The 72,089-nt window shown below is 42.4% G+C and overlaps 3 protein-coding genes and 1 long non-coding RNA gene across 6 annotated transcripts; 2 read left to right on the top strand and 2 right to left on the bottom strand.

Moving 5' to 3' along the window:
- Positions 1 to 7,812: 7,812 nt before the first annotated feature.
- Positions 7,813 to 8,769, bottom strand: LOC143925583 (olfactory receptor 1496-like). The gene has a single exon (XM_077450058.1). The coding sequence runs from the start codon at positions 8,767 to 8,769 to the stop codon at positions 7,813 to 7,815; it is 957 nt and encodes a 318-aa protein (XP_077306184.1).
- Positions 8,770 to 29,522: 20,753 nt separating this feature from the next.
- On the top strand, positions 29,523 to 53,148 carry LOC144000360 (uncharacterized). Of its 3 annotated transcripts, XM_077494152.1 has the most exons (4): positions 29,523 to 29,918; positions 42,236 to 42,363; positions 49,146 to 49,219; positions 51,853 to 53,148. In XM_077494152.1, exons 1-3 carry the CDS (start codon positions 29,600 to 29,602, stop codon positions 49,209 to 49,211), a joined length of 513 nt encoding a protein of 170 aa, XP_077350278.1. In that variant the 5' UTR covers positions 29,523 to 29,599; the 3' UTR covers positions 49,212 to 49,219; positions 51,853 to 53,148. The 3 variants fall into 3 exon arrangements, with proteins under 3 accessions (XP_077350278.1, XP_077350280.1, XP_077350279.1); XM_077494154.1 differs by lacking the exon at positions 42,236 to 42,363; XM_077494153.1 differs by lacking the exon at positions 49,146 to 49,219.
- Positions 53,149 to 55,678: 2,530 nt separating this feature from the next.
- On the top strand, positions 55,679 to 58,316 carry LOC144000359 (uncharacterized). The gene is made up of 2 exons (XR_013278222.1): positions 55,679 to 56,512; positions 56,580 to 58,316. It is a non-coding gene; the product is annotated as an uncharacterized LOC144000359 (long non-coding RNA).
- Positions 58,317 to 66,070: 7,754 nt separating this feature from the next.
- Positions 66,071 to 67,030, bottom strand: LOC143925582 (olfactory receptor 6M1-like). The gene has a single exon (XM_077450057.1). The coding sequence runs from the start codon at positions 67,028 to 67,030 to the stop codon at positions 66,071 to 66,073; it is 960 nt and encodes a 319-aa protein (XP_077306183.1).
- Between the last annotated feature and the right edge of the window lie 5,059 nt (positions 67,031 to 72,089).

The following is a 72,089-nucleotide window of genomic DNA, read 5'->3' as shown; positions in this document are numbered from 1 at the left end:
GGTCCCTAGGAATCCAGCACCGTCATAGTGCTAGCTGAGGGCTCTTTATACATCCCCCCTCTCCCCCACCTATCTGACACAATTGCTTCATGATGTGGTGTGAGCGCCAAGACAGAGAACCGCGCATGCGCAGAGACAAAGAAGACCCCTGTCCCCACCGTCAACCTCGCGGCTCTAAGCCACCTCCCGGCCATGCCGGATGGGAGGGAGAATTGGGCAGAAGAGAGAGGATTGGGCACAGGAGGTGGGAGGAGTCCTGCCCTCAGCCCATGTAATGCTCCCAAAATACAGGGCACAGGGATGGCAGGAGAAGGCCACGAGTTGGCCCCAAACCAGGTAAGCACCCAGCAGAGATGCAACCCACCCCTACCAACAGCAGTCCCTGTACCCTGGACGTCTGTACGGGGATCCCTGGTACATAGCCCCACCAGCAAGCACCGAGCCCACAAAAGCAGACTCATGAAAATGAAAAAATGATAGTAAAGCACCAAAAAAGGAAATGACAATGCTGGAAAAACACAGGAAATTTCCCCAGGGGTTTTTTAGCAGCAGAGAATTGGTATGAAAATAATTAATGTAAATAAAAATCTATTATTTAACAGACAATAGTAATTCCAAATGAACAATAGTACATCATCCATATAGGTAGTGTGACAAAAACATACATGAAACATCACTCATAGCAAAAAAACACTCTATGTACAGGCATGGTTTGCCAATTGTATTTGTAACATATGTATCCACATGAATTTTTACATATGACAATGCTGGAAACCTTCTTCGGTTCTAAAGACGTGCAGCTATGACAATAAATTACATAAACATACATCATGTTAAACATAACATAATTCAAAGGAATATTATTATATTAAATATGTACATATCCAAATGGAATCCATAAGAAACCCATATAGACTCTGTTTTTGAGATTAAATGTATCTGAGATATGCAAAAAATTGCGTTAAGGCATTTTGACATTGAAATGTGATCACACGGCTCCATAGTAACACCCCTAAAATAAAGAACATTGATATAGATGTTGTAACCTAGGACTGAGACTTACAGGAATGCCATGTACACACGACCGGACTTTTTCGACGGACTGAATTCTGTTGGACTTTTCAACAGAGTTTTGACAGACTTCCATCAAATCGGACTTGGCCACACACAATCACACCAAAGTCCGATGGATTTCACGGTGATGAAGTACCACCGGACTAGAATAAGGAAGTTCATAGCCAGTAGCCAATAGCTGCCCTAGCGTCCGTTTTCATCCGTCAGACTAGCATACAGACGAACTGATTTTTCGACCGGACTCAAGTATGTCGGAAAGATTTGAAACATGTTCTAAATCTAAAGACCGTCTGATTTTTGACAAAAAAGGTCAGCTGAAAGTCTGATGAAGCCCACACATGGTCGAATTGTCCGACGGATTCTTCGGTCAAAAAGTCTGGTCATGTGTATGCGGCAAAAGAGTCTAATCCCTTGAATCAGTCTGGGGGAATCTAGTAGCCTGTAATGCTGCATACACACGATCAGATTTTCCAAAAACAAATGTTGAATGTGAGCTTGTTGGCTGAAAATCTGACCATGTGTTTGCTCCATCAAACCTTTTTTTGGCAGACTTTCCACCCACAATTGTTGGCCAGCAGGTTCTCATACTTTCCGCCAACAAAACTTTGTTGTCGGAATTTCCGATCGTGTGTAGACAAGTCCGAAACACAAAAGTTCATTTTGAACTTCCTTTTTCTTGGCTCGTCATACGTTTTGTATGTCACTGCGTTCCTACGTTTATAATTGTTGGCCAACATTTGTGTGACCGTGTGTATGCAAGACAAGTTGGAGCCAACATCCTTCGAACAAAAATCAACAGTTTTATTGTCAGAAAGTACGGTCATGTTTCTTGCCTCATGTGTGGGAATGTGTTCAAGAGCATAAAAGCCAATAGATTTTAAATCAAAGTTTTGGTAAAGGCCTACATGCCTACTGAGGTCTCCATCTTCTTCTTCAAGATCAAAGAGACATGATCTCTTATTCTCTTAGGCTGGGTTCACACTATTGGCAAATTGGATGAGGGTTCCCCGCATCCAATTCACAATAGCAGGAGATTTTGCGGCTACGCTGCAAATTTGCTTAAAGATCCTGTGCGTCTTTTGGTCCATTTCAGGTCTGAATTAAGCCAAAAATTCGGGCTGAAATCGGAACTGAAGTGGTGAACGGGGACGCACTGGACCCTTGCTGTGAGCCGCATGCAAAGATAGTGTGAACCCAGCCTTAAAGAATGGGCACTTGGTCTTCCCAATATAGAAGGCCTTCACTTACACTTCATGATTCAAACTACACCTATTGTTTGGCAGGTGGTTCTGTGTTCGGATGTCCATATGGTATTGTTGGGAAGGATATCTCTACCTTTCAAAATGAAAGAACAAGGGAAATAAACCCACAATGGGCCTATCTGATCATAGATCATCTATATGTGATTTCTCTGTACGGTTTGATATGTTTTTTGATTTTTGATCCGCAGTCAGCAGATACCAGTATTTCTCATATATGGCCCTAACTCTGTGGTGCTGTTTATTGTGTTGGGTAATGATTCTGGTAGAAAGTGGTTTGTGTTCTCTTCTTTGGCTTATTTATTAGGGACAATCTGTCCTAAATCTTAACTCTGGTGTAGGCTTTTCTAAGGCTAGTTTTACTGTATCCTCTCACTAGTAATCCTTTTTGCAGGGCCTTATTCTCATTTTGAAAGTCCGTGTCACCCTATTGGATGCCTGGCGCTTAGAAAAAGGAGGCAGAGAGAAGACACAAGGAGGGACATCCTTGCCATGGCTGCTCTGGTGGACTCAGGACTAACCACTAGCGGTAAGTGCAGGATCACCAGCGGGGGGGCTGTCAGAGCCATGAGCAGGGGGGACCTGTTAGAGTATATAGATACCTTTATATATATATATATATATATATATATATATATATATAATCTGTATACCCTGATCTGTATACCTTTATCTGTACACCATGTCCTGTACACCCTGATCTGTATACCTTTATCTGTACACCCTTATCTGTACACCCTGATCTGTATGCTCTGATCTGTATACCTTTATCTGTATACCCTGATTTGTATACCTTTATCTGTACACCCTGATCTGTATAGCCTGATCTTTATGCTCTGATCTGTATACCGTTATCTGTATACCCTTATCTGTATACCCTGATCTGTATACCTTTATCTGTATAACCTGATCTGTATACCCTGATCTGTATACCTTTATCTGTACACCCTGATCTGTATACATGTATCTGTATACCTTGATCTGTATACCTTGATCTGTATCCCCGGATCTGTATACCCTGATATGTACACCCTGATCTGTGAGGCTGAGTCATATACTCTGTGCTGTGATTCTGGGGCTGTATACTCTGTCCAGGAATGCCGAGCTGTATACTCCTGACACTATGGATGGAAGCAAGTGGAATACAGGGGATGGGGTGAGTTGTAGGGCTTATGATAAGTGGGATGGGTCAAAAAGGAAGGGCGGAGTCTGGCGCCTCCCCATTCTAAAACGTCACCAGCCGCCACTGTGTGAACCTAGTCTAAAATTTAGCTTTCATTGGGGTGTATTCATTTTTACAACATGGTTGTGAATGAATTTGTTAGGAAAAATACTTTTTCGTGTGTGCAATTTAACAAACCTATTCCCCTTTTAGTGAAAGTAGTCTTAAAGCGGAGGTCCACCCTAAAGTGGACCTTCTGCTCATTGGAATCCTCCCCCCCTCCGGCGCCACAATTGGCACCTTTCAGGGGGAGGGGGATGCAGGTACCTGTACAGTACAGGTATCTGCACCCACTTCCGGGATAGCTCTCTGTGGAAAGGGGCTTAGATTACGCCCCTTTCGGAAAGTCCCCCACTGCCTACTGGGAAACACACAGATCCCAGAGGCAGCGGGTCCATCCTTATTGCGCAGTGCGACTCGCGCATGCGCAGTGGGGAACCAAGAAATGAAGCCGAAAGGCTCCACTTCCTGATTCCCATACACAATATGGCGGCGGCAGCACCCGAGAGACGATCGAGAGATCGGCTTCGGGTGTCGAGATCGCGGGTGCGCTGGGCGGGTAAGTGTCCTTATTTTAAAAGTCAGCAGCTGCAGTATTTGTATTTTAAAAAAAAAAAAAAACGGCGGAACTCCCGGCGGACTCCCGCTTTAATTGCTACAACAAAAGGTAAAAAGTACATTTGACACATGATCTTTTACAAACTATTTTCTAAAAAAAAAAAAAAATGTTGGTGCATTTTTTATGAAATGTAAATTTGTATTCATTTTACATTTTATGAATTGGGATTTGTATTATTAATTTATATTAGAGTTTTATACACATTAATAAGATATATTTTCTATCATGTTGTATTAATTTAGCGCCACACTATTTGATTTATTTATAATCAATTTTTATTGGCAATATCAACAAAAAGAAACAAATTACAAAGTACTCTTGGATGGAAATACATGAAAGCACAATAACACAAAGTTGCTAATTTGGATAGAAAACCAAACATTCAATGTAAAATTGTCAATGCATATCTCATGATATTCTAGAGATACAGAGTCAGATGTATAGGAGGTTACTAAGATATGGCCCAGTGTATAATATGTGAGGATTCACTGAAAATGAACGTTGTAAGATTGACATTGTGGGACAAATTGAATATTTAACCACTAAGGCCGCGTACACACGAGAGGATTGTCCGCCCAACTAAGTCCGCTGAAACACAGTTCAGCGGACAATCCGCTCGTGTGTGGGCTTCAGCGGACTTTTTCAGCGGACAGTCTGACGAACCAAGTCTTTCGGAATTTCCGTAATTTTGTCCGTCCAAACTTGGTTTCAGCGGACAGTCCGCTCGTGAGTAGACAAGTTGGACGGACTAAGTATGGCGCATGCTCAGAAAGGATTTCCACGGCCGAAGGTTGCATTGCAGTGTATTGGACGTCGTATTTCTAGGTATTTCCATCGTACGTGCTGTACACGTCATCGCGCAAGCTTTCAGCGGACTGTCTGTTCGTCGTGTGTGGTCAAGTCCGTTCATTCAAAAGTTGGACGGACTGTCCGTCGGATTGTCTGACGAACTTAGTTGGGCGGACAATCCTCTCGTGTGTACGCGGCCTAACTTATCATGAAAGTAAAGCCGGTGTTCTATCGAGAAATGTCCTCCATCGAAAAATTCCTCTGATGGGTATGCGTAGTACGCAACGTCACTGCAGCTGATATGTTAATCAGCTGGCGTGATGTCACCACGGTGCATGGGCAGATCGTCGGAGGCAGTGCATGATGATCTGCCAAGCAGCAAGTGAAAATGTAATTGTCAGATTCTGCCCCATTTATTGCAGGGCGGATTGTGGGTGTGTTGAAGGGGGGGTTTTGTGTGCATTTTTACCCCGCCCTTAGACAAACCTGCCGTTTAACACACCTAAGCTTCCATGCAACAGACAGAAAACATGCTGTTCAACACAGCCAAAACCCACCCTACAACAGTGAGGCAGAATCTGACAATTTCATTCTCTCTCGGCACTTAGCAGATCATCAGATACTGCCTTCCATGGGTCTGCGCATGTGTTGATGTCACACCAGCTGATCAGCATATCAGCTGGAGGGACGTTGCATACTGCTCATGTGCAGACCCTTCGGAGGCATATTTTGATGGAGGGCTTTTCTTGATTAAACACCGGTCCTACATGAATCAAAATTCAGCCAGCTCAGCAGGGACCAGCCAAATTTTGATCTATGTATGGGCAGACTGATGGCATCCAAGTGGATCCACTGATTAACTTGGGTACAATTAGCCTGTTGGATTTTTCGCATGCAATTACCGCCAGCGGCTATAGACTCTAGCAGTAATCATTGTGTTCCACTGGCTGGGAATCCAGAAGAACACAATAGCGCTGCAGGAGGGAATTGCTCCATCAACACTGACTTGTTCATGGGGGAATCAAGCGATTTTCTTTCCTTCCACCCAAGGTGGAAGATAGGAAGATGGAATCATCTACGGGCTGCCTTAGTAATACACATATAAGGACAAAGTAGCAGAGGCAAGATAATAAATTCCAAATGATGGGAAATATTCATAAACTCTGGTATATCTTTGTTCCAATTTTAGTTTTGATGCCGATACACATATGCCCTGTACACACCGTCAGACATTCCGACCACAAAATCCGTCAGATTTTTTCCGACGGATTTTGGCCGGAACTTGTGTTGCATACACACAGTCGGACAAAGTTGTCAGAAAATCCTATTGTTCTGAACGAGGTGACGTTCGCTGCATATGACGAGACTACGTAGAGGCTAGTAGCCAATAGCTCTGGTCTCATAATTTAATCTGAGCATGCGTGGCATTTAGTCCGTCGGAATTCTCTACAAACGATTGGAAAACGTCTGATTGGATTTTTTCGTTGGAAAATTTTCGATCCAGCTTTCAAATTTTTTCCATCAGAATTTCCGACTGAAAAAGTCCGATGGATCGGATTTACCGCCAACATAATCCGATCGGACCTTTTCCGTTGGAATTTCCGACCGTGTGTACAGGGTATAATTCCTGATGACACATTTGGATCCTTTTGAGTAGGATTTGAAATAGTGAATCTGGCAGGTAAAGTTTAGCAATGCAGGACACAGCACTCTACAAAGCCAGACGCGTTGGATTCTAGAGGCAACCATAGCTATGCAACTGAGGAAAGAGCAGAGTCACAGCTTATTTGCCACGTATTAGTCATCTTCTTTAAAGCGGAGCTCCACCCGAATTTCAACCGCTATGCCCTTAAGATTGTAATAGGGTGTAATTTCAATATATCCCCATTACCTTGCTGCTACCATCTTCTGTGTTTGTTTATTTTTCTATTTCCTGGTCCTGGAGTCTGCAGATATAGGCAGTGCGGCTGCAGCTAGGGGCGGGGTTTTAGCGGCAGGTCTGCACATCCTTTTGGCCGCACTGTCTCCTGGGATCCTTTTTTCAAGTTCCCAGGAGTCTGTGAGGCACCCAGTTATTGTCAGCGCTCGGATTTGTTTGATCTGCGCATGCGTGATATCGGCGCTTGAACGGGCGGTGCATGCTGGGACATCAGCAGCACAGTGTCCCGGAAGAGAATGCCTGTGGGCTTCACATGCCCACAGGCAAAATGGAAACCGTCAGGAGACGATTTTTATAAAGTCTGAACATGTTGGAAAAACGGCAGCATGAGAGTTTTATAATGGAACAAGTAAGTGGAACAATTGAAAATCGCACTCCTTGTCATTTCCCCACAGAAAAAAAAAAAACGGCGGTAGAACCCCGCTTTAACAGAGTGTTTGGACTTGTCTGTTTCCTAGTGGTGGAGTCACTTTAAGATTAAAAGAGACATGTGGGATTATAAAATAATAAACATGTGCACTCATCTAGGTGGATGCTGCATCTCTCCCCCCACCAGCTCTAAAACTAGGGTCAAAGACCATTGATCAGTTCTGGATCTTCAGTGAGCAGAGAATCACTGGCTCTCTGCTCTGCCCCTCCAGCACTCACCGATGCACTTGGCTGTGGAGGGGGTGGGAGCAACTGGCTCAGGTCTTTTAGCTGCGAGCTGAAGGGGCGAGTAAGCTGCTGGTCATGAATCTGGGCGGATCCCAACATTAAAGTCAGGACCCTGCCAGAGTCGGGAGCGGCTGAGTGATAGACTTTGCCCTTCTGTCAGCTGAATCTGGGTTATGAGGGGAGCAGAACCAAGTGCACTCCCATCGCAACACAGGAGAGTTCAGGCCAAAAGAGCTGATATTAATAGAATTCTTTAGAGTCGTTTTATGGATGACAAGGTTTGTCTTATAGCTGCATTGATCTCTTGGTTTCTCAGGGTATAAATAAAGGGGTTTACTAGTGGGGTGATCACTGTGTAGAGCAGTGAAACAATTTTGTTCGCCGTCAAAAAATGTCCAGGTGGAACCACATAGACCACAATCATGGTGGTGTAATATGTGAAAACGACTCCCAGGTGGGAACTACAGGTGGAGAAAGCTTTCTCCTTGCCTGTGGATGATGAAATTCTAGCAATGGCCCTGATAATAAATCCATAAGTAACAATGATTACCAGGAATGGTAACATTGTAGCTGAGGATGAAAGGAAACATGCAACTATTTCAACGATGGAAGTGTCTGAACAAGCCAGCTTCAGTATCGGAATAACATCACAGTAGAAATGGTCAATGTTTTCTCTACAGAAATACAAAGTGTTAACAACACATAAAGCAACGGCCATGATGAGGAATCCCAACGCCCAGCAGACAAGGATCAGACAAGTACACAACCTGGGGTCCATAATCAGTGTGTAATGAAGAGGTTTGCAGATGGCTAAAAATCTGTCATAGGACATTGCCGAGAGGAGGAAGCTCTCTGTCACCACAAACACACCAAATAAGAAAAACTGTATGAGACATCCAACGAGAGAAAAAATAGCCCCATTTCTAAGTAAAATATGGAGCACGGGGGGGACAACGTTGGTGGTGAGCAAAACCTCGGACAGTGAGAGATTGGAGAGGAACACGTACATGGGAGAATGCGAGAGTCTAGAGAAGAACACCAACAAGATGATTAGGAGATTGCAAGTCAAAGTCACAGCATAGGTGACCAGAAAGAAGTAGAAGAGGACTAGTCTGTAGCCTCGGTGACTCCTCAACCCAACAAGAAAGACATTATTTACTGATGAGTCATTTTGAAGGTCTGGCAAATGCTGGAGACTAAAATCTTCCATGCCTTCAATAAAAAAAAAAAGAAACACATTTTAAAGAAACATTTTTGATGTTTTGTGAAAAGTTTATTCTTTTACCACTCATGGTCTGATCATCGGTAAGAACATTGAAGTTTTGCCTATTCCCAAAAATGTAATAGTTTTCCAGATAACCAGACAAATATATTCTAGGTTAATCAGTAAATGAGCCACATTTACTGAAGCGGTGAGATAAAGAGAACCTGGGCATATTTTTTTCTTTTATCAAAATATTTTTACAAAACATACAGTACAAATCCCAGGTGAATCATATTACATTAGATGAGGACGCATGTAGACAGCTAAAGATCATATCAACACTCCTCTTGTCATGTTCCATGTCATTGTTTATACGGGAGTTTCTAGAATTATGTAGAAATGTGTCAAGTTTGTGAATGGCCTGCTAATGTCAAGCCACTGTCTCCAGTATGGTGTAAAGGGGTCCAGAAGTCTGTTATAAATGGAAAAAAAATAAAATTGGGCACTGAATTTTTTGCTTTACTCTCACCCAAAACAGTACGGACCCAGCTATAGGAGTAAATGGGGTGAGTGGGCCACGTGGCAAGTAGGCTCAGGACGAAACCTTTTTTTGTGCAAAGGCATTTTTGTTTTTGGTGTTGGCCAAGACCACACCATGCGGATCTTTTTTTTTTTTTTTTATTCCCACATCAGAAATCCTATGCACGAGACTCAATCACCTTACAGCTCATTTATATCTCGGCATGGTTCCTCATCATCGCGGCTTATAAATTATTATTTTCACTATTCTTTATTAAATTTTCCATCAAAAATTGCAAATCTTCCTAAAATACAGCTACGCAACAACAGCCTAATTTTATTACTTATCCTTTTCCCATCTCTCCCCTACCCTCCCTTCCCCCTCCCCCTCGCCCCCCACCTCCCACCACCTCCTTCCCCCTTCACGCGCAAAGGCACAGGAACAACAATGCACCGCCACCCTAACACCTATATCTCCCACTGCACCTTTCCTTCTAATCTATAGGGAATCCCAACTCATTTATCCATGGCCTCCAGATTTCTTTCCACTCTCTGAAATTCCCTCTCTTTACATATAGTGTCTTCTCTTTCCATATTAATTCATTGATGCTTTGAGTCCACTCTCCCACCAAAGGGGCTCTCTCAGCTTGCCATCTTTGCGCAATCAGTCTACGCGCTTGATATAAACAGCGTACCACTGCCACCGTAGTATTTTTTCGTTCTCCCTGCTCTTGCCTACAGCCCAGCACACATAGGATCGGGTCCATTACCAGTTCTAACTTAAAGATCTTATTAATACTCTCCACCACTTCTCTCCAATACCGATACAACTTCGGACAGCGTCACACCATGTGCAGAAGGTCTCCCTGTCCCCGGCATCTAGGGTAACTGTCGTCTATTCTCCTACCGAACAAACATAATCTCTTCTGCGTATAATAAGCCCTGTGTACCAGCATCAACTGTGAGATCTTTTGTGAGGGGGAGACTGACGTCACCGGCCCCAACTCCATTATTCTCCTCCACTGCGTATCTGATATTTCCCCTATATCCTCTTCCCACTTCCTCTTCAAATTCGGGTGATCAATTTCCTGGTTGGGATTCATACCTAGCTGCTTATATATTCCTGAGATACACCCACTTGCCCTGTCTGTTATAAATAGCTTCGAAAGTAATGTTGTTTTATCCCACTGTGGTGTATTTACCCCAAACTGTGCTGCTAAAGTGTGTCTCACCTGTAGGTAGCTAAAGAATGATTGTTGTGGTATATGGTAGATCTGTTTTAAATCCAAAAATGTCCTTAAGACCCCACCGTCATAAAGTTGGATCAATTTAGTTATACCATTCCTTTCCCACGTTTTAACCTTACCTATTATAAATAATTCCGGTAAATTTTTATTATCCCAGAGGGGTGTAAATTCTGGAAGTCCTGTATAACCCATTTTTAATTTCACCGCTTTCCATATCTTACCTAACATTTTAGTTACCGAGTTATTATACTGAAAGGAGTCTGCCTCCAGAGCCTCTGTAATAAATTCGTGTGGGGCTCCTATCATTCTAATCCCTCCTTTTAAGTTTCTTCCCTGCTCCGAGTCGCAACCCACCAAACCCGCGGATCTTTAAAGGGCTGCTAATGGTAAACATTTAGGTTTGTGAGATAAACATGAAAAAAAAAAAAATAGGTGGGATATTGCAATTGTGATGTAAAACAGAAAACATTAAAAATGTCAAAATAAAGAACATTCTTGTTCAAATATTTTATTGAAATGTAATGTTGGGTACATGGCAAGGTACATTAAAAGTGGTGAAGTATTTTAGAGTACAAAGCAGTAGGTAACTAACAAATATGAGTAACAAATAAGAATAAAAAATAAGACTGTTTGTCGGATGTATAATAAAGAACATTAACACATAAACATAACTACAGGTAATCTAAATTTGAAACATAAAACCAAACAAAAAACAAAACCTAAAATAAAATAAAATGAAACATAAACCTAAAATATAAACATAATTACATAATTACACATGTGTATCTCTCCAGTCACACATTCTTGGGCGTCTCACACACCAAACTCCTGCTTGAGTACTCAATAGATAGTCCTGTTAAAGGTTTTCTATAAAATTAACCCCTTCAAGCCTAACCCTTTTTTGATACTTGTTGTCCACAAATAAAAATCAGTATTTTTTGCTAGAAAACTACTTTGAACCCCCACATATTTATATATATATATATATATATATATATATATATATATATATATATATATATATATATATATATATATATAGTGGGGATGGAAAGTATTCAGACCCCCTTACATTTTTCACTCTTTGTTATATTGCAGCCATTTGATGAAATAATTTAAGTTCATTTTTTTCCCATCATTAATGTACACACAGCACCCCATATTGATAGAAAAACACAGAATTGTTAAAATTTTTGCAGATTTATTAAAAAAGAAAACCTGAAATATCACATGGTCCTCGGTATTTAGACCCTTTGCTCAGTATTTTTAGTAGAAGCCCCTTTTGATCTAATACAGCCATGATGAGTCTTTTTCGGGAAAGATGCAAAATGTTTTTCACACCTGGATTTGGGGATCCTCGGCCATTCCTCCTCCTTGTAGATCCTCTCCAGTTCTGTCAGGTTGGATGGTAAACGTTGGTGGACGGCCATTTTTAGGTCTCTCCAGAGATGCTCAATTGGGTTTAAGTCCGGGCTCTGGCTGGGGCCATTCAAGAACAGTCACAGAGTTGTTGTGAAGCCGCTCCTTCGTTATTTTAGCTGTGTGCTTAGGGTCATTGTCTTGTTGGAAGGTAAACCTTCGGCCCAGTCTGAGGTCCTGAGTGCTCTGGAGAAGGTTTTCATCCAGGATATCCCTGTACTTGGCCGCATTCATCTTTCCCTTGATTGCAACCAGTCATCCTGCCCCTGCAGCTGAAAAACACCCCCACAGCATGATGCTGCCACCACCATGCTTCACTGTATTGGACAGGTGATGAGCAGTGCCTGGTTTTCTCCACACATACCGCTTAGAATTAAGGCCAAGAAGTTCTATCTTGGTCTCATCAGACCAGAAAATCTTATTTCACACCATCTTGGAGTCCTTCAGGTGTTTTTTTTTTAGCAAACTCCATGCAGGCTTTCATGTGTCTTGCACTGAGGAGAGGCTTCCATTGGGCCACTCTGCCATAGAGCCCCGACTGATGGAGGGCTGCAGTGATGGTTGACTTTCTACAACTTTCTCCCATCTCCCGACTGCATCTCTGGAGCTCAGCCACAGTGATCTTTGGGTTCTTCTTTACCTCCCTCATCAAGGCTCTTCTCCCCAAATAGCTCAGTTTGGCCAGGTGGCCAGCTCTAGGAAGTGTTCTGGTTGTCCCAAACATCTTGCATTTAAGGATTATGGAGGCCACTGTGCTCTTAGGAACCTTAAGCGCAGCAGAAATGTTTTTGTAACCTTGGCCAGATCTGTGCCTTGCCACAATTCTGTCTCTGAGCTCTTCAGGCCGTTCCTTTGACCTCATGATTCTCATTTGCTCTGACATGCACTGTGAGCTGTAAGGTCTTATATAGACAGGTGTGCGGCTTTCCTAATCAATATAATCAACACACAGCTGGACTCAAATGAAGGTGTAGAACCATCTCAAGGATGATCAGAAGAAATGGACAGCACCTGAGTTAAATATATGAGTGTCACGGCAAAGGGTCTGAATACTTAGGACCATGTGATATTTCAGGTTTTCTTTTTTTAATAAATCTTAAAAAATTTCAACAATTCTGTGTTTTTCTGTCAATATGGGGTGCTGTGTGTACATTAATGAGGGAAAAAAATAACATAAATGATTTTAGCAAATGAAAATGAAAAAGTTAAGGGGGTCTGAATACTTTCTGTCCCCACTATATATATATATATATACACATGAAAGAAATACGTTTTAAAAAATGAAAAAAAAACAGTAAAGTTAGCCCACATTTTTTGTATAATGTAAAAATGTTACGCTAAGGCCGCGTACACACGGGCGGATTGTCTGCCCAACTAAGTTCGGCAGACAATCCGACAGACAGTCCGTTCAAAATTTGAATGAACGGACTTGACCACACACGATGAGCAGACAGTCCGCTGAAAGCGTGCGTGATGACGTGTACAGCACGTACGACGGGACTAGAAAAACAACGTCCTATACACTGCAATGTAACCTTCGGCCGTGTAAACCCTTTCTGAGCATGCGCCATACTTAGTTCGTCCAACTTGCCTACACACGAGCCGACTGTCCGCTGAAACCAAGTTTGGACGGACAAAACCAAGTTTGAACGGACTGTCTTACGGAAATTCCGTAAGACTTTGTTCGTCAGATTGTCCGCTGAAAAAGTCCGCTGAAGCCCACACACGAGCGGATTGTCCGCTGAAACACGGTTCAGCGGACTAAGTTGGACAGACAATCCGCCCGTGTGTACGCGGCCTAAGTAAATAGAGACCTAACATGTCATGCTTTAAATTTGCGCACACTCGTGGAATGGCAATAAATCACGTTATTTAAAATTCTCTATAGGCAATGGGTTTACATTTTTTTAACAGTTACCAGTTTAGAGTTACATAGGAGGTCTAGTGCTAGAATTATTGCTCGTGCTATAACGATTGTGACGATACCTCGCTTGTGTGGTTTGAACACTGCTTACATTTACAGGCACGACTTATGTATGCGTTCGCTTCTGCGCGTGAGCACGGATGGGGCGCATAAATTAATTGTTTTGATTTTTTTTTACACTGTCCCTCATTTTTTATTTTTTGTAAACATCCCTTGTGACAGTAATAGTCAGTGACAGGTACTCTTTATGGTGGGATCAGGGGTCTATAAGACCCCACGTTTCTCCTTTGCACTTAAAATCATTCAAAAAGTTTGGCTGTTTTGAATACTGTATTTTTTGAATATCTGGTGTCCCTTAAGGCTTCAGTCATGACATTGCTTTCAGGTTACTAGATCCGAGACCTGTTTCCAGTCTCTCGGGTCTCCCAGTGGGACGGGAGAGCCCGAATGAGCCGCAGAAGGCGGCGGGAAGGGGAGGGTGTCCCCTCCCGGGCAGCACAGTGGGGTAGTGGTTAGCATTTTCACCTAGCAGCAATAGGGTTGCTGGTTCAAATCCCGACCATGACACTATCTGCCTGGAGTTTGCATGTTCTGCGTGGGTTTCCTCTGGGTACTCTGGTTTCCTCCCACACTCCAAAGACATGCTGGTAGGTTAATTAGACCCTGTCCAAAAAAAAAAATTGGCTATAATATGTGTATGTGTATGTCAATGTTGTAAGTGTGTCAGGACCCTACAGGTTAAAGGACCACATAAAAAAAAAAGCTGCAGATGGACACTAATAAAGTGCCCTGAGGCGATTCAGTCTGCATAGGTAGTGCAAACTGCGGCTCACTCGGGCTCTCCCGTCCCACTGGGAGACCCGAGAGACTACAAGTCATTCATTCATATAATAACAGCCGAGTGGCTCATTAGCCACATCTGTTGTCATTACAAGAAAACCAACCGTTGACTCTAAAAAATATTCCGGGGGTGATGGATGCAGCTGCATGCACCACCCCGATACAACCCCTTGAAGCAGAAAGCCGCATATTTGCATTAAGTCAGCGTGAAGGGTTAAAGGTGTATTTGTGATTAATTGTTAAAAAAAGAAAAAGTCAAAGCCCTTGTACACACGGTCGGAGAATCTGTCGGAATGCGTCTTATCGGACCGTGTTGTCAGATAATCCGACTGTGTGTGGTATGCATCGGACTGATTCCATCCGAATCTCCGTCCGACCCAATTTTCCAACATGTTGGAAATATTTCCCGACCAACTGGGCCGGACGGACCTAATCCGATCATGCGTAGAGCATTTTCATCGGACCAAGTGCCACGCATGCTCAGATCAAATTCCTACATCAAAGCTATTGGCTACTAGCCTGAACGTAGTCCCATCGTAACGAAATTACGTCATCACGTTCTGAAAGATCGGATTTTTCGCCAACTTTTTCTGACCGTGTGCATGCAACAGTTTCGGACACAATCCGTCGGACTAAATCCGACGGGCAAAATCCGACGGATTTGGTTGGCAAAATCTCCGACCGTGTGTACGTGGGCTTAGTGTACGCCTCCTATTTATAATTTCACATACATTCATTTTTATCATTTTAAATCTATATGCACAAGCTATCTATTGCCTGTACGCAGCTATCCTTTAGATTTAGCAGGGAATGTATGCTTTATTTTGTGCTTGTGTATAATAAGAGGTACAATGCAAAAAAAAAAAAAAAACAGGATTTCCTCACCTGTTTCAGAATACTGTGAAAAAACAAAAACAAAAACAAAAAAAAAAAAAAAACTAGAGCATTATCCTGCAGGAACTCTGATTTAAGATAGTATATGGTTTTATGAAGGCTATGTTACGTCTTTTATGGTTAGGTGGTGTAGAAAATTTGACAATTTTAATAAAACAGTTAATGTGTTTATATATATATATATGTATTTATTTTTATGCATGCATTTATTTATTACATTGATTTCTACAGGAATTGATCACATGAGTACAATGCAGCAACCTGTATCAGACACTTACCACCAACAAAACAATAACCCTTCCGATTAAAATTTCTTTCAAGAAATTAGGTAATAAATTAACACATTATAAAAGGGAAGAGGTCAAACTGATACAAATGTTGCATTTAGTGAAAAAAATAAATAAAAATAAATAAAAAAATAAAAAAAAATAAGTGTCTCTAAAAGCAGAAACTAGTTGCCATCTTTGAAATGATATTCACATCTGAAGTCGGAGCAGGTAGATATACTTTCAAGGTGTGTGAAATGATTCGGGGAGCTCCTGTAATTTTATTTTCCCAGAACAGAAATGCCCCTTGCGTATTTCAAAGCTCCATGTCCCTCAGACAAACATTTTCTAACAATTATTTTGAAAATGTTAATTAAGCAAATAAGGGAAATGTAGCTGAAAGGAAAAAAAAATAGAAAGAAATGGAATCTATTGCATAAATATCATACAATGTACTAACTATATGTAACCAGCTATGTCCCCCTGACCATATTAGGGGTTATGCAAGTAAAACACAGAACATAAAATAGTAAAAATACCCTGATGATTGACGTAACGCGTAGGGAGTGGCCGCGAACCGAACGCAATACTGGAAGTGACGTAAGACTGGCGGAAGACGCCGGGCAGTCATTTTTCTTTTGAGCTGTTACCATTTTTATTCAATGTGAGCGTTTAATTGTTTTTATAAATAAATCAAGCAGTTTTGGTTTTAAATACTACACTATTGAAGCCTCTTTTCCCCCCTTCCTCTTTCTCTCTTAATGAGTGGCACAACATTGCGGAGGTAGCAACCTGGGGTGTAGTACATTTGCTACAGGGATGGATGGCCCCCTGGTGGTTTAACATATGTGTCAGGGCTGGCTTAGCCCTTCCTCCTCTGGGCTGGCCACTCAGCTGTCGGCTAATTGCCAGCTCTCATCTCTTTCCACAGTTACCAGCTGTTTCCAATGATGCTCGTCTGACCTGACCATTTAAAGACTTCCTGCTCACTCTTTCCTTTGCCTTCGCGTTGGTCACATCACAAGGAACCATCTCCTGCTGTTTGTTTCAAGACTGGCTTGCTGACATCCCTCCTGGCTTCTTATCCTGCTTGCGTTTGCTCTCCTTGGATCCCTGACTTCTGGGCTGGCTGATTACCTGATCTGGTTAATGAACTTTGGACTGCTTGACTACCCGATCTGGCTACTGGACTTTACCTTTTTATTTTTATTAATAAACAAGTGTGATTTGATTGTACTTCTGTCTCAGTCTGTTTCATGGTTTCTGACAATATGTGACCATACTACCGAGCTGTAAAGCACGAGAGTGGAAGACCCCTTGGTGATGGACAATAGGACAAGCAGGAGATTTACCTAAATAGGATGCGATTATGACAAAGGAGTGGAGGTGAGAGTTCTGAGAGCCCAGATTGGGATTTCATTTATTATTCTCTTCTGCTTGCGGGATCCAGCTTCAGTGCTCCTTGTGTGGTTTATGGTTCTAAGAGACCTACTTATATGGATCTATGAAATGGTGCATACTTTCTCTAATATTGTGGACTAATAGTAGTGATTTATTCCATTTTGCCTACCAGCACTTATCACTGTATGATTGATACATTGTTTGAATTATATACGCACTTTCTGCGCAGGATCATTATGGACTTTAAAACACAGAACATGTCCACTTTGAAAATTGCATTTTCACTTATCTTAGTGAATGAGATGAAGTTGTACTGACTCGAATGACCTAACCATGTGTGAGGAAAAAATATGTTTTCTTTATTTTTTCTGGTACAAGGTTTGGTATTACAAAGTGGCCTTTTACCTAGCTTCATCTGATTCAATAAACTAAGTGAAAATTCACATTGTAAATTTAAATTTAAATTAAATTTAAATTTCCTGTACTCCTTCATTAACCCCATTTACTTTCAAGGCTGATATTTCTTTTTGTGGCTTAGTTGGGCCTGGACAATGCACATACATAAGAGGTTATAAAGGGTTTTCTTTGTGTACCAATAGCTACTGTAGCACTGACCCCCGAAGGAGCTGCTGGTTTTATTTGCTTCTCCGTCTTGGGGTTCCCGTGGTCGATGGCCCAAAGAAGGTGGAAACTGACACTGAATCTTCTTTTGGGTTATTTATTTAGAACAGAAACAGAGTCTTCCAATAAAGGGTAGAGGGTTAGGAGTGAGTTCAGGTACTTGGATTGCAAAAGAATGGAAGTCTTTAGAGAAAAATCCAGAGAATAGCAACTGTTTTACAACTGGATTTAACAACCCCCGGATAGACCTCCTCTCACTAGGCCTAGCAGCCGGTAGGGTGCTCGGTAAAGTCTCTGCCACAGACTTATGAGGTACACTTGAGAGTTACTGAGGGACGTAGATAAACTTAAAGAGCTAACATACGGTACCAGTATCTTTCAGCCAATCCGGCGATACTGTATGAATGTTGATCCAGGTAGCGTCCTTCAACTAAGCCTCCAGGCTCCTTCAGAGAAGCCAGCCTTGCGCGCGGCCTTCTCCGGAAGAGTCCTCCCCTGGGGTTCTTCAGTTGCTGGGCCTCTCCCTTCAAATGAGATGGCACCGGACCATCTTTGGATCAGTAGGCCCCGAAACTTCACTCGGGCCTGTCCCTGCAGTTGTGTCGCCTCGGGCCAGCCAGCCCCGAGACTCAAGATGCATGGTTCCGCACCTCAGGCCAGGAGGGCCATGGGGCTGGGTCAGGAGGACCACCAGAACCAAACAGACAGAAAATAATCTCCCGCTAACGTGGCATCGGCACCTTAAATACCACCCCCCAGAATGCACAGCAAGAGAACACTCCCCACTGGGCTAACACTCCCCACTGGGCTGGTTCCGAGAGGACAGTGGCATTCAATGTACCCAGTTAGACTGCGTTTCTACTCTTGCTAGCGATGACAATGACACCTGTGGTCAAGGAGAACCCAGTGCAGGCTGTTACTGAGACCAGACATTTAGAGAAATAGGTCCCAAAGCCCAACTGTGGCTTCAGGCAAATTAACTTTTCAAAACCATAGCGCCTGCTCATCAGGAGCCAGCGCTACACTACTATGTGAGTTTACATTCACAAATCTCCATTCTAGCTCTTGTTTCCACTACCATGGGTGTGCTGAATCTGTGAATCGGGTCCCCCACCATGCCGCGCACACCTCCAGCGGCTCTTAAAGGGGAAGACGTACCCGTTTAGCGATTCACGGGAACGTGCCACTTTGCCAACCTATATCGGCGTGGGCCAGTCGGCAACTGGTTAAAGCGTCGACTATGGAGATTTTTAAGTACCATAGTTTGTTGCATTCCACTGACATGCGCAATTTTAAAGCATAGGTAACTATTTACTTGGAGTAACAGCTTAATTTATACTTTACCATATGAATAGAACACAACAGGGTATTATATTGTGTTTGTGTTTAAATTCAATAAAGTGTATTTTTTTTTATTGCGTTTGAAAACTATATGGTGACATAAAGAAATTGGGATAATAAAATGTTTTTTTCTAAAGGGCCTTTGCTTTCAGAAAAAAAAAAAATCATATTTGAGGGTTATACGTAATAATCAAGTAAAAAAAAAAAAAAAAAAAATTTACATGTATGTGAGAAGTGTCAAAATTGGCCTTGGTGTCAAGGGGTTTTAATATATATATATATATATATATTTATATGTAATATATACTGTGACATAATACAATTAATGCCATAGTGGGGGTGGGGTTGTTAAAGTGTTACTGACTTTCAATGATTGTAGTAGGATTTTTTGTAAGGTAAGGGGGTAAGGGCTCATATCGAACATTTCCCATCGGAAATTCCAATCATGTGTACGTGACAAAAGAGTAGAATTAAAAAGGTTTCACATTTTTATATCACAAATATAAATAAATAAATATATATATATATATATAATATTTGCACAACTGTTTTTCAAAGTTAGATTTTCAGTAAACATACACTCAAATGAATTGTATTACACAGAAACACAATATTTTTTGCAATTTTTCTTTTCATTGTAAAATTTTAAATAGGAGACTAAAACCTTAAAGTGATACTAAAGTCTTGTTTTTTTTTTTTTTGTTTAAAAATAATAAACATGTTATACTTACATGCTCTGTGCAGTGGATTTGCACAGAGCAGCCCCGATCCTCCTCTACTCAGGCCCCTCTGCGGCGTTTCAGAGCCCTCCTTTTACTTAACTAAACCCAATCTTTCCAGCAACATGATTGAGCATACATCACAATCTATACCAGAACACAAAACATGTTTGAGCATATAAACCATGGATATATCTGCAAAACACATACAGAGTTTGCTAGTAGATAAGTGCAATATTCTTTTTTTTTTTTTAATTTATATAATCTTTATTTATTTTCATAATAATTTTTCCATTCACAAACTTTATACAATTAAACACTCCATTTTCCACATTCCCCCCCCCCCCCCCTTCACGTACATAACAGGAAGAAGCAGTGGGCCCCTTATACACAAACTGTGACCGTGTTACTCTCTATACCTCTAACTTCTTATCACCTATACCACATGTTCTCTCTCTCCTTCCTCCCTCCAGTCACCATTCTCTCCAAATCTTTATACTGTGTATCCCAACTTATCTAACCATGGTTTCCACATTTTGTTAAATTCCCTAAAATTCCCTCTCCTTACATATACTACTTTTTCCTTCCAGATCGTCTCTGTTATTAGTTTTCTCCACTCCGCTACCGATGGGGGGTTTTTTGCCTGCCACCTTTGCGCTATTAACTTCCTTGCCTGGAACATACATCTCATTACTGCTTTATTTATACAAGCCGGCCCTCTTATTCCCTCATTCAGGCCCAATAAGCACATTCTGGGGTTCCCATCAACCGACACTCCAAATGTTTCATTCAAATCAGCAATAACTTCTGACCAGTAACGGAACAGTTTAGGGCACCTCCAGAACATGTGCATCAAATCCCCTGTCGCCTGGCATCTCGGGCATCTGTCATCTTCCCTTCGCCTAAACCTGTATAGCCTCTTCGGTGTATAATAGGCTCTATGTAGTAGCATTAAATGTGACACCCTCTGGGCTGGCGAGACAGATATCAAATGTCCTCCCTCCAGTATCCTCAGATAAGTGCAATATTCAGTTGATTGGTGAGTGATTCTCTCTTCCGTCCTCAATGATGCTCACTTCCCATTCATGGTTTTATGTGCTCAAACATGTTTTGTGTTCTGTTATAGATTTTCATGTATATTTATCTCGCCTTAAAGAAAAACCCTGATGAAGGGATCAACACAAGGTTGATGAAACGCGTTGGGGAAAAATACAAAGGATCTACATTTTTGAATAATATCAACTATATTCTTTTTATTTTAGGTCTCATATGGTGAGGTATGCACCTATACGTTTTTATACAATACTTTAATACATTTTTGTCAAAATCTTTTCAATATATATTCTGATTTTTCTATGAAGTTGCCCTTAAATTACCACATTTTTGGGGGGTATTTTGTCTTCGTATAATTTACTTTTGGGATGTTGGCAACAACTTGGTCTCTTTAGGTGAAACCCCTCTACAAAGAATGAGCAAAGCAGTTCCAGAGGCTGGCTTAGGTCCTCATTGGATAAATTAATAGCCTCCCACTGCTGTCAATCAAATCCAGTGACATGGGAGCTGGGGGTTGGGGGCCGAGTTCCTCTGTGTCAATGGATACGGCAACAGGACTCAAAAGCGTGGCCACATGAGTGCCTCCATGGAATGTGGCTCTCCGTGGGGGCACTCGATGTGGGGAGGAGCCAGGAGCGCCACCAGGGGACCCTAGAAGAGGAGGACTGGGGCCGCTCTGTGCAAAACCCTTACACAGAGGCAGTAAGTATGAAATGTTTGTTTGCACGCCGAACACCCAGCATATAGCATTATGGCTGCAAAGACTGTAGTGCATTGCCTGACCAATTTATCAACAGTACAAGCAGTTAGCCACTGCCCTTTGCAGCAACGAGCATTAGAGGGCAACATATGTAAAAAAAAAAAAGAAGGAAGGATCCAAGCTATACTTACCAGCCTGCAATGATTATACTTACCTGAGCCCAATCTAGATCCAGCAATGTGCACAAGAGCAGCAGCTCTCCCGGCTCTCTCCCTCCTCATTGGCTCAGACACAGTAGCGGGGGGTATTGGCTCCCACTGCTGTCAATCACAGTCAATGAGGAGGGAGTATGGGACTGGGCCACAACCTGCTCTGTGAGTCTTATGGGCACACAGAGCCAGCTCACGAGTGCTTATTATGGGACACTCAAATCTCTGCTCAGAGCAGGTAAGTATGACTTTTTAATTCTTCACAATCACTTTAAGTGTCGGTTCACACTAGGACGACTTGTCAGGCGACTTAGCCACCTGACAAGTAGCGTCCCGCTCTGTACAATGGAACCGTTCTAATCGGAGTGACACAAGTCGCTCCGACTTAGAAAAAGGTTCCTGAACGACTTTGGGGGCGACTTGCATTGACTTCTATACAGAAGTCATTTTGCAAGTCGCCACAGCGGTCGCGTCCTGGTCGCCTGAAGCAGTCGCGCTGTAAGTCGTGCTGCCTCAGTGTGAACCGACCCTAAGAACTGACAGTACTCAGTCTGTTTACATTTCTGAGTGCCAGATGGTAGAATCTGACAAATTCACACGTATGCCGCGTACACACGATCAGAAATTATCGGCCAGCAAAAGACCAATGAGAGCTTTTCATTGGAAAACGCAACCGTGTGTATGCTCCATCTGGCTTTTGCTGGACACATTTTAGCAAGCAAAAGATTGAGAACAAGTTCTCAATTTTTCCAATGGAAAAAGTTTTGGAAACTCCGATCGTCTGTGGCAATTTCAACATGCAAAATTCCGACGCATGCTTGGAAATAATTGGACGCATGCTGGGCAGCATTGAACTTCATTTTCGCGGCTGGTCGTAGTGTTGTACGTCACTGTGTTCTTGACGGTCAGAGTTTGGTGTGACCGTGTGTAGGCAACACAAGCTTGAGTGAAATTCCGTCAGAATTTCGTCAGGAAAAACCATCCAAGGCTTTTCCGGAGAGAATTCCAAGCGTGTGTACGCGGCATAAGAAGTGTTCCAAGCAGAGCACTTCTGGGTTCACAAAAAAAAAATCTCCATTCACCATTCTGATGGCCGCCTTTGTGTTACCTTCAAGAATTACTGTGGGTACCATGTAAAAACTTAAAGCGGAGGTCCACCCTAAAATACACTCCTAGGTCTATGTGATCCCCCCTTCCCTAAACGCTATGTAACCCCCTTACCTTTCAGCTGTCTTCCTCCGTTTTTTTTATATTTCAATTTTTCTGTCCCAGTGAATTGCGGAAAGGGGAGGAGCCGATGCGGAAAGGGCGGGGCTTAATCGGCAGGTCACTTGTTCCGGTCTGCCGCATGGGCTCCTGGGATCTTTTTTTTTTTCCCCAGGAGTCTGTGAGATCTAGGAGTCTAGAGATCTCGCGCGAGTCATAGAAGGGAAGTGATGTCTTTGTATCATTGTTTATCTCCGTTGCCATGACAACGGGGCGGGACTTCCGACGAGAACACCTGTTGTCATGGCAACCGGAGCTGTTGACGGCGCTCGATATTGCGCTTACTGCGCATGCGCGAGATCTTTTATAGATCGGGCGGTGCATGCTGGTCATTTAGCATCACACACTCCCGGAAGAGGATGCCTGTGGGCTTCACATGCCCACAGGCAAAATGGAAACCGTCGGGAGACGGTTTTATAAAGTCATTTATGAGGAGACAAAGGCATGCTGCTGATGGCAGAAACAACAGAAGTAAGTGTTAGCCTTCTTAATAATATTGATTTTCACTATGCCTAAAAAAAAAAAACGTTAGAAACGGTGGAATCCCGCTTTAAGTTTATTAAAAAAATTGAGTATAAACACCAGAGATATTTATTTCTATATCTTCAGTGAGATTTATCCCTTGTGCTACTGTGTCCTCATTTAGCAGAAAACTTCCTCCTCTGATTCTCCCCTACTTCTGCAGTCTTTGGGTGTGGCAGGGGTTAATAGAGAGGAGGGAGTTGTGATGGACACTCACCAAGAGTGTCCAACAATGCTCATCCTTTCCTGCCACTTGCTCCATTCATGAAGGCTGTACTACAGCTTCTGTGAATGAAATACAATCTATGAATGGAGGAAGGGTGTATAATTGACAGGTCCACCCCCTCCGTTCAGAGATCTTGTTTCATTTAAAGAAGATGTAGCACATCTTTTTTGAATGGAGAAGGTGGGTATAAAGGGCGAGCATAGTGAGACTCTCTTGGTGAGTGCCCGTCATAGTTCCCTTAACCCTTGCAGCACCAGAATATTATGGCGGCAGTGGTGGGGGGCATCGGAGGAGGTAGATTTCTGCTAAACTAGGACACAGCAGCACAAAGGACACATCTCACAGTAATGTCCTTTGAGCTTATTCTTTATTTTTTTGTAAACTTCGATTTTAAGTGTGAATGGGCCCTAAAGGTAGGTGATATTTCCTGTTAGACATTTGTCACCGGAATAGGTGTCTTCTCTGAAAGATTTCCCCACACTGCCTGTTCCAGTGATAGCTCAAAATGTCCCATCACTTCCTATACAGGAGACAATGGTCACCAGGACCGATAGAGAGGGCAGTTGTTTGCAGATGTATGCCTGGAGTTCAGCTTGAACCTCTAGCAATCTTTTCATTAAAACTTTCCAGTTCCTATTTAAGATCATACATATTGTTAACCACTTGCCGACCGCCGCACGACGATATACGTCGGCAGAATGGCACGGGCAGGCATATGGGCGTATATATAAGTCCCTGCCTGCCCGCGGGTGGGGGGCCCGATCGGGCCCCCCCCCGGTGCCTGCGGCGGTCGGCATTCCTTCGAGAGCGATCCGGGATGAGGGGGCGGCCATTCATTCATGGCCATCCCCTCGCGATCGCTCTCGACGAATGGAAATCCCCAGGGGCATCACTTCCTCTCCTGTAATGTAAATACAGGAGAGGAAGTGATGTATTCTCTCCTCCGTGTCGGTATTTTTCGTTCCGACACGGAGGAGAGCAGATCGGTGAGTTGCACCAACACTCTACACACACAGTAGAACATGCCAGGCACACTCACACCCCCCCTTTACCCCCCGATCACCCCCCAAATTACCCCTGCCCCCCAGTCACAGTGACACCAATGTCATTTTTTTTTTTTTTTTTTGCATTGGTGTCATTTGTGACTGTAATAACTGTTAGGGCAGTTAGAGTTAGCCCCCTTTAGTTCTAATGTACCCCCCTAACCCCCCCAATAAAGGTTTAACCCCGTGATCACCCCCCGTCGCCAGTGTCACTAAGGCTGGGTTCACATTGCAGCGGTTTATGAGAACGAATGTGATTCGCACCGCACTGCAGTGCAAATCACATCCGATCTCTGTGCGATTCGAGTTCAGCCATTCGCCGCACCCGCCGCACCCGCCACACCCGCCGCACCCGCCGCAAATTCGCACGGGACCCTTTTTTTGGCCCGCAGCAGAATCGGATCGCATGGGTGTTCACACCATGCGATCCGAGTTTGCAGATCGCACTGCGATATGCGAACTGATCTGGGGGTGTCAGTAACATTTCACTGACACTCCCAGCAGTTCGCATAGGGCAGTGTGAACTGCCGCCGGGAGGCATGCGATGCGGGAACCCGCCGCGGATTCGCGGCGTTTCCGCATCGCTCCAGTGTGAACCCAGCCTAATAAGCGATCATTTTTCTGATCGCCGTATTAGTGTCACAGGTGACGCTAGTTAGGCAGGTAGGTATTTAGGTTCGCCGCAGCTTTTTATAGCGCCAGGGACCCCCATATACTACCGCATAAAGCCCCCTGATTGCCCCCTAGTTAACCCTTTCACCTGTGATCACCATATAACTGTTACAGGTGACGCTGGTTGGTTAGTTATTTTTTTATAGTTTCAGGGCACCCGCCATTTATTACCTAATAAAGGTTTAACCCCCTGATCACCCGGCGGGTGTCATTTGTGACTAATAACTGTTAGGGCAGTTAGGGTTAGCCCCCTTTAGTTCTAAGGTACCCCCCTAACCCCCCCAATAAAGGTTTAACCCCGTGATCACCCCCCGTCGCCAGTGTCACTAAGGCTGGGTTCACATTGCAGCGGTTTGAGAACGGATGTGATTCGCACCGCACTGCAGTGCAAATCACATCCGATCTCTGTGCGATTCGAGTTCAGCCATTCGCCGCACCCACCACACCCGCCGCACCCGCCGCAAATTCGCACGGGACCCTTTTTTTGGCCCGCAGCAGAATCGGATCGCATGGGTGTTCACACCATGCGATCCGAGTTTGCAGATCGCACTGCGATATGCGAACTGATCTGGGGGTGTCAGTAACATTTCACTGACACTCCCAGCAGTTCGCATAGGGCAGTGTGAACTGCCGCCGGGAGGCATGCGATGCGGGAACCCGCCGCGGATTCGCGGCGTTTCCGCATCGCTCCAGTGTGAACCCAGCCTAATAAGCGATCATTTTTCTGATCGCCGTATTAGTGTCACAGGTGACGCTAGTTAGGCAGGTAGGTATTTAGGTTCGCCGCAGCTTTTTATAGCGCCAGGGACCCCCATATACTACCGCATAAAGCCCCCTGATTGCCCCCTAGTTAACCCTTTCACCTGTGATCACCATATAACTGTTACAGGTGACGCTGGTTGGTTAGTTATTTTTTTATAGTTTCAGGGCACCCGCCATTTATTACCTAATAAAGGTTTAACCCCCTGATCACCCGGCGGGTGTCATTTGTGACTAATAACTGTTAGGGCAGTTAGGGTTAGCCCCCTTTAGTTCTAAGGTACCCCCCTAACCCCCCCAATAAAGGTTTAACCCCGTGATCACCCCCCGTCGCCAGTGTCACTAAGGCTGGGTTCACATTGCAGCGGTTTGAGAACGGATGTGATTCGCACCGCACTGCAGTGCAAATCACATCCGATCTCTGTGCGATTCGAGTTCAGCCATTCGCCGCACCCACCACACCCGCCGCACCCGCCGCAAATTCGCACGGGACCCTTTTTTTGGCCCGCAGCAGAATCGGATCGCATGGGTGTTCACACCATGCGATCCGAGTTTGCAGATCGCACTGCGATATGCGAACTGATCTGGGGGTGTCAGTAACATTTCACTGACACTCCCAGCAGTTCGCATAGGGCAGTGTGAACTGCCGCCGGGAGGCATGCGATGCGGGAACCCGCCGCGGATTCGCGGCGTTTCCGCATCGCTCCAGTGTGAACCCAGCCTAATAAGCGATCATTTTTCTGATCGCCGTATTAGTGTCACAGGTGACGCTAGTTAGGCAGGTAGGTATTTAGGTTCGCCGCAGCTTTTTATAGCGGCAGGGACCCCCATATACTACCGCATAAAGCCCCCTGATTGCCCCCTAGTTAACCCTTTCACCTGTGATCACCATATAACTGTTACAGGTGACGCTGGTTGGTTAGTTATTTTTTTATAGTTTCAGGGCACCCGCCATTTATTACCTAATAAAGGTTTAACCCCCTGATCACCCGGCGGGTGTCATTTGTGACTAATAACTGTTAGGGCAGTTAGGGTTAGCCCCCTTTAGTTCTAAGGTACCCCCCTAACCCCCCCAATAAAGGTTTAACCCCGTGATCACCCCCCGTCGCCAGTGTCACTAAGGCTGGGTTCACATTGCAGCGGTTTGAGAACGGATGTGATTCGCACCGCACTGCAGTGCAAATCACATCCGATCTCTGTGCGATTCGAGTTCAGCCATTCGCCGCACCCGCCACACCCGCCGCACCCGCCGCAAATTCGCACGGGACCCTTTTTTTGGCCCGCAGCAGAATCGGATCGCATGGGTGTTCACACCATGCGATCCGAGTTTGCAGATCGCACTGCGATATGCGAACTGATCTGGGGGTGTCAGTAACATTTCACTGACACTCCCAGCAGTTCGCATAGGGCAGTGTGAACTGCCGCCGGGAGGCATGCGATGCGGGAACCCGCCGCGCATTCGTGGCGTTCCCGCATCGCTCCAGTGTGAACCCAGCCTAATAAGCGATCGTTTTTCTGATCGCTGTATTAGTGTCACAGGTGACGCTAGTTAGGCAGGTAGGTATTTAGGTTCGCCGCAGCTTTTTATAGCGCCAGGGACCCCCATATACTACCGCATAAAGCCCCCTGATTGCCCCCTAGTTAACCCTTTCACCAGTGATCACCATATAACTGTTACAGGTGACGCTGGTTGGTTAGTTATTTTTTTATAGTTTCAGGGCACCCGCCATTTATTACCTAGTCTCACTAGTGTACCCCTAAATTTAGGGGTGTCTACTTTCCAAAATGGGGTCATTTGGGGGGGGTTTGTGCCATCTTGGCATTTTATGGCCTTCAAAACTGTAACGCCCTTAGAAAGCCTGAAGGCGGTGCTTGGTTTTCGGGGCCCCGTACGCGGCTAGGCTCCCAAAAAGTCCCACATATGTGGTATCCCCGTACTCAGGAGAAGCAGCAGAATTTATTTTGGGGTGTCATTTCACATATGCCCATAGCATGTGTGAGCAATATATCATTTAGTGACAACTTTGTGAAAAAAAAAAAAAAAAGTTTGTAATTTTCCCGCAACTTGTGGCAAAATATAAAATATTCCATGGACTCAACATGCCTCTCAGCAAATAGCTTGGGGTGTCTACTTTCTAAAATGGGGTCATTTGTGGGGGTTTTGTGCCATCTTGGCATTTTATGGCCTTCAAAACTGTAATAGGTAGTGAGAAGTGAACTCAAAAATTTACGCCCTTAGAAAGCCTGAAGGCAGTGCTTGGTTTTCGGGGCCCCGTACGCGGCTAGGCTCCCAAAAAGTCCCACATATGTGGTATCCCCGTACTCAGGAGAAGCAGCAGAATTTATTTTGGGGTGTCATTTCACATACGCCCATAGCATGTGTGAGCAATATATCATTTAGTGACAACTTTGTGTAAAAAAAAAAAAAAAAAATTTTTTTTGTCATTATTCAATCGCTTGAGGCAAAAAAATAAAATATTCAATGGGCTCAACATGCCTCTTATCAATTTCCTTAGGGGGTCTACTTTCCAAAATGGGGTCATTTGGGGGGGTTTTGTACTGCCCTGCCATTTTAGCACCTCAAGAAATGAGATAGGCAGTCGTAAACTAAAAGCTGCGTAAATTCCAGAAAACGTACCTTAGTTTGTAGATGTGACAACTTTTGCGCAAACCAATAAATATACAATTATTGACTTTTTTTTACCAAAGACATGTGGCTGAATACATTTTGGCCTAAATGTATGACTAAAATTGAGTTTATTGGATTTTTCTAATAACAAAAAGTAGAAAATATCATTTTTTTTCAAAATTTGCGGTCTTTTTACGTTTATATCGCAAAAAATAAAAATCGCAGAGGCAATCAAATACCATCAAAAGAAAGCTCTATTTGTGGGAAGAAAAGGACGCAAATTTTGTTTGGGTACAACATTGCATGACCGCGCAATTACCAGTTAAAGCAGCGCAGTGCCAAAGTGTAAAAAGACCTCTGGTCATTTACCAGCAAAATGGTCCGGTCTGAAAGTGGTTAAATATTAACAGGTTGGTGTGACCTTTTAAACTCACCAACAGAAGCCTTTATTATGTACACACCCATTACATTTCCAGGAAAGTGAAACTTAAACTTGAAGCATTGTACTACGTATAATCCTGATGTAGAAATCTGAAGAAGAGAGAAGACATTGGGAATTTTCTCCAATGATGGAACCTATAGGCAAAAAACAAGAGATCCTAAATTTCACCCTTCCCAGTAGTCCCTCCGAGGACAAGCAGTACACCAGGGTTCTCCTGCAGCTCTTTGGATATGCTGGCCATGGGAAATCAGCTTTTGTCAACTCCTGCTTCTACACCCTCAGAACAGAGGAGTATCAGATGCGCGCCGTTACAGGACCAAGTGGCAGCATTATTACAACCGAGAGAAAGGCCTATAAACTAACCGACACCATCACCATTGTGGACAACAGAGGGTTTGGGAAGAAGGGAACAAATGAAGAGGCCATCGCCTATGCTCAGCTGGGTAGGATGTCAACCCCTTTTATTTCTATTATTTAAAGTCCAATTCCTACATGTCTTCTTCAATTGAATCTCCGTAAGATTTCTACTATTCTCTGCTTGAGTTGATTATAGCCGTATTTGTGCACTTGTAACAGAAACAATTGAGTTCTGTCTGTGATACTTTTTTTATTTGCACTAACATACAGGTTTTTTTTTTTTAGGAAAAGCTTTTGGGGGTATGTCCCCTTCTTCAGGGTCTTGGCAGTACTAATGCACAACGTTTTAGCAGAATGTTAACAAGACAATCTTAAGAGAAAGAAAAAGTGCAAACAAACATTTTGCAACAAATGTAATTGAGCTTGGATAGCTGGAGATAAAAGGCAGAGAGAGAGAGAGAGAGAGAGAGAGAGACAGACAGAGACAGACAGAGAGAGGGAGGGCTATTGAAAGGGGGGGTAAAGAAAGTTACAGAGGTTAAGGTATTATAAAAATGTAGAGTAGTGATTTAGAAAGCTGAGGTCCACATTTAGACCACTATGTTTTGTGTCAAATAGAATTATCCTTCTTAGTTCAAACGTTTTACCCCTTTAAGGACCAAAACATTCAGGTCTTCCATTGTGTGGTCTGGTTGTGAGAAATGATGTCCCACATGAGTGCAGAAATCAGTCACCTCAAATAATACAGAAGTAGAACTATAGATGGGGGGACAGTCACCGAGGGCTGTTGGATAATGAGTAAGAAAACCAGTATCTAAATTTAGGCTGTTATCTTTTGGGTCAAATAGAAGTATCATGCTTAGTTTAAAAGTTTTACTTTCCTGAATAGTTTTGAAAGTCCCTTTAAGGACTAAGACATTGAGATCTTTCATAGTGCGGTGATGTCCCACAGGAGTGTAGAACTCATCTTCTTTATGTTCCTTGATGGTGTGTCGCCAATGTAAGGTTATTTGCATTGGATGAGGTACACCACATTACTGGAGGTACAGCTGTATGATCCTGTGGTATCGAAGGTCTCTTTTGTGTGTGTGACACTTTTGGATGGATTGATTGGGTTGCAGAGTTTGCAGTATTTTTTATTGCAGGGTTTGCTTCCATTATTTGTGACTTCATAGTCAGAATGACATTTCCTGCTGATTAGTTTATGTCTGAGGTTGGGTGGTTGCCTGAATGCCAGAATTGGGGGTTGCTGGAACATCCTCTGTTATGATGGGTCGTAAATCTTTGATTATCTTCCTTATGCCGCGCACACACGAGCGGATTGTATGGCGTACTTAGTCCGTCATACAATCCGACGGACAGTCCGTCGTACTTTCCACTGAACGGACTTGACCACACACGGATACACAAACAGTCCGTCGAAAGCTTGCGCGATGACGTGTACAGCACGTACGACGGGACTAGAAATAGGAAGTCCAAGACACAGCAAAGCACCCTTCCGCCGTGTAAATCCTTTCTGGGCATGCACCATTCTTAGTCCTTCGAACTAGCATACTGACGACCATATTGTCCGCTGAAACCAAAGTACGATGGACAGAATTTCGAAAAAAAACGAAATACTTAGTACTCCGGACTGCACGCTGAAAAAGTCAGCTGAAGCCCACACACAAGCGGACTGTCCGCTGAAATGTGTTTCGACGGACTAAGTACGCCATACAATCCGCCCGTGTGTACGCGGCATTATACCTTCTATTGCTATATCATATGTGGGTACTGGTGGTCTCTTTGTAGTGGAAGAGATTTTCTCTTTGGGTTTTCAAGGCTGTGTTTATGCTCGTTTTGATGGTTTTGTGTTGGTAACCTTTCTTTTGGAAGGCATCTACTAGCGTTCTGAGATGTTTATCTCTGTCTTCTAGGTCTCAACATATTTGGTGGTATCTGATGGCCTTGTTGTTTATGATTATGATGATTATGATGATTATTCAACCTTACTAACTATAAAACTATGATGGCCCGTTTAGTGTGTTGGGGGTGTGAACTAGAACTGCGGAGATAGTTGTATCTGTTGGTAGGTTTTCTGTATAATGAAGTGTGAAGCTTGTCATCCCTGATATATACTGTAGTGTCCAGAAAGTTGACATGTGTGTTTGAACAATCATTTTTTTGTTTGATTGATGGGTGAAAAGTGTTGATCAATAAGTAAAACTGTTCTAGATTTTCTTCACCTTCAGTCCATATGGTGAAAATATCATCAATATAGCGATAATACCTGCATGGCTTTTGTTGTATGCTGTTCAGGAATTTGTCCTCCAGATCAGCCATAAATAAGTTGGCATATCGGGGTGCCAGTTTACTTCCCATAGCCGTACTCATACACTGAAGATAGATGTCATGGTTGAAATTGAAGTAATTGTGTGTTAGGATAAATTCAATGACTTGTGTAACATCCTCTGTATTTGTGATTTGGTGAGGATGATAAGAATCTGTGACATGCAGCCAACCCATCCTTGTGGGGGATGTTACTGTACAGAGATTCTACATCCATAGTGACTAGAAGTGTATTTGGTGGTAATTGTTGTATATTGTTGTGCTTGTTCAGAAAATCAGTTGTGTCGTGCACAGGGGCGGACTGACAACTCATGAGGCCCCCGGGCAATAGGAGATTATGGGTCCCCCAGGCAATCAGACATTATGGGGCCACGCAGTATACACAAACACACACACATAGTATACAATCACACAGTACACACAGACATGTTTCTATTGGCTGAGAAGGTACTGGAGAGGTGGGGCAGCTATAATCCCAGGATTTTTAGACCAAAGGCATGTTGGTAAGGGACATTTCATAGACAGATGTAAAAAACCCACAGATTTTTACATAATTTCCCTGGTTTTACTGAGGCTGGCAACCCTGATGGGGCCCCCTAGTGGCACGGGGCCCTCGGGCAGTGCCCGAGTGGCCCAATGGTCAGTCCGCCCCTGGTCATGCAGGAAACTAGCAGTGTTCATGACTAACAGCTTTAACGTTGGACCTGAGATTTGTTCGGTAAGTGTATTCATACTTGTTATGATGGGTCTGGATTTCCTGACTTGTGAATCTTGGGCAGCATGTAGAAGTCCACAATTTCTGGATTATCTGGAAGCACACTGATTCATTTTGAATGCACTGTAGGTGGGTTGGTAGTGTTTTAATGTGACATTTTGATTGCTTAGTAAAACCCTGGGTCAGATCATAATCTAGCTTTTTATAGTAAGAAGAATTTGCCTGCTGCCTCTGGCCCTCTTGTATGTGTATTTGTCTCTATCCATCACAACAACTGCTCCCCCTTTATCTGTTGGTTTAATGTTGATGGTCTGATTATTGCATAAATTGTGTATAGCCGTTCACTCCCGTGGTGAAAGGTTGTATAATCGGACAGTATTCAGTTATTATCCTCTGGGAATTCATTGAGGAGGATTCCTCTCTCCCAGAGACACCTCTGTGACACCAGTGCTAGAAATGATGGAATGAGATCACGATGGAGCAGAAAAAGCAAAAATACCCAACTATGTTACATAGTTAGTAAGTAAGGTTGAATACCACCAGTCCGTCCTGAGTGAGTATCTACAGTTGCCCCTATCCCTGTATATTGCACACTCACATCAGTTCCTGCCCTCAAAGAGCCCACAATCCAAGTTCATATACTAGGGCCAATTTAGACAGAAGCCAGTAAACCTACCACCATGTCTTTGGAGTATGGGAGGAATCCCACACAGGCACAGGGAGAACACGCAAAACTCCAGGCAGGTAGTGTCATGGTTGGGATTTGAACCAGCGTCCCTTTTCCTGCTAGGTGAGAGAACTACCCACTACACCACTGTGCCGCCCAAAGTTCTTTTTATTGGAAAAAGTTAAAAAGTTACAAAGTCTCTTGAATGTATATGCCTAGGTTGGCCATACATTATACAATATTCTTTTTTTCAACCTTGGATTGAAGGAAAGAAAAACTATTGATTCTCTCATTAACACAGTCAATGTTGATGGGGAAATCTCTTCCTTTGCACTATTGTATTTGGACAGTGGTTTCTCCGCCATCAGAATACAAGATCACTGCTGGTGGCTCATCTTTCTATCATCTATACACATGTATGTGAACATTCAGCAGTTACCAGTGGTTACGGACAGATATTCTTCCCCCGGACACAGATAGGGATGAGATCAAAGTTGGGTTTGAATACAAATTTGGATGTCAAGCAAAATGATAGTATGGGACGTTTCAGGGTTTGTTTGTTTTTTTTTTTTTTATTATTATTGATATGGATCTACATTGCTAGAAGACATGATTGATCGTGATTTTCCTTTTTTTTTTTTTTATTGAAGAACTTTAGGATGTGTTTATTTACATTTCACTTTTTTGTGTATGTCCTCTTTACTCATTTACATGGGGGAGCAGTATCCGATTCTATCCCCACAAACACCAGACCAGGGTTGTAGGGAAGAGGCCCTTATCCTCATTAACATAGTGACAGGGTGCTTTGCCACAGAGGTCTCCCTGCAAGATGCCCCCCACCCCATGTTGAGGGCATGTGGCCCGTTATGGTTTAGTAGGGGATGGACCTTATTCCCTCCTTTCTTGGCCTGCAAGGCTGCATCCTTGGATAAGGGTCTTGTATGAATTTTTGGGGGAACCTCACAACATTTTTTTGTGGAGGCCCCCAATAAGATCTACAGTATATGTTATGTTATCTGGTATAGATGATGGAAAACCTTGGCCATTTGTTCACAAAAAGAAGTAAAGAGGCAATTTAAACACTTAACGACCAGGCCTCTTTTTCAGACTCAGTGTTTACATGCTTAAAACATTTTTTTTTTGCTAGAAAATTACTTAGAACCCCCAAACATTATATATTGTTTTTTTCTAACACCATAGAGAATAAAATGGCGGTCAGTGCAATACTTTTTTCACACCGTATTTGCACAGCGGTCTTACAAGCGCACTTTTTTTGGAAAAAAATAACTTTTTTGAATAAAAAAATAAGACATCAGTAAAATTAGCCCAATTTTTTATATTGTGAATGATAATGTTACGCCGAGTAAATTGATACCCAACATGTCATGCTTCAAAATTGTGCCCGCTCGTGGAATGGCGTCAAACTTTTACGCTCAAAAATCTCCATGGACATTTAAAATTTTTTACAGGTTGCATGTTTTGCATTACAGAGGAGGTCTAGGGCTAGAATTCAGTGGCGGCCCGCCCATAGGGGGCGCCCAGGCGCCGCCCCCCCCTCCCCCTAGGGTTAAAAAAAAAAAATAATAATAATAAAAAAAACGGGCCCTTTAAGACATTAAAAAAAAAATGTCATTTAACAATTTAACATAGTGTACTGTGGCGCCGGTCACAGTGCACTATGAGAAGCGCCACGTCGATGCAATCACAAGATTGCATCCATGGCGCTTCATTTGCGGGTTAAAAACCCGCCTTGCGGCGCACTGCAGAACGCCGACTAGCTTCCGCCCGTAAAATCACTGTGATTCTACGGGCGGGAGCATTGTTATTCTTAGACAGGCAGGTCACTTCCGGCTTTCGGCTGCTTCACGAAACCCAGAAGTGACGTCGGCAGCTACGTTCCTCAGCCCGAGCGGAGCTGCAAGACAGTGAGGCAGGTGAGTCACCGCATAAAGGCTTTCTAGTTTCTACTTTGAGAATGTTCATGCATTTAGCTGAATGAGTGGAAAAAAGCTTTCACAGCCAGAAAGGTTTCCCCAGGCCAGGCGACTTTTGCCGTGGCCAATCAGAGAATGAGCTCTGAAGGGGGAACTCCACGCCAAATTTCTGAAAAAAAATTTGACATGGGTTCCCCCTCCGAGAGCGTACCAGGCCCTTAGGTCTGGTATGGATTCCAAGGGGAACCCCCTACGCCGAAAAAACGGCGTGGGGGTCCTCCCCAGACCCTTATCCGAGCACGCTACCCGGCCGGCCAGGAAAGGGGGTGGGGACGAGCGGGCGGCCCCCCCCTCCTGAGCCGTACCAGGCTGCGTGCCCTCAACATGGGGGGGTGCCTTGGGGGAGGGGGGCTTGCGGCCCCCCCACCCCAAAGCACCTTGTCCCCATGTTGATGAGGACAAGGGCCTCTTCCCGACAACCCTGGCCGTTGGTTGTTGGGGTCTGCGGGCGGGGGGCTTATCGGAATCCGGGAGCCCCCTTTAATAAGGGGGCCCCGGATACCGGCCCCCCACCCTATGTGAATGAGTATGGGGTACAATGTACCCCTACCCATTCACCTGTGAAAAAAAGTACAAAAAAAACACAACACAGGGTTAAAATATTTTATTGCACAGCTCCGGGGGTCTTCCGTCTTCGGGGGTCTTCTCGCCGGACTCCTCCGCTATCTTCTTGTAGCTCTTTTACTAGCGGAGGACCCCGGCATTCTTCTTCGTCGCCGCGGCCTCCTCTTCCGACTTCGGGGGTCTTGTCCCCCTCTTCGGTTCTTCTGCCGGGCCACCGCGCCTTCTTATAGCTCTTTTACAGGCGGTGGACCGGTCTTCTGTCGCCGCCGCCGCCGCCCGTTCTTCTTCTTCTTCTTCCTCTTCTCTAGGAGATGTTGACTCGACGATCTCTCCGGCCGGAATGCCAGGGACGCACTGCGCTGCCACTTATATAGGGACAATGGGGCGGTGTCACATGGGTTGATGTCACATAGGTTGGTCACATGGGTTGATGTCACATGGTGACCCCGCCCCCTTACGATGTCACAGTCCCGGAGGATGCTGGGACAGTCCCCATGTGACATCAACCCATGTGACCAACCCATGTGACATCAACCCATGTGACACCGCCCCATTGTCCCTATATAAGTGGCAGCGCAGCGCGTCCCTGGCATTCCGGCCGGAGAGAGCGTCGAGTCAACATCTCCTGGAGAAGAAGAAGAAGAACGGGCGGCGGTGGAAGGCCCGGCAGAAGAACCAAAGAGGGGGACAAGACCCCCGAAGTCGGAAGAAGTCGGAAGAAGAGGCCGCGGCGATGAAGAAGAATGCCGGGCTCCTCCGCTAGTAAAAGAGCTACAAGAAGATAGCGGAGGAGTCCGGCGAGAAGACCCCCGAAGACGGAAGACCCCCGGAGCTGTGCAATAAAATATTTTAACCCTGTGTTGTGTTTTTTTTGTACTTTTTTTCACAGGTGAATGGGTAGGGGTACATTGTACCCCATACTCATTCACATAGGGTGGGGGGCAGGTATCCGGGGCCCCGTATTAAAGGGGGCTCCCGGATTCCGATAAGCCCCCCGCCCGCAGACCCCGACAACCAACGGCCAGGGTTGTCGGGAAGAGGCCCTTGTCCTCATCAACATGGGGACAAGGTGCTTTGGGGTGGGGGGGCCGCAAGCCCCCCCTCCCCCAAGGCACCCCCCCATGTTGAGGGCACACAGCCTGATACAGCTCAGGAGGGGGGGGGGGCGCCCGCTCGTCCCCACCCCCTTTCCTGGCTGGCCGGGTAGCGTGCTCGGATAAGGGTCTGGTGTGGATCTGGGGGGGACCCCCACGGCGTTTTTTCGGCGTAGGGGGTTCCCCTTGGAATCCATACCAGACCTAAGGGCCTGGTATGCTCTCGGAGGGGGGGAACCCACGCCAATTTTTTTTTTCAGATTACATAAGGGGCGTGGTTTATGAGAAGTGGGAGGGGCCAAGATGATGGGCGGGGTCTGGCGCCCCCCCATCCAAAAACTTCACCAGCCGCCACTCGTCGGGACGGGGGGGGGGGGGGGTTTAAAAAAAAGCATGACAGGTCCTCTTAAATATGAGATCGGGGGTCAAAAAATCCTCAGATCTCATATTTGGACTTAAATGCAATAAAAAAAAATGTAGTTTGAAAAAATGACATTGAAAAAATGTTCCTTTAAGACGTATTGGGCGGAAGTGAAGTTTTGACATTGCTTCCGCCCTCCTATGGTATAGAGATGAGTGGGGGCCATCTTAGCCTCACTCGTCTCTATACCCAGCCATCGATAGGACCTGATCGCCTCCGCTGCTACCGACGGCTCCGGTAAGGGGCGGAGGGCGCGGGAGAGCGATGGGAGGGGGGTGGAACCTCTCCAGCTGCCGATAACGGTGATCTTGCAGAGGACCCACCGCAGAGACCACCGTTATCGCACACAGGACCGCCTCCTGTAAAGATGGATATCTCGGTTGTGGCAGCAGCTGCTGCCGTTACCAAGATATCCCTCTTCAAATTGCTGACGTATATGTACAAGAGGTAAGTGGTTAACCGCTTCTTGCCCCCCATAGTGTTACTGCAGGCAGGAAGAAGCTATAGGCCAGGTTATATACCTGTATTATGCCCGACACATGCACACGGGCGTGTCCCCTGTCCACCAGACACAGCATATTGTTGCTCCTGGTACTGAGATGCTTTGAGCAGCCAGGGTATCACGTGTTTGCGATGCGATCACAAACTAAACACAACTGGGTTTCATTCATAACAGTTGTGCTTAGTATTGTGATGCTGTGATTGCCCCACTGCTATCAAGTGGTACCTGGGCCAATCACAGCCCCCTGTACCATGTGATTAGCTTTTATTTAATTTCTTCATTTTCTAAAAAAAAGTGACAAAAAATTACAACAAAATTACACCTAACCATGTCTCTTACCAAATGTTTCAGTCTATCTCATTTCCAAAAAGGTCATCAGGGAACAAGAATGTTAGTACATCAGGATTATTCAATTTTCAAAGTTATATGCCATAGTTTTTAGGCGCTATATATATAACGTTCACACAGACCAATTATTATACGCTTTTTGGTATTTTTTTTTTTTTTTTACCAAAAACATGTAGCAGAATACATTATGGCCTAAATTTCAGAATAAATTAGATTTTATTGGATATGTTGTATAACAGAAAGTATAAAATATTGTTATTTTTTTCAAAATGTTTTGGTCTTTTTTTTATTTATATAAAAATCAAAACCCAGTGGTGATCAAATGCCACCAAAAGAAAGCTCCATTTGTGTGAAAATAGATAATATACATTTAATTTGCATGCAGTGTTGCATGACCGCTCAATTGCCAGTTAAAGCGGGAGTCCGCCGGGAGTCCGCCATTTTTTTTTTTTATTAGCCAGCAGCTATAAATACTGCAGCTGCTGACTTTTAAAATAATGACACTTACCCGCCCAGCGCGCCCGCGATGTCGGCACCCGAAGCCGATCTCTCGATCGTCTCTCGGGTGCTGCCGCCGCCATCTTGGGTATGGGAATCAGGAAGTGGAGCCTTTCGGCTTCATTTCCCGGTTCCCTACTGCGCATGCGCGAGTCGCGCTGCGCAATAAGGACGGTCCCCGCTGTCTCTGGGATCTGTGTGTTTCCCAGCAGGCAGCAGGGGACCTTCGGAAAGGGGCGTAGATTCTGCAGAAAGGGGTGTACCTTCTGCAGAATCTACGCCGGAAGTGGGTGCAGATGCCTGTACTGTACAGGTACCTGCACCCCCCTCCCCCCGGAAAGGTGCCAATTGTGGCGCCGGAGGGGGTGAGGGTTCCAATGAGCGGAAGGTCCACTTTAGGGTGGACCTCCGCTTTAAAGTAGTACAGTGCCGAATACCAAAAAATGACCTGGTTATAAAGGGGGTGAAACCCTCCGAAAGGTCAACTGAATTGCCAGCAAATGGCAGCTTCCGTTGGCTTTACTTCTGTTTGCAAACGTACAGAAGTTGAAATTTGCCAGCAATTTAAACAGCATATTTTCTTTGTAAATGTCAATGTTGCTATAGTTGGTTGTATGCATCATACAAATGTGTCACTTTTTTTTTTATTGTTTCATAAAGTTTTATTGATTGAACAGAATTATATAATACAACGTAACATTGTCTTTATCTCATATTCACAATAATATAACATTGGGGTTGTAATACATTTTACATTTACATAATTTTTACAATGGTATTAGACCTGCGCACACTGAAATATTTTGTTTCGGAATTTCGTTTTCGTCCGAAAAATTAATTTATTTAGTTATTCCCGAAATTCGTTTTTATTTATTTATTAAATCCGAAATAATTAAGGTGGAATCTGTCATTGAAGGCTTATGGTGTCTGTTGAAATGTTCTAAGAAGATTCGACGGAGCAGCTAAACTGTACGACGGCCGCATTCGTACATTTCAAGGTCGAATGCTCCGCCTACAAGCTATAGTATAATTCTAATGTTGGATGACACTAGTAATAATTATATTTATTAATTATTATTACTAGTCAACTGAAATGGATATTTTATAGATAGGCAACTCCTATCCTCATATTGATTAGCGGTTCCAAATTAATAATAACTACTGCAGTAGGGAAGAGACACAAAAGATACGCTCAGCATCTTTCCAAATAACCGTTCTCCTTTATTATGAGGCATTTGAAGGCTTTTATACACATGATTACATAGGTATCACATTAATATTACAATTGTACGTTTATGATAACAAGGGGCGTAACATAGGCAGGCTAATTCTAATCAGGACTCGAAAGAATGTAAACATGTACTGAAAACATTATTAGTGCCGTGTGCACAGTGAGGGCATTGTGCAATACATATAAAATAGAATACAATTATATACAGAACCTACAAATTTCCATTACACAACCAACATTAGAATTCTTCTATAGCTTATGGGCGGAGCATTTGACCATAAATTTCCACTCGTGGCGACTGCTTCCTCGAATCTTCATGTCGAATCTTTTCTCTCTATGTCGAATAATCTTGGACTAATAGAGTTAGGTTAGGCACATTCGACCTTTTTTGCTATTGTCTCTCTATAGTGTCAAATCTTTTCTCTCAATGTTGAATCTTTTCTCTCTATGTCGAATAATCTTGGACTAATAAAGTCAGGTTAGGCACATTCAACCTTTTTTCCTATTGTCTCTCTATAGTGTCAAATCTTTTCTCTCTATGTCGAATCTTTTCTCTCTATGTCGAATCTTTTCCCTCTATGTCGAATCTTTTCTCTCTATGTAGAATCTTCCTCTCTATGTCAAATCTTTTCTCTCTATGTAGAATCTTCCTCTCTATGTCAAATCTTTTCTCTCTATGTCGGATAATCCAGGTATCTGAACCCACTTCCGGGAATAGCTAGCTGCAGCTAGCCACAGATGCCCCCCCCCCCCCGTTGTGTTCTGGGAAACACACAGTTCCTAGAATACAACGGTGACTAGTGGAGACGCGCAGCGCACTCGCGCGTGTGCAGTAGGGAACTGGGCAGTGAAGCTGCAATGCTTCACTTCCTCATTCCCGCTGGCGGCGGGGGCAGGCAAGAGACGAGCAATTGCTCGTCATCATCTACTGCTGGCATCGCGGGCACCCTGGACAGGTAAGTGTCCATTTATTAAAAGTCAGCTGCTGCAGTATTTCTAGCTGCTGACTTTTAATATTTTTTTTTTTTAAGGTAACCCTCCTCTTTAACCGGTTCCCAACCAGCGCACGCCGATGTACGTCGGCAGAATGGCACGGGCAGGCATATTGGCGTACAGGTACGTCCAATCTCTAATGCCGCCCTGCCATCGTGAGCACGCCGCTGGTCCACCACAATGTCGCAGTCACAATAAAAATCACTGATCGCCGCACGGGCAGGCATATTGGCGTGCAGGTACGTCCAATCTCTAATGCCGCCCTGCCATCGTGAGTGCGCCGCTGGTCCACCACAATGTCGCAGTCACAATAAAAATCGCGCATCGCCGCCATTACTAGTTAAAAAAAAAAATTATTAATAAAAATGTCATAAAACTATCCCCTATTTTGTAAATGCTATAACTTTTGCGCAAACCAATCAATAATCGCTTATTGTGATTTTTTTTTACCAAAAATATGTAGAAGAATACATATCGGCCTAAACTGAGTGAAAAAAATATTTTTTTCAAAAAATATATTTTTGGGAGATATTTATTATCACAAAAAGTTAAAAATAATGTGTTTTTTTTCAAAATTGTCGCTCTATTTTTGTTTATAGCACAAAAAATAAAAACCGCAGGGGTGAACAAATACCACCAAAAGAAAACTCTATTTGTGGGAAAAAAAAGGACTTAAATTTTGGTTGGGAGCCACGTTGCACGACCGCGCAATTGTCAGTTAAAGCGACGCAGTACCGAATCACAAAAAAGTGGTCTGGTCTTTGACCAGCAAAATGGTCCGGGGCTGAAGTGGTTAAAGGAATTTTGCAGTTTCTTTTAATTTTTAAAAAAAATTCAAAGTAAAGTAGGGATTCCTGTGATCCAGGATGCAAAGCCTCCTTTGATAGCCAAAAGCTCGGCAATAACAGTCCATGTATGGTTTCTGATAATTCCACACATCTCTGCCCATGGAAAGCCAAGGTCACCAGCGATGAGACATTATAAAGATGAAAGTATGGAGAAGTATTTGTATCATTTTGCATAATTATATATCTGTTTTTATCCTCAGGAAATTTTCTTCCTCTGGATGAGAGGGTGGAGTGGACGGAGGATTTTGTTCAGATAATGTCACAGGTGGAGGATTCTGACCTAAAACCAAACTACACGGTTTTTTATTGTCCCCATATTTGTTTACAGGTATGGATAGTTTTATACCGCTAATGTCATAAAATGTAATTACTAACATCCAACATTCAATGTTAATTTGTCTGGTTAAGTCTAGTTATTACTATATAACTTAAACGTAATATTAACCAATTAACGCCCCGTTAAATCTTCTGGAGGTCAATTGGTTAATATCACCCCGCCCAGCTTCATAACCAGGCCCCTTTTTTTTTTTGCGATACGGCACTGCGTTACTTTAACTGATAATTGCGCGGTCATGCGACGCTGTACCCATATAACATTTATGTCCCCTTTCACCACAAATAGAGCTTTATTTTGGTGGTATTTGTTTACATCTGTGTTTTTTTGTTTTTTTTTTTTTGTTTGCACTATAAACAAAAAAAGACCGACAATAAAAAAAAAAACAATATTTTTTTTCTTCTGCTATCAAACTTTTTTTTTTTTTTTTTTTAAATCTAATTTCTTCACACATTTGGGTAAACATGTATTCTGCTACATATTTTTGGTAGAAAAAAAAAATACCAATAAGCGTATATTTATTGGTTTGTGCAAAAGTTATAGCATCTACAAACTATGGAATCGTTTTAGTTATTTTTATTTATTTTATTTACTAGTAATGGCGGCGCTCAGCGACTTCTAGCATGACTGCGATATTGCGGTGGACATTCTGGCACTAACTGACATTTTGTGGGAACCAGTGACACAAATACAGTGATCAGTGCTAAAAATATACACTGTCACTGTACTAAGGATACTGCCTGGGAAGGGGTTAACATTAGGAGCAATCAAACGGTTAAGTGTGTGCCTAACCAGTGTTTTACTATATTGTGTGAGGTGCTTTTACTAGAGGAAGAGATTCAATGTATTCCTTGCTTTGCAGAGGCACAAATTCCATGCCTTGTCTTCTGTCTTAATGGCAGTCTGCCTTGTTTACATAGGCAGATCGCAGTTCTGTCTCTCTGCCTAATTATCGGTAGGTGATGGAGGACATTGGGTACCGTGCACTCGCTGTGTGTAATAGCAGCAGAAGCGAGCCACTGGTGTCAAATCATGTACAGTGGTGTGAAAAAGTGTTTGCCCCCTTCCTCATTTCCTGTTCCTTTGCATGTTTGTCACACTTAAGTGTTTCGGAACATCAAACCAATTTAAACAATAGTCAAGGACAACACAAGTAAACACAAAATGCAATTTGTAAATGAAGGTGTTTATTATTAAAGGTGAAAAAAAATCCAAACCATCATGGCCCTGTGTGAAAAAGTGATTGCCCCCCTTGTTAAAACATACTATAACTGTGGTTGTCCACACCTGAGTTCAATTTCTCTAGCCACACCCAGGCCTGATTATTGCCACACCTGTTCACAATCAAGGCATCACTTAAATAGGAGCTGCTTGACACAGTAAGGTCCACCAGAAGATCCTTAAAAGCTACACATCATGCCGAGACCCAAAGAAATTCAGGAACAATTCAGAAAGAAAGTAATTGAGATCTATCAGTCTGGAAAGGGTTATAAAGCCATTTCCAAAGCTTTGGGAATCCAGCGAACCACAGTGAGAGCCATTATCCACAAATGGCGAAGACATGGAACAGTGGTGAACCTTCCCAGGAGTGGCCGGCCACCCAAAATTACCCCAAGAGCGCAGCGACGACTCATCCAAGAGGTCACAAAAGACCCCACAACAACGTCCAAGGAACTGCAGGCCTCACTTGCCTCAGTTAAGGTCAGCGTTCATGCCTCCACCATCAGGAAAAGACTGGGCAAAAATGGCCTGCATGGCAGAGTTCCAAGGAGAAAACCACTGCTGAGCAAAAAGAACATCAAAGCTCGTCTCAATTTCTCCACAACACATCTTGATGATCCCCAAGACTTTTGGGACAACATTCTGTGGACCGATGAGACAAAAGTGGAACTCTTTGGAAGGTGTGTGTCCAAGTATATCTGGCGTAGAAGGAACACTGCATTTCATAAAAAGAACATTATACCAACAGTAAAATATGGTGGTGGTAGTGTGATGGTCTGGGGCTGTTTTGCTGCTTCAGGACCTGGAAGACTTGCCGTGATAAGAGGAACTATGAATTCTGCTGTCTACCAAGAGATCCTGAAGGAGAATGTCCGACCATCTGTTCATGTACTCAAGCTGAAACGAAATTGGGTTCTGCAGCAGGACAATGATCCTAAACACACCAGCAAGTCCACCACCGAATGGCTGAAGAAAAACAAAATGAAGACTTTGGAGTGGCCTAGCCAAAGTCCTGACCTGAATCCTATTGAGATGTTGTGGTATGACCTTAAAAAGGCCGTTCATGCTCGAAAACCCTCTAATGTAACTGAATTAGGACAATTCTGCAAAGATGAGTGGGCCAAAATTCCTCCAGGACGCTGTAAAAGCCTCATTGCACGTTATCGCAAACGCTTGGTTGCAGTTGTTGCTGCTAAGGATGGCCCAACCAGTTATTAGGTTTAGGGGGCAATCACTTTTTCACACAGGGCCATGATGGTTTGGATTTTTTTTCACCTTTAATAATAAACACCTTCATTTACAAATTGCATTTTGTGTTTACTTGTGTTGTCCTCGACTATTGTTTAAATTGGTTTGATGTTCCGAAACACTTAAGTGTGACAAACATGCAAAGGAACAGGAAATGAGGAAGGGGGCTAACACTTTTTCACACCACTGTATATATGTGATCTGGTGCACAGGTGTCTGCCCTGTGGCAGTAAAATTACTATAGACCTGAAGCGGTTAAAGGCTTTCTTTTAAAAAAAGTCATACTTACCTGCTCTGTGTAATGATTTTGCACTCATCCTCTTTTCAAGTCCCTTGTCGAATCTCTTGGCCCCTCCCTCCTGCCAAGTGCCCCCAGAGCAAGCTGCTTGCAATAGGGGCGCACAAGCAGGCTCATTCCCAAGCCATGGCTCTGCATACCATTAACACACAGAGCCATAGCTCGGTCCCGTCCCCTCTCTCTCCTTATTGGCACACTGGCTGTAATTGACAGCAGTGGGAGCCAATGCCCCCTGCTTCTGTCTCAGTCAGTGAGGAAGGAGAGTTCCCAGAGAACCAAAGCACTCATGCACATTGCTGGATCGAGATTGGGCTCAGGTAAGTATTAGGGGGCTGGGGGAGGAGCTACATAGAGGAGCATGTGGTGTCAGACCCTAGAGACTTTGTGGCCCTTTGTTTTTGTTTATGTTGGTTTTTCAAGAAATCCTGGTCTGAAGAGGGCATCATTTGTGAAGTCTTCACAAGTACGTGATGTGTGTTGGCACAAATATATTGGTCATCAACTACAGGCAAATGCACATCTCATCAATCCTATAGTGCTATTGCCACATTTGCATATGCTTGTTTGGTGTGAACATTAAATGACCTGTTGATCTGCTGGAAATCCAGTAAGTTCCAATTGGTTACAGAAATGTTACTATTTTGGTGAAATGCATTGGTGAACGGGTAAGGGAAAAAAAAAACAGGCCTGGCCTACATGCTCAGACCTAAGCTTTTTACTTTTAATATATTTTTTAAGAATTTTTGGGAGTCTATCCTACGATCTTTTGCAATCTGTTTTTCGTTTTGGATTTTTGAGACCTTGATTTCCTTTTTACATATCTGTTATATTCTTTATAACATTTAAACGATGATAGTGTTCCTTCATTTTTGTATTTTTTAAAAGCTCTTTTCTTATTTTATATAGCTTTTTAAAAGTTTGGCCGTGAGCCACATAGGTTTTATTTTTAGCCTTTCAAACTTATTGCCCAATGGGAATATACTTTGCAGTGATTTCTCATACATACTATAGTCTTTTTGGAGAATTCACATTTCTGTTCTGTGTCCATTGATGCCAATATTCCCTCCCAGTCTAATGCCGCATACACACAATCGCACATTGGGACAACAAAATCCATGGGATTTTCTCTGACGGATGTTGGCTCAAACTTGTCTTGAATACACATGGTCACACAATGTAGTCGGAAATTCCGAACGTCAAGAACACGGTGACGTACGAAAATGAGAGAAAATTGAAGTTCAATAGCTCTTCTGCCTGATTCTGAGCATGTCTGGAACTTTGTGTGTCGGAATTGTGTACACAGGATCGGAATTTCCGACAACGGATTTTGTTGTCAGAAAATTTGAGATCCAGATCTCAAATTTTGTGTGACGGAAATTCCGATGGAAAATGTCAGATGGAGCCCACACAAGGATGGCATTTCCGACAGCAAGCTCCCATCGAACATTTTCTGTTGGGAAAATCCGACCATGTGTACGCGGCATTAGTCTTGGAGAGCAGCCCTCATCCCTGGAAAATTTGCTTTACTAAAGTTAAGTGTATTTATCTTTGCCATATGTGTTTGTTGTTTACAGCTAACATCAAATGAAATCATGTTATGGTCACTGTTACCCAGATGTTCTTTTATATGAATATTAGTACTGAGCTCTGCATGGTTTGAGATTACCAGATCCAGCAGAGCGTCATTACTGGCCAGGGCCTCTATGAACTGGACTATATAATTATCTTGTAATAGGTTTCTACATTCTTTAACTGTTCCTGCAGTGCCATTACTCCAGTCAATTTCTGGGTAGTTAAAATCCCCCATTATTATCACTGCCGCAGCCCTTGCAGCCATTTGTATCGGTGCAAGGAGCTCAGTCTCCACCTCCTCATTAACACTAGGAGGTCTATAACAAACTACAATGATGTCACGTACCTTACAGTGGAGTCAGACTGCTGAGGGTGGCCTCTCGCACGGTTCCAGTCTCCACGCCCCTGAGGATGGGGACAGGGAGCGTGAGGACACGAAAGGGTGCAGGTGCCTGAAGGTGGAAGTAGCAGACCTTGGAGATGCTGGGTCCTCACGGTAGAAGAGATGTTGACTGGTCACGTAGGTAGGCACCGGAAGATCAGCAGGTGTGCAGGAAGCACTGCGTGTCTGTAACAGGCAAGGTCGGCAACTTGGCAGGCAATGCGGTACAATAACAGGAGGCAGGTGCGTAATCAGGAACAAGCAAGGGTCTGGCAACGTGCAAGCAAACGAGGTACAGATTCAGGAGACAAGCCAAAGTCGAAGTCCAAGCCGGGGTCAAAGGTAGTCCAGGAGATAGTAGCACAGGGTATCCAAAGGGCGGGTGTCAGGAACGGGTCACAGGAACAAGGATCACGGGAGCAAGGTCACAGGAGCAAGGTCACAGGAGCAAGGTCACAGGAACAACGATCAGGTCTTACAGGAGTAGCTGAAGACGATCCAGCACTGATGTCAGGCCAGGATCCTGTTTATATAGAGGGGAGTGAGCCAGGATTGGTGGAAGTGGCCGTCCGTGCGTGAATACGTACATCCGTTCAGTTTGCGCGGGTGTCTTCGCGTGTTCGGATTGGCGTACGTCCACGTGTTCGGATTGGCGTACGTCCACGTGTTCGGATTAGCATACGTCCGTTCGTCCTGGAATTCGTACGCCTCTGACGGGGACACCGCGCATGACGCCTGGAACGAAGGGAAACTGCCGCTATACGGGGACGGGCATACGTATGGTGAGTTCCCTGACAAAGGATTAACTTTAGTAGTACACACATCTATATGCAGTTCCACCAATAATGCTTCAGACTCATCACACTCTCCATCAACTAGGTGCTCTTTCACCCTTTAAGATCACTTCTCACATAGAGACAGACACCACCACCCCCTCCGTTTTACCCTGTCTTTTTGAAAGAGGGCATAGCCAGGAATAATAATAGCCCAGTCATGTGAAGAATGAAGCCAAGATTCAGCAATGCCAATTAAGTCATAGTTCTCTTTATGCACCAAAGCTTCCAACTAGTTTTCTTGGCAGACTTCTGGCGTTTTTGAACAAAAGCTTTAATTCGGTGTCTAATTTCAGACATGTATTTTGCACGTTTTATGCCAAGAGCCTTCCCACAGACTGTGTGTACATAAAAAGATCTTGGAAAATGTAGTTCCGGGGGCTGCCCCCACGCCAATAGGAACTAATCTCCCATAATCTGATTCTGCAAAAATGTTTAAGCTTAGAGATGACATTATAGGGAATAATAAAAGCTACTGCTCCCTATATGAACAAGGTAACATGTCATGGTTATGCAATAGTGTTCGTCTGCTTACCTGTTTCCATGTGTTCATCTCTAGAGACCAGCCAACCCTCACCTGACTGCTTTTGTAATCCATCCTCTGGCATGACTCCACCCTAGCTCCTATCAGAGAACTCTATATTAACCTGTGCACTGCAGGCCAGCCCTGCTGATCAACCATTGTGTATTCCTTTGTGTGTTAGCTTCCTGTTACCTGCCGTGTGCTCTTCTATTGTTTTCCGTTACCGACTTTGGCGTGTCCTTGACTATCCCTGTTTGCCTGTGATCCTGACCTTTTGGCGTGTCCCCGACTTTTCCTGTCTGCTTGTGGCCCGACCTTGGCTTTGTCCCTCACTATCCCTATCCTCCTGTTGCCTGCTGTGGGTGTGAGCTGGGGGACCCTGGGGGTCGCGACCTGGAGTCAGTTGCAGCCAAGTCCATCCTCACCACTAGAGTTGCTGGTGAACACCTGCTGGCTCTTAGACTCTGCACCCCAGGGAGCCCCAGTGGGATCTGTCTCCCGTCCGCAGCAGTCAGCCGTAGGGTCCATAACCTTGCGGTGCACTCCTGATCCCTACGGTGTGCATCTGTCACCTCACCTCAAGGTGACCTGACATAACACCTAAGTGGTGCTTTAGGGTAGTTTTTTTTTGGGGGGGCATATGTTTGGGTCATGCCTGGACGTACACGCTGAGGGTAATAACGTTTTATTTTCTACTAGCATGAAGAATTCATTGCCACAAGAGCAAGTAAAAGAAGTGAAGACATTTTTCAAGAACTGTTGTGATATGACAGGTAAATATATATATATATGTAAAAAAATTAAAGATTCCTAATAAAAAAAAAGAAAAAGTCAAAAAGATTTATAATAAATACCAAGAAAGAATATATTGACTAGTTCTGAGAAGGAAAATTAATATGAAAAACAGAAATCTGAAATTGGGCTTTTGTGATAAATGGTAAAGGATATCTATAGAAAACTTGCCCACAATTGTAATAAATAAATCATTTCTGGATGTAAATTTCTTGTTATTACCATGACCTATCACAAAAAAAAAAAAAAAATCTCCTATTTCTGACATTTGTGGGGTACTATATATGAGCATGATATTTATTGTTTGTAGCGGCAGTAGGGCCAAGTTACAATAGTGCACATTTTGCTTTTTTTACTCTACCTAAAAACACTGGCACTGGCCCAAAAAACAACTTTTTTTAATCCTACCTAAAATACACTGATCTTGCCCTTGACCCCAATACTGGCCATAACTTGCCCTTCTGCTCCACGGGAGGTGTCTGTCCTCCCTGAGCTCGCCTTACAGACTTTTTTTCCTCTAGTAAGAAGAAAAATATACCACAGATAGTATCTTTTTTTTCTCCATCCAAAAGTAGAAAGAGTAGAAGGGCAGCATTTACAGGTAGTGATTACTGTGATAGCCAATCACACGTGTCCATGTGATTGACGGGTAGTCCACCCAGCCCCAGGTCATTAGTAAGTACTCGTGACAAGTTGGTCTCCATGCTGGCCGACCTGCGTGACACCACATAAATGTGTTATGTTAGCATTGGTGGGTTAAATTTGGTGTGTATCTACCACTGGGTCCTGGGGATACAATTACATAAAACATAGGCCACGTTCCGATATTTGATATTTCTAAAGAGTTCAACAAAAATTGTTGACAAAAATTTACTTTTTAGGCATAAATGTGAGTATAACAAAAAAAGGGGGGAGAGGGAATTTCATTTAAAACAATTTTATTTAAAAAAAAGACAACAAACAAAATCTCAATGCCTCCTTTCCTCTTCTAACGTATACATCATAATCTATATATATATTCCTATGGGTATCCAGCATGGGGATATAAAGGAACCAATAATTGTCAGTACAGGAAATAATTAGCATATACAGTATATCACATAGGAATCAGCTCAGAGATATTTAGATGCTCTACATGTTTCGCGTTCAACATAACGCTTCATCAGGAGCTTAAAGTTCTTATTCCCTTTTGGTAACCCGAAAGAGAAGAAAAAGAGAGGCATCTCTACAGAGGTAAAGTAGTGTTGTAGTCAGTGTATCATAATATAAAGAAGCCCGAAAGGAAACGAAAAATCCAAAAATATAGGGCATGAGAAAAGGAGAAGGGTTATTTAAACTGTGATCTCTCACTTAATCCAGCCAGGGGTTCCACAATATCCTTAGGACAGAGGGGGAAGAGACAAACACCCCTCAATGATCTCCTCAGTCTCACGCCTGGACTGCTGTGGGTTAATCACTTAAGGACCAGTTGCCACCGTTATCCTGTGGAAGGTTGGCTCCCCTGAGCCAATCGCCATCATGGTACGTTGGTCACCTTAAAAGCTCTAGGGGGCAACCGCGATCGCTCCTAAACAGACAGATCTCTGTTCTGTCAGGGCAGGAGAGAGAGATCTGCTGTTCATAGTAATTAGGAACAGCGATAGGTCTTCTCCTCCAGGCAGTCCCATCCCCCCACAGTTAGAAACACTCCCTAGGACACACATTTGACGCCTTGATCACCCCCTAGTGTTAACACCTTCTCTGCCAGTGACATTTATACAGTAATCAGCGGCTATTTTTAGCACTGTTCGCTGTATGATTGTCAATGGTCCCAAAAAGTGTCTGATCTGTCCGCCACAATGCTGCAGCTCCTCTAAAAATCGTTGATCACCGCCATTACTAGTAAAAAAATAATAATAATAAATCTATTTCCTATTTTGTAGACAATAACTGTTGTGCAAACCAATAAATATATACTTATTGCGATTTTTTTTTTTTTACCAAAAATATGTAAAAGAATACATATTGGCCTAAACTGATGAAGATTTTTTTTTTTTTTGGGGGGGGGGGGATATTTATTATAGCAAAAGTAAAAATGTTGTTTTAAAAAAAAATAAATCATCAGTCTTTTTTTGTTTATAGCGCAAAAAAATCAAAACTGCAGAGGTGATTAAGTACCACCAAAAGAAAGCTCTATTTGTGGGGAAAAAAGGACATCAATTTTGTTTGGGAGCAACATTCATTGCAATTGTCGGTTAAAGCGATGCTGTGCCGTATTTCAAAAAATGGCGTGGTCATTAAGGGGGCAAATCCTTCCAGTCCTTATGTGGTTAAAGAATAATAGCGCTTTCAGACAAAGAGCGCTAATTATTTTCACCCATTTGCCCTGGGCATGCCCGTGTAGTACAGCCCTATAGAAATCTCCCGGCCAGACGTAGGTAAGCTCTATAGAAGCCTATGAGGCTGTACTGTGCAGGCACGGTCAGCAGATGTATTGTTTCTGAATTTAATCTGGATTTACTCCAGATTTAAACAATGGAAGCCATGGCAGTCAGATCTAAGTAGGTATTATCCATGGAGGGTGGAATCATTTAGATTACGGCAAAAGGTCACTAATTATTCCTTTTCACCACAGGAGTTTTCCCCATTGTTGTCCTGACTAACAAGTTGAACAAATGCTGCAATAATCTGGAAGAAGCATTTAGAAGTGCGGGAGCAGAAGTAGTGAGAGCTATTGAGAACTACACTTCAGAGGACCACATGAAGACGCGCGGACGAAGCACTGATATACAAGAGGTGATCTGTAATGCTTTGATAGATGTACGATTCCGCCTGGAACAACCACATGAGCCAATGAAGGAACGCTTACGACGCAAGAAATTCCTTCTGAAATTTGCGTATGAATCTGTAGTTGAAGAGCTAAAATCTAAAGCTAAAGAAAATGAGTATGAGAGGTTGAAAGCTCTGGCAGATAAAAATTGGTTCAAAAAATTCCCATATGGTAAATAACATAAACATGTGAAGTTCTTCTTATGCCGCGTACACACGATCAGATTGTCCGGCGTACTTAGTCCGCCGAAACGCATTTCAGCGGACAATTCGATCGTGTGTGGGCTTCAGCAGACTTTTCCAGCGTGAAGTCCTGTTGACTAAGAAAGTATTTTTGCACTCCAATCTTCCTGTCGGACTTGGGTTCCAGCGGACAATACGTTCGTCAGTATGCTAGTACGGCGGACTAAGAATGACGCATGCTCAGAAGCAAGTACGAAAAAGGAAGCTATTGGCTACTGGCTATTGAACTTCCTTTTTCTAGTCCCGTCGTACGTGCTGTACGTCATCGCACAAGCGAACGTCGGACTTTCTGTGTGTCCGTGTGTGGCCAAGTCCGTTCGGTAGAAAGTCCACCAGACTATCCGCCGGATTGTATGTCGGACTAAGTACGCCAGACAATTCGATCGTGTGTACGCGGCATTACTGAACACTCCTCTTAAAAATGAATTTTGACCAATGCCGATTGGTGAGCTTTTCTAGCGGTCTTGCTCGGATGGATGAACCAGTATTTGTAGAATGGCTGAAATACTTTTTCTGGGAGAAAATGTTGATGACTTCAATGCTGATCATGTAGGCAAAGTCCAAGGCATTTGGTCATGTGATCTCTGCTGAAGGCAAGGATCGGAGCCCAGATTGTCTGATTTCCCCCCACTTAGCTGTCATCACATCTCCAAATACCTAGGTCTTCACATGTGGTCACCACAGAATGAAGCATAGAGCAATGTTCTTCCAAGAAAATATACTTATGGGTTCTATCACCCTTTTTCGTTCACCCCAGAAAGCATTTTGAAATATGATTATTATTATTCAAGATTTATATAGTCCCAAACAGATTGTCCAGCACTTTACAACATAAAGGAAGACAGTACAGTTCAAATACAATTCAATACAAGAGGGTCCTACTCTTGAGGGCTTACAATCTAGCTTGTATGTCAACATTTGTGTAAAGGTCTTTTTTAGAATTGTTCATTCTTTACTACAGTAGACATGTGCATTTCGTTTCGTTCCGATTCGAAATTCGGACGAATTTTCATTATTCGGACATTCGGATGCATCCGAATTACCAAATTACAATGCTAACGAATTCAACCAAATTCGGCCGAAATTCGACTCAATACCGGATTCGAAATGATTTGAACATGATTCGACATTATTTCAACCGCATTCGAAATGATTTCAACATGATTCGACATTATTTCAACCGCATTCGAAAATATTTTGTGACCCGACTATAGGGGCATGTATCTCGGGGGCACTTAGTGCTAGAAACCCCAAATTTGGATATGTTGTAGTGCTAAAAATATTGTGTTTGCATACCAAATTTGGTGTTTCTAGCTATAAGTTACCCCGAGATATGTGGCCCCAAAATCGGGTTGCAAAATGTCATTCTCTGCTGCAGAAAAGTGCTTGACATTTTGTGACCCGAATTTTGGGCCCGACTATAGGGCCATGTATCTCGGGGTCACTTGGTGCTAGAAACCCCACATTTGGATATGTTGTAGTGCTAGAACTATTGTGTTTGCATACCAAATTTGGTTTTTTTTAGCTCTAATTGATCCCGAGATACGTGGCCCCAAATTCGGGTCACAACATGTTAAGCACTTTTCTGCAGCAGAAAATGACATTTTGCGACCCGATTTTGGGGCCACATATCTCGGGGTCACTTGGTGCTAGAAACCCCAAATGCAATGGAATGCAAACACAATTGTTCTAGCACTACAACATATCCAAATTTGGGGTTTCTAGCACCAAGTGACCCCGAGATACATGCCCCTATAGTCGGGTCACAAAATATTTTCGAATGTGGTTGAAATAATGTCGATCATGTTCAAATCATTTCGAATCCAGTATTGAGTCGAATTTCGGGCGAATTCGGTTGAATTCATTAGCATTGTAATTCGGTAATTCGGATGCATCCGAATGTCCGAATAATGAAAATTCGTCCGAATTTCGAATCGGAACGAAACGAAATGCACATGTCTACTGTAGTAAAGAATGAACAATTCTAAAAAAGACCTTTACACAAATGTTGACATACAAGCTAGATTGTAAGCCCTCAAGAGTAGGACCCTCTTGTATTGAATTGTATTTGAACTGTACTGTCTTCTTTTATGTTTCTATCACCAAGTGACCCCGAGATACATGGCCCTAAAGGCGGGTCACAAAATATTTTCGAATGCGGTTTTAAATAATTTCGAATCATGTTCAAATCATTTTGAATGTGGTTGAAATAATTTCGAATCATGTTCAAATCATTTCGAATCCGGTAGAAATATTTTCGAATTTGGTTGAAATATTTTCGAATGTAGCCGATTTTTTCGAATTCGGTAGAAAACTAAACGAAATACGAAAACGAATTTAAGGAAGTTAACGAATATATCTAAACGAAATGAATGAATTAACGAATTTAAACGAAACGAAACTAAACAAATTTTTTCCTTTTGCACATGTCTATACTACAGGTTTGAATATAAAAGTAAATCTCTAAAGTACCATAACTTCCCTGTATATTTTGATTCCTAGGGAAGAACAAGATAAGCAAAAGACAAAAAAGATCAATTTTGGGACCACAATATACCTTTTTAGGTCCTCGTACACAGCAAAACTAAAATTGTGCTGTTGTATTCTGCGAGCAAACAGGTTTTATATGTAATGCCCTTTCTGCAATAAAATACATTTACCTGCCTGTTTGCAATGTCCCTCACTGAGCTGCACATGCACAGCCCAGCTTACAGCGGATGGCCCAATCCCCAGTGCGCATGTGTAGGAGTGACATCATCCCCTGCCAGCCAATAAAGATGGCCAAAAATCGGCACACAGGAGAAGATGCTGGCACTAGTAGTAGGAAATGCGGATATAAAAGCTGCCTTTAACATTACAGCAGAAGATCAGGAATAGGCACTTATGCACGCCCGTGATTTTTGCATATGATTACTACATATAGTCATGTTAACTGACGCACAATGAAAAGATCAAACCCAAACCCATGGTTCTGCCCCAGACTTGCTCCTTTCACCCAACAGAGAAGACCCAGGTGCTGGCCTGTCTCTCACTTGACTTCCCCTATCCTTGGGAGCAAGCCCGCAGTGGTGAAACACATCAAGGAAGGTGGTTTTGGGTGGAAACATTATGTATACAGTTTTCAGGTTTTGACAAATTAAATATTAAAAGCAGTAATACGTTTTGGAGAGAAACTTTTTATTACCGTTGATGCATAATGATGCTAGCAAATTCTGAGCCTCTAGACCAGGGGTCTCAAACTGGTGGCCCTCCAGCTGTTGCGGAACTACAAGTCCCATCATGCCTCTGCCTGAGGGAGTCATGCTTGTAACTGTCCGCCTTGCCATGCCTCATGGGAGTTGTAGTTTTTCAACAGCTGGAGGGCCACCAGTTTGAGACCTCTGCTCTAGACTTTAATGACCCCCTGTTACAAAAGGATTAACCCCTTATATTAAAATGCTATGTCTGCTTTTTACCTGTAGAAGGTAATCAATTTTACATTTTACAGTTTCTATACTGTACCCATGTCATATTGGGTTCTGCTGGGTTTCCAGATTTAAATTACATACAAGAGTCTTATAGTATTTAGTAAGTGCTTGTCATGGTTATGCAGTGATCTTCCTGTTTGCTTACCTCCCCTCATGTGTTCAGTCAAAGAGGCCAGCCACTTCCACCTGGGGGTTTTTATAACCTCTCCTCTAAGCATGGCTCCACCCCAGGCCCTATCAGTGAACCTTATATTAACCTGTGCACTGCAAGCCAACAGTGCTGATCAACCATTGTGTATTCCTTTGTGTGTTAGCTTCCTGTTACCTGCCGTGTGCTCTGCTGTTATTCCGTTATCGACTTTGGCGTGTCCTTGACCATCCCTGTTTGCCTGTGATCCTGACCTTTTGGAGTGTCCCTGACTATTCCTGTCTGCTTGTGGCCCCGGCCTTGGCTTTGTCCCTCACCATCCCTATCCTCCTGTTGCCTACTGTGGGTGTGAGCTGGGGGTCGCGACCTGGAGCCAGTTGCAGCCAAGTCCATCCTCACCACTCGAGGCTCTGGTGAACACCTGCTGGCTCTTGGACTCTGCGCCCCAGGGAATCTTACGCTCTAACCCCGGTGTGATCCATCTTGGTGTTCTGGCGGCCCTGTCTTCCTATCACCTTGACCCCCATCCGCAGCAGTCAGCCGTAGGGTCCACAACCTTGTGGTGCACTCCCAATCCCTACCGTGTGCATCTGTCACCTGGCCTCAAGGTGACCTGACAGTGCTCAGGAAAACTATTGCTATATACAGGAGTAAGGATGAATAAATCTACCTGAGATTTCTTGAATCTTTCTCAACTACTATTAAGGTCTATGGAGGTGAACAGATATTGTTCAATTCTGGCCATTTGTAGGACTAATAAGCAAGCTGTTGTTAAACAAAGACATGCAAAGTATCATGGTCAGGAGTCAGGCTTGGAGACCAGTAGCTATAGCAGTAGAGAGGTCTTCCACTGACCAGCAGGATAAGTATACAAGCAGGTCACCCTGTTGGATGGCGCAGGCTCACCCAAGTTGTCCAGTCTAAGCAGTACCCGATGTTCACCAGAGCTCCTGATGGTGGAGATGGTTTTTGCTGCTTGTTAGTAACAAGTGACAGTCCTCAGGATCACCTCACCAGAAGGTGAGCAAGCATGGGTACTGTAGCACAGTGGTCATCAACCCTGTCCTCAGGGCCCACTAACAGGCAAGATAACTGAAATACATCACAGGTGGTATAATTTGCTGCTCAGTGACTGCAGTATTCTAGTCTACATCTCCCCCAAGGTAATACAAAAAACCTGGCCTGTTAGTGGTCCCTGAGGACAGGGTTGATGACCACTCCTGTAGCAGATATAGCAAGTAGGGATCAAGCAGAAGGGTAGTCAGTAAACAATCACAGGTCGGTAACAAATGAATACAGGTTGGGATCAAGCAGAATAGTCAAGGAACAAACCAAAGGTCATTGATAAGTGGTACCAGGGCACAGATGGCAGCAGGAGTGACAAGAGTGAGTTATTGGCTGGAGAGAGTACAATAATCTGGCAATCCGGATGTGCAAAGGCATGGTTTAAATAGGACATTCATGGGAGGAGCAAAGATTTCAATGTTCAAGGGAAACAAGACAAAAGGCAAGATTGTCTCAGCAATCAAGCAGAGAGCTCTGCAGCATCTTAGGTGGCTTATTAAGAACATTACTGCCAGATACAGCAGAGGTACAGAGTTCAGATCCAGGCCCTGACACAAAAGCAGGCATTACTATAAGGGACACTTACTAATGTAAAAAAAAAAAAAATACAAAGAAAAAGTATCTCTCTACATAGAATTGCCAGCTCTTCCTAACTGATCCAATGCATACTGACAACCAGGGGTAAAGGCTATGCACTGCATTATAGATGATTACCTATTTCTGGAAGCAAACATGCAAAGTTTTTAGTGAATCCTGGGGATTGGTCACAAACCCATTATAGTGGTAGAGACTTAAACCTTATCCCATAGTGATGAGAGAAAAAAAATCGAATTTTATATTTTTCTTTAAAATTTCAATAGGAAATAAAAAATAGATATTCGTTGTCATGCACATTTTTGTACTTCAGTCATTGGAAACTCAGATCCCCTTCCTACCTCCATTAAGACACAGGCAATGTTATTTCATACCTTAAATAAATTACATCTAACTTTTTTTGCAATAGATATACCGTAACTATTATTTTACTATAAACTCACACCTTTTTTTTATTCTTTGACAGAGAATAAGATTTGAGGTTAGGTACTTACATGCACCACCTGTAGTATAGAGATCACTTGTCACTTATCTGACATTTGTTTATAGAATGTTTTCTCTGGGATTGTGAATGAAACATATCAAACACAGCTAGGGTTCTACCACCATCAATGTAATAACATCCCTCATACTTCTCTCATGACAGAGCCACTTTAATGTACTGTATTTACAAACCCTAACTGCATGGAATTTTGTTTTCTAGACTGCTGAAATAAATAAACCATTGGCACTTTTCTTGTTTTTATCATAAAATATTGTTTCAAACTTTGTCATCCTTTGTTGCACGTCTTGTTGTCACTTTATTTCTACATGTACTTTCTCCAATGTCAAGTGTCAATCATTGATCTAGATTGACTTTCTGATAGTGGCAATGGTGAACAATGTGCGCAATGTGTGTGTCGGCATTGCTGTTGGTGGTCTCCACTGGAGGGGCACGTTATGCGGTGACAACGCAGGAGCACAATTCAGAGACAGATGTCACCTTCTACCCAGTGGTCAAGTCCTGGGGAAAAAAGTGTGGGAACTCCCACCCAAGATCCACTTTCCCACCAAAAACAAAAATGATACGCTCATATGCATATATATTTCACAGAAAATACAGCGCAAAATTTATTGCAAAGTGCCAGTTTACAAAAACAAAATAAGTTAACTTGTCAAACTAACAGAATAATCACCACAAGAATGGAGGGGAACAGCAGAATGGAGGGGGACATGGAGGAAAACTGGAGGGGGACAGTAGCAGAATGGAGGGGGACAGTAGTAGAATGGAGGGGGACAGTAACAGATTGAGGGGGACAGTAGCAGATTGAGGGGGACAGTAGCAGAACAGAGGGAGACAGTAGTAGAACGGAGGGGGACAGTAACAGATTGAGGGGGACAGTAGCAGATTGAGGGGTACAGTAGCAGATTGGAGGGAGACAGTAGCAGAACGGAGGGGGACAGCAGAATGGAGTGGGACACGGAGGAAAACTGCAGGGGGACAGCGTCAGAATGGAGGGGGAGTGGGGGACAGCAGCAGAACAGAGGGGGAGTGGGGGACAGCAGCAGAATGGAGGGGTAGTGGGGGACACAGCAGCAGAACGGAGGAGGAGCATGCACACTGTAACTAACAAAGTGTGTGTAACACACTAACCTGGAAGTTTGTCAATGACTCTGGCGGGCAGCAAACTCGTGGCAGACCTCATGGGCGGGAGGACTCGGAGGCTCAGCTCAGGAGAGGAGAAGTTGAACTGGAGAAGTCTGGCAGCTCAGAGTTGGGCTGCACTGCTGGCAATGTGCTACAGCGGCTGCGGGAGTAGTCAATGGCGGCCTCGGGACTGTCTGGCACTGACTGGGCAGTGGGCATAGGCTGTATCCTTACCAGCAGTAAGTGTGGCTCTGTCTGGTGTGGTGTCTGTGGCTGGGCTGCTCTCTCTCGGAGGTGCTGCTCAGCCTAGCAACCAGTTACTCAGGCATATGCAGGACGCGGCTGCTAATGGGAACTGAGTTCCTGTTGTGGAAAAAGTACAGGAACTCCGTTCCCATTGCGTTCCCGCAGGACTTGAGCCCTGCTTATACCAGAAAGAACTTAAACCATAATCTGTATTTAGGTTCACCAAGGGTTATTTTAATGAAAATTACAAATTTAAACAGGTTGCGCATAACTTTTAAATTTAACAACAACATATTAAAGCCTATGCAAGATTTTCCTGGTTTGGTTCAGGTTTACTTTAGAGCCCACCTCTGGGCTAACCCATCCTGCACTTTTTTTTATATTTAACCAAGTCCAATGTATAGATTTCCAACAGTCCCCTTGCAAAGATGTTTCATCCTCTGGATCCTAAGAGGACCCCACCACTGGGCAGCCATTAGAAAGTGTCCACATCATGCAGGCATTGACATGGACACCCAAATATGGAACATGCTTCATATAAACACTAGAAGAGAGATAACTTAAGATTGGAGCCATCATGTGACTGTGACATAAGCGAATAAAAGGGCATGTTCATATGGCTGTGTTCATTTAGAGGGGGTGGGGGATAAGTGGAGCCCAGGGTTAGGCTTTAACAGCTCATTCACACAAAAATGTGCTGCGGAAAACCTATGTTCTGTGCTTGCTTCCTTGTTTCCCATACTGCATTCAAAATACACTGGGTGTGTGATCTGCTGTGGGTGTCAATGTATTCCGAATGATACCCCAAACACACAACGCAAACACAGTACATTTGCCCACACTGGATTGCACCGTGCCAGAGTACCATGCGATCGGGTGCAGTGCATTTTTGAAAAGCGGTGCATGTACTGCTTTTGATGCGATCCAGAGCAATTTAAGCTCATTCAAATTATCAAATCCCACCACAATAAATCACACAGGAACATGGTCCTAAAGCTCAAGTCAAGAAAACTTTAAAATGATCCCTTGCAATGGGGCTGCATCTGCACTGCAAGGGTTAATTACTCACGTAGGTGTAGAGGAAACAGAAATTAAGCTTCACAGCTGAACACTGTCTGAGCTATACTGGATTAACCCTTTTGCTGCCAGAGCTGTTTTTGCACCCATGCTTTAAAAATCAATTTAGGCCTGAAGATTACATAAACAGTTACATGCCCAACCCCCCCCCCCCCCAACATGATTACATAAACATGCCCAATCGTATTTTTCCTAGAGCAGACATGCTCATATAAATGTGCACTGCATGGTGGCATCATCATGCAAAGGGTTTTTTTTTTTTTCTGTCAAAAACAAAACTTGGTTTACCTTAAATACCTTATATAATGTCTCGATCTGTGTCTGTAGTGCATGTTCAAAGCTTAACACCATAAGCAATAACCTATTTGATTTTTCACTCCAGGAGTATATAATGAGTTTGGAAATTAAATGCTGTAAAATGTTAAATGATAAATGATGTAAAATGCTTAAATAATGCATTGCAGTGTATCTAAACACATTAGATTTTAGTCAACTAAAATATACAGGAGATTTAGTCGACTATAAATGACTAAAACTAAAATTCTTAAAGAAGACTAAAATGGGAATAAAACTAAAATGACATTTTAGTCCGAAGACTAAAACTAAATTGAGATTTGCTGCCAAAATTAACACTGCTGGCTATTATAAATTGTCAACAATGGCCTTTTCCACTATAAAGAGGGAGATGACCCATCAATGATGACCCATTCCACTCTGAAAATGGAGAAGGCCCATCAATGATGTCCCATTCCACTCTGAAGATGACCCATCAATGATGACCCATTCCACTCTGAAGATGGAGATGACCCATCATTGATGACCCATTCCACTCCGAAGATGGAGATGACCCATCATTGATGACCCAATCCACTCTGAAGATGATGATGACCCATTATTGATGACCCAATCCACTCTGAAGATGGAGATGACCCATCATTGATGACCCAATCCACTCTGAAGATGGAGATGACCCATCATTGATGACCCAATCCACTCTGAAGATGGAGATGACCCATCATTGATGACCCAATCCACTCTGAAGACGATGATGACCCATTATTGATGACCCAATCCACTCTGAAGATGGAGATGACCCATCATTGATGACCCAATCCACTCTGAAGATGGAGATGACCCATCATTGATGACCCAATCCACTCTGAAGACGATGATGACCCATTATTGATGACCCAATCCACTCTGAAGATGGAGATGACCCATCTTTGATGACCCAATCCACTCTGAAGATGATAATGACCCATTATTGATGACCCAATCCACTCTGAAGATGGGGATGGCCCATCAATAATGACCCATTCCACTCTGAAGATTGGGATAGCACATCAATAATGACCCATTCCACTATAAAGAGAAAATTAATAAAATGTTTATTTTTTTTAAACCTCTTTATTGAGTTAGACATGATTTGTTGAACCTGATTGTTCCTGAGTGTAAATATGAAGGGATTTGTCACAGGTATGATGGAAATTACTACAGAGCTCATCACTTTACTTAGTTCTAGTGAGTTACCCCTGTTGGGGTGACGTAAAGAAATATGCTGCTCAAATACACAATTGTCATAGTAGCAAAATGTGATGTACAGGTAGAGAAGGCCATTAGCTGATGGGATATGAAACATTGCCAACTAGACATTCCCGACTCACTAACGTATTCCACGCATGTGCGCATGCACATTCGTGTGAATGCGCGTGAGTACTTGGTGCCCTCTCACCTATTTAAACTGGCTCCATAGAGGAGAAGATTGCTGAGTGATCGCCAGCTTCTACCATCTGTGACCTGATCCTATGCTTGTTTCTGTGTATACCCGGCCTGTTTGACTCTGCTTGTTCCTGGTTCCTGATACCTGATTGCTGACCTGGCTTGTGACCCGACTCTGCCTTCTGCCTACTGTTCTGGTACCTTCTCTGCTCACTTGATACTGACCCTGGCCTGCCCTGACTCCTCTCTGGATCTGATTCTATGCCTCTGCTGCTTGGTTGTTACTGTTTTCTGCCTGCCTGACCACCCGAGACCCTGCATTCACCTGCTCTCCAGCTTGGTTGCTGTCTGGTGGCCTGCACCTGCCATTGTGTACCTGCATCTGCCAGTCCACCAGTCTGCCTGCTGTTCTGCACCTGTTGGCATGTATCTGCATTGGCCAGTCCACCAACCTGCCCACTGCTTGGCCCACTATCACTCTTTTCCGGGATAAGGTGCTGCTGGCTACCAAATATACACCTTCTGATCTTGTTCATGTGCATTACATGCATAGCACAGGGATTGTCTTGAGTTGCCATCACAACAGGCGGTGTCGGAGGAAGTGCCAGCCCTGTTTTTATGGCAAATCAATCAATTTCTACCAAAACCCGGAAGTCTCAGCCTAGCATGGAGATGAAGCTGCTGCAGTGCCAGGCTGAGGTGAGGTTACTGAGCATGGTTAGATGTTATTTATCAGCCAGCTGTTATACAACTCTATATATATGCACACAGACCACCGCTCTAGACACTTCCGCCACTGCAGCTCCCTCTCCTGTATACAAATAACTGACAATGGCAGTAAACTCCTTGTTGCCCTTTTCTAAAAATGGCGCTTAGTTCAGTCTTGCATCACATAATTTCCTGTTTGTAAACATCGCAATGCAAAAAAGGCAACAATGTCCACAGATTCCTTGGACTGATGACACACCTCTCCCAGGTTTCCTCCAGGATATGACATACCTCGCCATGGCACCGGAAGAGAAAGAAAATAGAAGCAACAAGGTGCACAGAGCTGAAAAAAAAACAAATGTTCAACTTGCTGGACAGTAGCCATTGAAGTAAAGATGAAATTATTGGTGGAATCCCACTTTAAAGGTATATTGTCTCAGTGGTGACATGTAAAAGCAATGACAGCCTCCATAGTGTAAATCCATAAACCATTTTTATTGACATAGATAGCATAATGCACTTACATCAGCTTAGATGATATCAATCGTTTGCAAAATCCCAAAAAAACAAGAAGTCCGGAAGCTCCTTATTCTCCATGGACTCAAACCAGATGTGACGTAATTATGCTCTAGCTCTGCCTTACATGTTTCGTCATTAAGACGTCATCATTATCATGTATAATGTAGTTAGTTGTCCTGTGAGATGAGATACTTTCTAATGCATATTGGGGCTTTGTGTAGGTATCCAAAGTAGGGATGCACTGATACCGTTTGGCAAAGTACTCGCAGATACTGAAACCAATACTTTGAAGTGCAATTTGTGGCCATAAAAAATGCATGCGATTTGAATAGGAATGCAGTGCAATTTCTGTCCGAATCTATTTCCCCCACAGGACCTGTGTGTGTGAACCCAGTAAAGAAGGATAAGAGCCATGTAGTGCAGCAAAAGACAGTTTATTAACCACTTTCAGCTCTGGAAGATTTACCCCTTTCATGACCAGGCCATTTTTTTACAACACAGCACTGCGTTACTTTAACTGACAATCCCATTACCATGTGATGCAGTACCCAAATAAAATTTATGTTCTTTTCTTCCCATAAATATCACTTTTTTTGGTGGTATTTGATCACCTCTGCGGTTTTAATTTTTTGCACAATAAACAATAAAAGACCGAAAATTTTGAAAAAAAAACAAAAAAACAATATGTTTTACTTTACAGCTATAAAACATATTCAATTGAAAAAAATCTAATTTTTCATCAATTTAGGCCAATACTGCTACATATTTTTGGTAAAAAAATCCCAATAAGCGTATATTAGTTTGTGCAAATGTTATACCATCTACAAACTATGGGATAAATTTATGGAATTTGGATTTATTTCAGTTTTTTTACTAGTAATGGTGGTGATCAGCGACTTATAGCGGGAATGCGATATTACGGCAGACAAATCAGACACCAACTGACACTTTTGACACTTTTTTGGGGACCAATGACACTAATACAATCATCAGTGCCAAAAATATGCACTGTCACTGTACTAATGACACTGGCTGGAAAAGGGTTAACATCAGGGGTGATAAAGGGGTTAAATATGTGCCTAATATGTGATTCAGTGAAGTAGGGGGGTGCTTTTACTAGAGGAAGGCATGGATCAGTGTTCCTGCTTTACAGGAACACAGGATCCATACCTTCTGCACTGACAGCACGGTAATATGCCTTGTTTATATAGACAGGCCGACATTCTGCCTGTGTACAGAAAGATCAGCAGCTGCCGGTGGCCCTGTGCCTGATATCTGGAGAGTGATTTGTGCCCATTCATTGTGTATGGGCGAAAGTCACACTGCAAAGTATCAGGTTCGTTATCGGGAGCAATTTCTTGTTCAAAAGTTTTATTGACAACAAGCAGAAAATATAAGAGATACAGTCACTGTTACAATCGTTTTCATAAGGAAATAACTGCTAGCAGAGCATTTGTACAAAAAAAGGGGGGGGGGGGAAGGTTATATATAAAAATATATAGAATACATAACTCGTTGACACACAATAGAGAGCATAAAGCAATAATCGGTATCGGTGTTGACAATACAGGGTTATTGGCCTAATATTTAATTGAAATAGCCAGAGACAAAAGTGACTCTGCCCGGGCAAACTGGGCAACAGTAACGGAAATGTAATGTGTAATGTGTGCTACATCATCAATAAGATTTAAAGAATGGGAGGAAAAGTGTGCAAAGTAGGAGTCAAGAGAGAAAAAAGGAAAAGGGAATGAAGAAAGAAATGAGAAAGAAAAATAGAAATAAAAGATGGAAAGGAAAGTGGGATAAAGAGGGAATAAGTACCGGCCAGGTGGCCCACAGGTGCCGTGGGAGCTTGAAACCCTCCCTAGGGTCCCAGGAGATAAAATCAGGGCTCCAGGAGGCGTCTATCAAAATCGTGGGGAAGATAATGTTCCGACCATGGGTGCCAAATTTTAAGATGTTGGGGAATTTTGTCTAATAATGTGGCCTCAATTTTACTGTGAATCATGGCCTGGGTAACTCTACATTTAACTTCTGCAATATGCAAAAGTGGGGTTTTCCAAGCTTTCGCAATGGTCTGCTTGGCGGCCATGGTAAGTTGAAGGAGGAGTCGCAATTGTGCCCTAGAAAAGTTGTGAGGAGGAAGGTTGAGCAAGACAAGGGCTGGGTCAGGAATTATCGGGAGCATTTTAATGAGTACGAGTACTTGTGAAATTACTTATCATCGGCCCCGATAGTGATTTCGGTATCTGCGCATCCCTAATCCAAAAGCACCAAGAAGGACATTGACCAGCAAGATGTGGACTGGATGAGGAGAGTATTGAGTAATGTTATAATTGCATTACTCCATGCTTCAGCCGGTTGGCAAAACCTCCAGTAGAAGTCCAATGCTTTGACAGTTAAAATTGGCTGGTAGGTGAAATTTCCCATAAGAAGTTTGCAACTAATACTAAAATAAATCACTTTTAAAGAACCCTCCCCATTGAGGAACCCCAACAAATTGAGAATCCTTCCGGAAAACATCTACACTAAATTTCTGATCCATATAACATCTGGATTCAATCACAAACCTCAAACCAAAAAAAAGTCGTATCCCATCATGGGTGGCTTCTTACGAGTCATAGTCCACCACAGAAAGTCTGTATCTTTGACAATCCTTTAATGACTTAGACATTGCCTGTTGAACCTGCTTGTTCCTAAGTGTAAATATGAAGGGATTTATCGCAGGGACGAGGATAATGTCTATAGCACTTATCAACTTATTGAACTCCAGGGAACCGCCCTTTCTTGGGGTGACGTACAGAAATATGCTGCTTGAATATACAATGATCATGATGGTAAAATGCGATGTACATGTTGAGAAGGCCTTTTGTCTTCCATCGGCAGATGGGATACGGAAGACGGTCGTTAGTATGTACGTATATGTGAAGGCAATAAAAATGAGACTTCCTAAAATGACTACGGAAAACAAAAGGAAGTCGATAATCTGAATGAAATACGTATCCATACAAACAAGCTCCATTAAGGGGACGGAGTCGCAAAAGAAGTGATTTATTTTGTTTGGACCACAATACGGCAAATCCCCTTTAAAAACTTCTGCAATGTTAACGGAAAGGAAGCCACAGAACCAAGAGAGAGCCACTAAAATTATACATTTGTTCCAGGTCATAATATTCATATAACGCAAGGGATTACACACGGCGAGATATCGGTCGTAAGACATGACGGCGATTAGTATCATGTCAGCGGTAGCCAGCAAGAAAAACCAATAGGACTGCGCCAAGCAGCCGGCATAGGAAATGCTTTTCTTCCTAGACAACAAGTTACTCATGACTTTAGGAGAAACCACACATGCCAAGGTCACTTCTAGAAAAGCATAATTAGCAAGAAAGAAATACATAGGCGTGCGAAGATTATTATTAGTGCAAATCAGTAACAACACAAAAAAATTTCCAAGCAGCGTTACAGTGTAAAGGAAAAGTATGGTGAGAAACAAGGAAATCTCCAATGTCCGAATATTGGGCAAACCTTCCAAAATAAATTCTGTCACGGTAGTTTGGTTGCCATTCATATCTACATTGATGATGCAATGTTATTTCTTTTTATGCTTTGTCAAATAAGATCCTTTTCTTTTAAGATAAAAAATATTTAAATAAAGATGATGAAGAGACTTTTAAGAACAATTTACATTTTTTTTTTTTTTTTTTTTAGGGCCTTCAGTTACAATATTTCAACTTTGATGTGTTATTTATTTCTCTGATTTGTCAATTACCATCTTATAAATAATGTTAAAACATTAAAGAAAGATAAAGAAGAGAATTTTAAGAAAAATATAAGAACAATTTACATTTTAACTTATTTTAGTTTTGGGGCTTTAGAGACAATATTTTAACTTCATGATATTATTTCTTTGTTGATTTGTAAATTATAATCCTTATTAAGATAAATAAGATTTAAAGAGATATGAAGAAGAGATTTTTTTAAAACAAATTAACATTTTAAATATTTTAGTATGCAGGTCCATAATGGCAATATATCAACTCTTTATTTTATTCTTTTTGATATATCAATTAATATTAAGATAACAAGATTTAAAGAAAGATAAAGAACAACAAACCGTGATTGGAAATGTTGTCATTTTCAGGTCTTTAGTGGCAATATTTCAACTCTGAGATGCTATTTATTTCTCTGATTTGTCAATTATCGTCTTATAAATAATGTTAAAACATTAAAGAAAGATAAAGAAGAGAATTTTAAGAAAAATATAAGAACAATTTACATTTTAACTTATTTTAGTTTTGGGGCTTTAGAGACAATATTTTAACTTCATGATATTATTTCTTTGTTGATTTGTAAATTATAATCCTTATTAAGATAAATAAGATTTAAAGAGATATGAAGAAGAGATTTTTTTAAAACAAATTAACATTTTAAATATTTTAGTATGCAGGTCCATAATGGCAATATATCAACTCTTTATTTTATTCTTTTTGATATATCAATTAATATTAAGATAACAAGATTTAAAGAAAGATAAAGAACAACAAACCGTGATTGGAAATGTTGTCATTTTCAGGTCTTTAGTGGCAATATTTCAACTCTGAGATGCTATTTATTTCTCTGATTTGTCAATTATCGTCTTATAAATAATGTTAAAACATTAAAGAAAGATAAAGAAGAGAATTTTAAGAAAAATATAAGAACAATTTACATTTTAACTTATTTTAGTTTTGGGGCTTTAGAGACAATATTTTAACTTCATGATATTATTTATTTGTTGATTTGTAAATTATAATCCTTATTAAGATAAATAAGATTTAAAGAGATATGAAGAAGAGATTTTTTTAAAACAAATTAACATTTTAAATATTTTAGTATGCAGGTCCATAATGGCAATATATCAACTCTTTATTTTATTCTTTTTGATATATCAATTAATATTAAGATAACAAGATTTAAAGAAAGATAAAGAACAACAAACCGTGATTGGAAATGTTGTCGTTTTCAGGTCTTTAGTGGCAATATTTCAACTCTGAGATGTTATTTATTTCTCTGATTTGTCAGTTAACATCTTTATTAATAATAATACAAATTCTAAGAACAATTTACATTTTAAAATATTTTAGTTTTGGGCCTGTAGTGAAAATAGTTCAACTCCATAATCTTATTTCTTTTTCTGATTTGTCAAATTAAAATCCTTAGTAAGATATAAAAAAAAAAAGATTTAGAAACAGATAAAGAAGATCATTTTAAGAACAAACCACAATGGGAAATATTTTAGTTTTCAGGTCTTTAGTGGCAATATTTTAACTCTGAGATGCAATTTCTTTTTCTAATTTGTCAAATAACATCCTTATTGGGCAAACCTTCTAAAATAAATGATATCACTTTTGTTTGGTTGCCAATAATATCTACTGATGAGATGCTATTTATTTTTATGATTTGTCAATTATTCCCCTTTTTAAGATAAAAACTATTTAAATAAAGTTAAAGAAAAAAATTAAGAACAATTTACATTTTGAAATATTTCAGTGTTCAAGCCTTCGGTAGCAAAATTTCAACTCTCAATTTTATTTCTTTTCTGATTTGTCAATTAACATCCTTACTAATATAAAAAATGGCAATTCAAATTCTTATTAAAATAACATGATTTACATAGTCACATAGTTACATAGTAGGTTGAAAAAAGACACAAGTCCATCAAGTCCAACCTATGTCTAAAGACATTTAGAGAAAATAAATTTAAGAGCAAATCATAATTTAAAATGTTTTTTGTTTTTCAGGTCTTTAACTTTGTCATGCTATTTTTTTCTGATATGTCAATTAACATTCTCATTAAGAATAAAATAATTTAAGTAAAGAACAAATCACAATTTTAAATATTTTAGTTTTGAGGTTTGTGGAAATATTACAAATCTGAGAAGTTATTTATTTTTCTGATTTGTAAAATTGCCGGAATATCCTTATTACAATAAAAAAAAGATCTCAAGATTTTATAAGATGAAAAAGATGAAAAAGTGAATTTCAATAACAATTTAAATTAAATTTATTTTTTAGGCAATATTTCACCTGTGAATGTGGATTCTAATGAGGTCTAATTTAAAAGTAGGTCGCCAACATTTTACTAGGGGACCACAGTTTAGTGAGTTGGCACCTCAGGGATTTTTATTTTGGAGTGAATAAGCTTAGAAAAAACGTGGTACTAAAATGTCACAACTTGGTTCATCAGAGGGTTGTTCCGTTGTGTAAGAAATTTTGTTTAATTCTTCCAAAGTTACGCAATAAAAGTAGAGACCAAATAAGTGATACTACATATAAAGCAACACAAATACAAGTTATAAAGCAAAAAAATTAAATATCTTTAGGCAGAATTTATCCTAATAGCTCCTCCCAATGATGTAACTGCACAACCATAAAATAACAAAATCAGAATTAAAAGATTAAAAATAAATTATCAGTAAATGGGAAACATTAGAGAATAATTTTCCTTCTGTTCTCAATTAATAAATATGACTTTAATACAATGGCAGGCCTCGTTTTCCTGCAGGCTGCATTGAGAATATCAGCTGTGTTGATTTCTTTTATAAGGATATAAACACTGTATCCAATCCTCCTGACTTTACATTAGTCCTCTGCACACTCATGTGGTTTTTCTTAAGAAAATAAATCCACAAACTCCCCAAAGTCTTAATTGTGGTTTTACTTAATTCTAATTATTCTTTTTTTTTTTAAGCAAAGTACCACAAGGGGAAATTAAATTGCACAGATTAACCATGGATTTTAATATTAAAAATGAGTAATAAACACAGTAAGGTAAGCTATACTCTATTACCAAAAGTATTGGGACACCTGCCTTTACACACACAGGAACTTTAATGGCATCCCAGTCTTAGTCCGTAGGGTTCAATATTGAGTTGGCCCACCCTTTGCAGCTATAACAGCTTCAAATCTTCTGGGAAGGCCATCCACAAGGTTTAGGAGTGTGTCTGACCATTCTTCCAGAAGTGCATTTGTGAGGTCAGGAACAGATGTCGGAGAAGAAGGTCTGGCTCATAGTCTCCACTCAAATTCATCCCAAAGGTGTTCTATCAGGTTGAGGTCAGGCCTGTCAGGTTCCTCCACCCCAAACTCACTCATCCATACCTTTAAAGACTTTGCTTTGAGCACTGGTCCAAATAATTTGGTGGAGGGGGATTATGGTGTGGGATTGTTTTTCAGGGGTTGGGCTTTACCCCTTAGTTCCAGTGAAGGGAACACTTAAGGAATCAGCATACCAAGACTCTTTGGACAATGTCATGCTCCAAACTTTGCGGGAAAATTTTGGGGGTGACCCCTTTCTATTCCACTCATTTTGTTTTCTTTTTTAAATTTTCAAAACATTGTGACAGAAAGGGAGATCTGCAATATACTAAAAATGCCTCTCAGAAAATTGCTTGGGGTGTCTACTTTCCAAAATGGGGTCATTTGGGGAATGGGTTTTGTTCTATCTTGGCATTTTATGGCCTTCAAAAACTGTGATAGGTAGTGAGGAGTGAAATCAAAAAATTGAAGTCCTTAGAAATCCTAAAGGCGGTGCTTGGTTTTCGGGGTCCTGTACATGGCTAGGCTCCCAAAAAGTCTCACAGATGTGGTATCCCCATACTCAGGAGAAGCAGCAGAATGTATTTTGGGGTGTAATTTCACATATGCCCATGGCATGTTTGAGCAATATATCATTTAGAGACAACTTGTGTAAAAAGAAAAAGAAAAAGTTTGTAATTTTTGTGCAACTTGTGACAAAATATAAAAATATTCCATGGACTCAACATGCCTCTTGGCAAATAGCTTGGGGTGTCTTTTTCCCAAAATGGGGTCTTTTGGGGGCAGGGTTTTGCGATCTGGGCATTTCATGGCCTCCAAAACTGTAATAGGTAGTGAGGAGTGAAGTAAAAAATGTATGTCCTTAGAAAGCCTGAAGGAGGTGATTAGTTTTTGGGGTCCGGTACGTGGTTAGACTGCCAAAAAGTCCCACACATGTGGTAACCCCATACTCAGGAGAAGCAGCGGAATGTATTTTGGGGTGTAATTGCACATATATCCATGCCATGTTTTAACAAAATATCATTTAGTGACAACTTTTTTTTACACAAAGTTTAAGTCAAGTCAAGTCAAGTTTGACTTGACTTGACTTCACTTGAACTTTGTAAAAAAAAAAAAGAAATAATAATTTTTCCGAAACTTGTGGCAAAATATAAAATATTCCATGGACTCAACATGCTTCTCAGCAAATAGCTTGGGGTGTCTACTTTCCAAAATGGGGTCATTTGGGGGAGGGTTGTGCTATCTTTGCATTTTATGGCCTTCAAAACTGTGATAGGTAGTGAGGAGTGAAATCAAAAATGTACACCCTTAGAATCCTAAAGGCGGTAATTGGCTCCCAAAAAGTCCCACATATGTGGTATCCCCATACTCAGGAGAAGCAGAAGAATGTATTTTTGAGTGCAATTTTACATATAACTATGGCATGTGTGAGCAATATATCATTCAGTGACAACTTTGTGTATTTTTTTATTTTGCCATTTTTAAATCACTTGTGATAAAAATTGAATATTCAGTGGGCTCAACATGCCTCTCAGCAATTTCCTTGGGGT

This window comes from Lithobates pipiens, unplaced genomic scaffold (assembly GCF_037356315.1).
Source record: "Lithobates pipiens isolate NorthernLeopardFrog02 unplaced genomic scaffold, aLitPip1_a1.2 Scaffold_22, whole genome shotgun sequence".
Lineage (NCBI taxonomy): Eukaryota > Metazoa > Chordata > Amphibia > Anura > Ranidae > Lithobates > Lithobates pipiens.
The sequence above is the reverse complement of the archived record's forward strand: the minus strand, read 5'-3'. Positions and strand labels throughout refer to the sequence as shown.

What these genes read in the sequence shown, in the direction of transcription:
- LOC144000360 (XM_077494152.1), top strand. Translation starts at nt 29,600, where the DNA reads ATGATGGAACCTATAGGCAAAAAACAAGAGATCCTAAATTTCACCCTT. An exon ending in CATCGCCTATGCTCAGCTGG is followed by an intron (nt 29,919 to 42,235) that starts GTAGGATGTCAA and finishes TTTTATCCTCAG; the next exon opens with GAAATTTTCTTCCTCTGGAT. An exon ending in GTCCCCATATTTGTTTACAG is followed by an intron (nt 42,364 to 49,145) that starts GTATGGATAGTT and finishes ATTTTCTACTAG; the next exon opens with CATGAAGAATTCATTGCCAC.
- LOC143925583 (XM_077450058.1), bottom strand. Translation starts at nt 8,769, where the DNA reads ATGGAAGATTTTAGTCTCCAGCATTTGCCAGACCTTCAAAATGACTCA.
- LOC143925582 (XM_077450057.1), bottom strand. Translation starts at nt 67,030, where the DNA reads ATGAATGGCAACCAAACTACCGTGACAGAATTTATTTTGGAAGGTTTG.